Source organism: Oncorhynchus masou, chromosome 16 (genome assembly GCF_036934945.1).
Source record: "Oncorhynchus masou masou isolate Uvic2021 chromosome 16, UVic_Omas_1.1, whole genome shotgun sequence".
Lineage (NCBI taxonomy): Eukaryota > Metazoa > Chordata > Actinopteri > Salmoniformes > Salmonidae > Oncorhynchus > Oncorhynchus masou.
Window position 1 is genome coordinate 7930604 of NC_088227.1, and position 72089 is coordinate 8002692.

The 72089-nt window shown below is 42.5% G+C and overlaps 3 protein-coding genes and 1 pseudogene across 3 annotated transcripts; 1 reads left to right on the plus strand and 3 right to left on the minus strand.

Annotated features, from left to right (window-relative positions):
• Positions 1-786: 786 nt before the first annotated feature.
• On the minus strand, positions 787-1443 carry smim8 (small integral membrane protein 8). The gene is made up of 2 exons (XM_064990636.1): positions 1176-1443; positions 787-1061 (listed from the first exon to the last, which is right to left on the minus strand). The coding sequence occupies exons 1-2, from the start codon at positions 1293-1295 to the stop codon at positions 903-905; spliced, it is 279 nt and encodes a 92-aa protein (XP_064846708.1). The 5' UTR covers positions 1296-1443; the 3' UTR covers positions 787-902.
• A 1668-nt stretch (positions 1444-3111) lies between these two features.
• LOC135557332 (gap junction beta-7 protein-like) lies at positions 3112-4349 on the plus strand (annotated as a pseudogene).
• A 639-nt stretch (positions 4350-4988) lies between these two features.
• znf292b (zinc finger protein 292b) lies at positions 4989-35051 on the minus strand. Its single transcript, XM_064990637.1, has 8 exons — positions 34884-35051; positions 15310-15464; positions 14909-14987; positions 14504-14639; positions 14108-14310; positions 13053-13189; positions 12696-12837; positions 4989-12538 (listed from the first exon to the last, which is right to left on the minus strand). Exons 1-8 carry the CDS (start codon positions 35040-35042, stop codon positions 5534-5536), a joined length of 8016 nt encoding a protein of 2671 aa, XP_064846709.1. The 5' UTR covers positions 35043-35051; the 3' UTR covers positions 4989-5533.
• Positions 35052-45571: 10520 nt separating this feature from the next.
• On the minus strand, positions 45572-61290 carry LOC135557167 (5-hydroxytryptamine receptor 1E). Its single transcript, XM_064990375.1, has 2 exons — positions 61275-61290; positions 45572-46904 (listed from the first exon to the last, which is right to left on the minus strand). Exon 2 carries the CDS (start codon positions 46816-46818, stop codon positions 45691-45693), a length of 1128 nt encoding a protein of 375 aa, XP_064846447.1. The 5' UTR covers positions 46819-46904; positions 61275-61290; the 3' UTR covers positions 45572-45690.
• Between the last annotated feature and the right edge of the window lie 10799 nt (positions 61291-72089).

Sequence of the window (72089 nt, forward strand, 5' to 3'; positions counted from 1 at the left end):
TTCTATTTTGTGTTTCATCAGACATTTCTCCAAAAAGTACGATCTTTATCCCCATGTGCAGTTGCAAACCGTAGTTTTTACCTTACACCACGCCTCTTCGGTAGCAGCTTTAATACACTTCTCCTTCTCATTTTGAAACTCGGTCATGTAATACTGGTGTATGTTTTCTCTTTTATATACAATTCAATGTGATAGTCACTTAAACATCTGTTACAGACTGCTATCATTGAGAAGTAGTATCATTGGAATGAATCTAATAAAGTTTGGACATACCAATGAGGTTTGAGTGAGTACTCAACTGCTTCAGCTTTATCAGTGTTGCCAAACAAAGTTGTGAGTACGGCTTGTGGGCTCTCGCTCTCTTGCAGTTCGTCTTTCACCTCTAGACACAGGAAGGATTCTGTGAAGCTTCTATTCCCACGTTGGGAATTTCCCTTGCTCTTTGACTCTGTACCATTTGAGCTTGTACACTGGACCTCACCTCACAAAGTACATAATTATTGAAGTATTATCTCCCAACCCATAGGGTGGGATATCTTGCTCTATTTAAAACTAGCTACTGTTTAAAGTACTTAAAATGCTGCTTTGTAGAAGATTTTATTTTATAAGAATGTGTGACTTCAAATGTATGTATCTGAAAAAGGAAAAACTCATTGTGATGCATCCTATTGTGTCCTCTTTCTTGATGTGGAATCATCTATAGGCTTTTTATGGGCTTACCTTATTGTATTTATTCTCGAAAGTAAATTGTTGTTTCAATAGTTGAATAACTGAATCCAACAGCTATTGCCTCATTTTAACAATATTTAATAACCATAATAATTTTATACACAGATCCAGTGCTTTCTGCCCATGCCATTTCCCTACAATAATGTTCAGGATATATTGCATATCTGATGGGATCAGTCCCATTTCGAGGTTTTCCTCCTCATGTTCTTCTCCCCATCACTGTCAATAGCTTCATACAGCTGCTGGTCGTTATCTTTGGTGGCGTGAAGGTAGCCCAGGTAGCCCACACACAAGCTGATAGTTACAAGTCCAAAGGCCATCACAGGCTTGTTCTGTAAAATAAATAAACCACAAATGTAATGACATGTGAACAACAGACGACACTGATAACAAACTCCTATGTACCTAATCAAATTTTAGCCGAGGAGTTCGTCAGTAGGCCTTACTGGTCTAATGAAGAGCTCGGGGTTAACAGCTCGGAAAAGTGTGGTGGTCTTCGCTCCCCTCAGGCCAGGAATCCTGAAATTCCCTTCTTTCGGGGCATCCTTATCGTTTCCAGATGCCATTGCAAAAGTATGTTGAGTCTTTACTTATGCAACCCTATTGTATGAAAGAGTGCAAAGCGTTTGAGGAAACGTTATTGATGATGGAAAACATTCCCGAGCAATCAAAAGCGCATGCACAAAACGTCCATTTGTTTTGAAAGTCACAACAGTCAACGAATGCAACAAGAAATGTCTGTATGATACAATTATACAGCGCCACCGCGTGGATGGAGTACACTGCTACGGCACAGGCTGGTTTCGACAGTATGGAACAGCCTTTGGTTCGGCATTTAGCGTTACAGTGGCCTATACCAAAGCATAAACAATTGTACTTTATTTCCCTGTATTCAGAAAAAAGTGTAATAGCTATTTAGCCTTACACGTGGAGAAACGTGAAGACCCATTATTAACAGTCAAGTCATAGGACACCTGGAATGACAATAAAAAAAAATAATGACCAGTGGCCACACAGAAGTCAGCACTTGAAAGGGACATTCAAATAACAATTTAACTTGGATACAATTCTGTAGGACTTTTTTATTCTTTCAGCAACACAATTTGAACTCATTGACTGATATTTCCTACCACTGATGTTCAGTCCATGTGTGTTTAATGTGACCATGGTTATACTCTCTGTCCCAAAACAAACTGTTGGGTTGACGACAGATGAATGCAGATGAATGGGTTGACTCATGAATGGTAGCTACAGGCTATAAATCTAACGGCATATTGAAAATAGACCGTGTTCAATTTTGGATTATTTTTTTGTTTACCTTTGTCACATTGCTCAACATACCTTCAGCAACAGTCTTTAATGTTAAACCTACAATCTAATAAAGATAATGATAGGCCATATACGCTAATAGAAAAATGCACATTTAATTAACTATGCTAAGGATTTTTATAGTGCCGCTCTTCCGCAATAGAATATCCAAATAACAAGCCCTCTGCGTACCAAATAGGTGCGGCCTCTTTGACAGGTGTGTTTAACGTGGAAATCGACTGCAGTAGCAAGCGTCAGAAAATTGGCGCCTGAAACAAACAGAAAAAAACTGCAATAGCCGGTTTCTAATCTGTGAGTTCATTGTTTTATTTTCTTTCAATATTGTATTTGTCTGAACATAATAGTGATCCTAAAATGGCTAAACCTATCTAATCTATGCTACTGGAAAATGCACACTATCACAGATCAAGTTGAGTGCTTGAAATAAATCAATGGCATTTTTTTCACTGGAGAGTAATAGAAAATATAAGCTTTCGGTTTTTGTAAAAGGGTAACTAATTTATACATGATGCTACTGTACGTTAACTCAGGAAATACAGAGCCAGTAGAAGTTCTCATTGTAAAAAAGTGCAACACGCCTATTAAAGAGGAACATATTTCTTCCTACACAGATATTATCAACTTGATATTTGCCCTTTCCATAATTTTTTTTGGGTTACACTTTACATAACATTGTCATTATTACACTGTAATGTGCAAGTAGCCTAGTGTTAACAAGTATATATAATACTTGTTTCTATTTACAGTGGAGAGAATGGTGAATTTAGAAATGTAGCCACAGAGCAACAAAAAAACTACAGTAGAACTATGTCCTATGTATGATTATAATCGATTTCTATTGTTAGATGATGACTTCATAACAGGCAGAATTTAGTATTGGCCTTGTATCTACAGGGTTTTGTCCCAAATGGCAGCTTATTCCCGAGTACATAGTGCACTACCTTTGAACAGCCTGGTCAAAAGTAGTGCACTATGTAGGGAATGTGGTTCCATTTGGGATGTAAACTGCTTTCTACAGTTTCGCGATCCTCCAAAGGCTCGCGTAATTAGAGAATGTCAAACTGGGGGTTTCTGGAAAACATCCTGAGTGGGGTGAACAAATACTCCACAGTCATCGGGTGCATCTGGCTCTCCATCGTCTTCATCTTCCGCATCCTTGTGTACGTGGCGGCTGCTGAGCATGTCTGGAAGGACGAGAACAAGGACTTTGTACGCAAAATCCAGCAGCCTGGCAGTGAGAACGTGTGCTTCGACCATTTCTTCCCCATCTCAGCATGTGGGCCCTCCAGCTCATCATGGTGTCCACTCGCTCCCTGTTGGTGGCTCTACATGTGGCCTACCGTGAGAACAGGGAGAGGGAGGAGGCATGGGAAGAAGCTCTATGAGGTCAAAGGCAGGACTAAACCGAGGCCTGCTCTAAACCTATATCATCAGCCTCGTCTTCAAGACTACCTTCGAGGTGGGCTCCCTCCTGGCCTTCTACTTCCTCTACAGTGGCTTTGACGCTCCCAGACTGCTTCGCTGCAGCCTGGACTCTTGCCCAAACACCGTCGACTGCTACACCGCCAAAGCCACTGAGGTCTTCCTTTACATCATGAACATCCATATTGTGCATTGTGCTGAATGTCTCAGAGATGTGTACATTCCATCAAAACAGTGCTGGAAGTATTTCAGCAAGCACTACATCCCTATTGAAGAAAGGGCTCGTCGGCATTGTCGCCATCAGCAACAGTACCTCAGCCCACACTTAAAAGATATGATAGGCTCACAAGATCCAGCAACAAAGGACAACCAAACCCATCCCCTCTTGAAAGACCCACTAAGCAGAAATTGCAACTCCATTTCCTGGTTGCTAAAACTCTTAATAGTTTGCCTAATTTCAGTTTGTGACAAAACAAGCAAGTATAGTGTAGAGAATCACTGTACCATCTAAACCACTATCTTTTACATAACCAAAGATATTGTATTTTCAGCTGGTGCACAAAACCAAAAGTAAAATATCATAGAAATAGCACTTGACATTTAGAAGTTACATACTGCAGCTTTTTAAATTACATTCTAATTTATTAAGTGTGATCAGGAATTCATTGAACTTTAATGATTTCAGAAACTGAAGTTATTCACCTTTAACATATACGGTTACTTATAGTATTAGGGTTGTATTGAAGGCATTAATGTCTCAACTTTGTGTGATACATGGAACTAGTATAATTTATTTGCTAATCACCTTCGGTATCATGTTTATGCTGAAATCTAAAATTAAACTTTTATGCTTCCACTTTCAGTGCTGATGGACTCCATTCATACATCGACCATGCCTTTTTCCTTACTGACATTCCAGCATTCATTTTGTGTTCATGTCATGTCTCCAGTAGAGGCCATTTACATAAATATGACCGTCAGTGTAATTCTAATCCATAAATTGGTAGATTCCATCCATTGCTTTCATCTTTCATGGGATATAGTGCATGTGCTTGCTTTTATGATAAACAACTGATTGGTAGAAATATCAATATTATTGAATTTTAGGTAATGCAGTACTCTGATCTTTCATGATGAATAGACCCCCATACAACTTCCATAATAAATGGTATGCTGTTTTAGTGTGTGATATAACAAGTCTATTGTTAAATTACATTCCTCTTTTACACCAAGCACTTTTTACTGACTCTTTGTTGATTATAGGAGCTCCAGCATTCTTCCTTGGGCAATGCATCTCTTGTACTTGTGTGGTTTTACGTGTGTCTGGGCCATAATATAGTATAATATATAGTATAACTATAATAAAAGTTATTTTTTAATAGATCATTCTACCAATTTCCCTGAAAGCTATTTTTCCTGTGGGGGAATATGTTTTCTAATCCCCTATAATTAAAACAAAATGACATATGACCACTTGATAAAAATAAACACCAGTGAGAAATCCAAGCTATAATAAAACGTTTATCTCAATTAAGTTAGACTGCTGGTGGCAGTAATTGATTCAAAAAAACAATATGTACACAAAACATTGTCTACATACAAATAAAAATATACAAGGCAGGTTGAAACAACATTCACAAACTATACACAAAATCACATTCCATTTTTTTAAAGACCCTTTCATTAAATGTCCCATGGGGATACTTAACATCCTTTATTTCCCCTCCATTTAAAATGTTGTTTGCAAAGGCCATATAATGTGCCGGGAAGCTTCATAAATACAAGCATGCTTAATTTATCCTACCCATAACATCATATAAAATGAGCTCAATATACACTGTATAAGAGAAGGATTTTTACAGACTCAAAGGTTACAGTAAATAACTTGTATTATTGTATATTTTTAAAACAACTTTCACATAGTCCACTAAAAAATGGATTTATATTTTGCAGTGAAAAATTAAAATTCAAAGTCTTATTGTTTTTGGGCACCATTCAGCTGCAGGTTGAAAACCGTTCTAATCCTGAGTTACCGTGTTTCGACAAGCAAAATCTATTTTTCTAATATCACTGTGGGTCGCATTTCCTGGAGCTGCTTTAGCAGATTATCAGAAACGTCTGAAAAGGCTTTGTCTACTACAATTTTCACATTGTTAAGAGATGTCAGCTTCTGAGGGTTCCTGAACTCAAGGGTATCAAAGCCTTTCGGGTAATGCAAATATGCATCTGACCTTTTGCACAACACTGTAGCGTTTCCTAGTTGAATCCTCTTCTTTACAGAATTTTTAGGTGGGTTTGACTGCTCTAAGAACTTTAAGAAAGACATCTCGAACCCCATGGGCTTAAAGGAGGTCAATGTTTCACTTTGATCGTTCATTTCATCCTGGGTAAGGACAGTGCTCGAGGAGTCGTAGTCAGATCCATTTTCTCCACAGCAAACTGCATTACTCCTTGTCAGTCTGGACACTCTCTTGCGTTTGACAATTTTTTCTAAATTAATTTTCCGTGGTCGCCCTCTCTTGCGTTTCACCACCACAGAGCTATCAGATACGGTTTCTGAAGTTTCATCATATGAGGGTTTGGTGTCAGACAGTCCGCCCTGCCCCCTTCTCCGTAAGGCGGGTTTTGAATACTCATCATACTCACTTCCTTCTTGGCCCGTGTCTGCTGTGTCCTCACTGTCGGATATCTCGGATGTCGTCTCGGACTTGGAGTCATCGCTCCTGCCAGACCGAGGGTTCCTACGTCGGGGGTATTTCTTGCAGAATATGAAGTGGCTTCTCTGCTCTTCTAAGTATCGCTCGGACAGTCCGTGCCCCATGTAGTGCTTCATGATGCTCCGTTCAGACTTCATCACTGAATCACAGCCCTTTATCATGCAAGGGTATTGCAAGGTGGACTTCTTAATGCACATCGCAGATGCTTCATCCTTAGTTTTCAAGGAAGGTTTTCCATATTTCGTCCAATGATTTTTTTCCGTCTTGTCAATTTTCTTTTTGTCCACTCCCTTCTCTGTAATCTTTTTGTTGCTCTCTATGTTTTCTTTCCCATCACTTGATTTAGTCAGTTGGTAATGGGAATTCTTGGAGCTGGGTTTCCCAAGATCTTCACTTTTCCGTTGGTTCATCAGTTGGAGTTTGTAAAGGTCATGATGCTTTTTCATGGTGTGCCTCAGAAGGTTTGACTTTGTAGCATAAGCGTGGGCACAGCCATCAACATCACACTGGAACATCCCATCCACAGATTCCATTTTGGATAGTTTTGCCTTGTCGTGTTCTTTTTCAATATGTCCTATATACTTCCAGAAAGCAGTGAAGGACATTGTGCACCCTTGCTGATCACAACTGAATCTGCCTAGGTTGATGTTGGACATTAGAGATCCTGCTTTATCCAGGCTGAACTTGTGAAGCTGGAGGTAATGCTGTAACAGGTTGGGGACATCTTGGAATACTCTCGAGCAGTCGCTCACTTGACATGGGAATTCCGTTACCTGGGTGACTTCCCCCTCTGGTTCCTCATCCATAACTCTCTCCTGCCTGGTGTCTTTTTTCTCAGCCGCTTCATCATTTTGATCATTTTTCATTTCACATGTGGACAGAGCAGACTGATGGACAGCCCTGTAATGGAGGATTAAATGATGCTGAATGGTGAAGGCTGCTGCACATCCTTGATGAACACAGCGATATGGCCTGTATGGACTGAAAGCATTATTTGCCTCAGACTTCTTCTCTTTTGTCTTCTTGGGAATTTCCACTTTAGGCTTTGGTCCTCTCTGCTGCTTGACTTTGGGTGACGTTTCTAGCGAGGGACCACAAACCTGAAGGGGATCTGACGAAGCCGGTGTCATCGAAGCAGCTCTGTCTGTCAGATAGCCTCCAGACTGGTGACTGTAATGACTAGGCATAGAAGGAACTGGTATGTTTTGTCCGTTTGACCATTGATCTGTATCAGGAGCAGTCATTAAGGGGACTTGCGCTATTGTTGAGCAGTGTGCATTCATTTGATATTCAGACGTTGGCATCAATGGAGTCACTGTCTGATCATGCATGGGTATCCTTTGCATTGGCTGCATTCCCATGGAGAGACTGTTATCATTAAATCTCGAGTTAGCCATGCCTTGAGAAGTCCGCTGTTCTAAAGGCTGTGAGTGGTATTCTTGCTTTGTCCTTTCTCCTGAAGCAAACAAGTTGTTTCCAGTCACATCTTGATTTTGGTTAACATCCGGGAGTGAATATTGACGTGTAATATTCTCTGTTATTGAGTGGGGAGCTGTGACCATCTGACCAGACAAAGGAGGCTCTGAATGCACACTTGGTTTATCGTCTTTATTAACAAATCCAACCGTGTTGCTTGACTGGCACTTCATTTTTAGTTGAGCAATCTCCTGCTGTGTTAATCTGTGAGCTGTCAGACAGTGTGCCCTAAGGTTTGAATTTCGGGTAAAAGTCTTATCACACATTTGACAAGAGAATGGAGCAAATTTCCCATGGTCTTTCTTAATCGAATTGATCATCTCATTGGTGTAATTGTGAGTCTTGGTGAGGTGTTTTAACATGGCACATTTTGTCATGGTCCTGTAAGTGCAGTTGTCACTCTCACAGGCAAACGGCTTCATACAGCCGTCAGGAATCTGTATGTCCTTCTCTATTAAGACATTAGGCCTGAATGACTCAGTATCATTGCCGTTAGCTTTTATGGAGGAATACGTTGGAGCAATATCACAGACCTGTTTGTCTAAGTCTAGCCTCTCTAATGCAGTCTGAATGTCCACCATCCAGTGCTGTTGGTTTACAGGTGTTAGATTGGGACCAAGATCAACATCATTTGCAACAATACTGGTAGGTGCAGTAGCCTCATGGTGTTGAGTGGAAGCCTCTCTGAAATTAGTGAAACTCTGCATGGATGCGGCTCCGTTCATTTGGTCAGAGGACACAGAGGGGATTCCGTGATCAATCGTCGTGGAAGGCTGAGGACTTTGATGAGCTCCAAAATGTGGTACAACATTGGTTGCTGGATTGGATGACACCGGACTCAAACTGGCATTTGTGTCAGTGCTGCTTGCTTGAGATAAACTGCTTCTTCTTTGGAAGTCTCCAGCTAAAATCTGTTCACGCAATCTTTTCTTGACATTCTGTTCTGTACTCTTCCTCTGTCTCTCTGCCAGTTCACTACTTGTTGCTGCTGGACTTTGTTGAGGTGGAGGGTCTGGTGAAGTGATCTGCAACATAGGGTTTGTCATAAGATTTTGTGCCAAACTGGCCATTGCAGCCAGAAGTCCATCATTAGACAGCCCTCCTGAACTGGAGACAGAATCAGAAGTTCCCTTTACTTCTTTCATCTTCGTTAGTGTTTCTGATCTGAGTAAATGATCAATATGGTCAGTGGGAAGTCTGTGAAGTGAAACCGTAGGGTTGTTTTCTGCAAGCATCTGAAAGAGAAGTGGATCAGAGAATGCACTGCTTCCAAACCCAGGGTCACATGACTGTGGAAGATAACCATCTCTATAAGACTCATTTTCATTCTTCACTTGGATATTTCCTGTGTGCTGTATAACTGTACTTTCTGGCAAGCGCCCGACAGGTCCGTAGGGGCCGCATGCATTTTGGAATGTTGGCTGGGGAATTGCTAAGGGCTCGAACACATTGGAAATATTTGGAGTATCCATAATTTGTTTAAGAATGTCATCAGGTTGTTCGCCATCATTTGCAAATGGTGCAGTAGGGTTATACAGTGAAGATGGCGGGGGCTGAGTATTGAGAAGTTGCTCTGAATTCAGAAGATCAAGAAATGACGAAGGCAAGTCTGCTGTCAGAAGTTCAGTCTCATCAAAAGCTTTGCAGTGTAAACGTTTGGATAAATGGCCTCCAAGTGATTTGGGATTTGTAAATCCTCTACCACACCGAGAGCAAATGAATTTTCCATCTTTAATAATGGCAGGCCACTTTGTTCTTTTGTTACGCTTGACTTTTTTGCCCATCTGATTCTTTGCATCTCCAGAGTTTATCGTGCCATCTTGAGATGCACTGTTGCTTTTTGCTAGCAAGCTTCCTGCAGGGGCAAAGTGGGATTCCATGTTGGTCTTCTGCAATCCTCTACTTTTAGAACCTGGATTATTTTGAGAGGGTGTTTTGTAGGAAGGTGCAGCATTTTCCAGTTGATTTGAAAGACTTGAGTCTTTCAGAATGTCCATGTAAGAGGGGAAAACAGGCTGGAGACCATTATCCATAGGTGATGGTTGGAGTGACTCTGCTGGTCTTTCCATATTAGATCCCATCATATGACGGGACGGAATAACATAAACATCCATTCCTCCACCGACAGCATCCATTTGTGGCATCCCTTGAATGTTTGAAGGGTATACTTGGGAGGCATAACAATTCTGGATTTGGTTGTTTCCTGGTGTTGGTAGCCATGGCATACTAGGTGGTGCATATTGATTGGGGTTGTTTCCTAGCTGGGAGAGTACAATTGGATCTAAGATGTTGTCCATTTGATTGGGAAAAGCCTGGCTTTGGACAGCAGCTGAATGGGAAGCATAGGAGTGGTGTGAGTTTGGGTACTGGGGTGGCTGAATGACATTCTGCCTATGAACTGGGACAACATTAGCCTGTTGATGTTGTAGTGGAGCAACATAGTTATGGCTCCCAATCAGAGGCACACTCGATGGGATAGCTTTCCTGGCCTTTTCAACTTTTTCTTGTTCCCTGATTTTTTTTTTAGCAAGTTTCCATTCAGTATAAAACTCTGGGTGAACTGCTTTCATGTGCTTGGTAACACTTTTGTAGGAGCTGTAGTTGCGATCGCATGTATCCAAAGCACAGTGGTGTCTTTCTTTCTGTCCTTGGGGTGGGGCAAGAGCCGTTGGTAATGGGTGTTGCTGTGGGGCAGGAGTGCTTGGTAATGGGTTCTGCTGTAGGGCAGGAGTGCTTGGTAACGGGCACTGTGTTATTGAATTCTCTGTTCTGCAACCAGTGGCTGGCAAATGAGTGACTAGTGGAAGAAGTGTATGAGATGCATATGGGAGAGTTTGAGGCATTGGAGTTGACAGGTAATTGGGGGTCTGGCTTGCTGCTGACATGGTAACAGACATGTGTGGATGCTGTTGTTGTACTTGCACTGGTACTCTGTAGTCCGAATTGTAGTTCCTGGATCCATAACTTCTCCCTTTCAGCAAACCCTGGTCCTGACCTTGTAACACATTTGGCTGTAAGGCATGGTGCAAATCCCCATTATCTTGGTATGAAGCTAATGGATTGTGTGGCTGTGATTTGGGTCTCATATAGTCATATGCAGCAGTCACTGAGGGGTCTTGGGGTCTACGTTGCAGTTGATTTGGGTCGTGCATTTGTGCATTTCTGGTCGACCGAATCACAGAGCTTTCTGAACATGGGTAAAGTTCTTTTTCTTGTGGCTCACTATTATTCACGTATCGTCGATCATTCTGAACAGGACCTTGAGAAGCGTTCAGCAGGTGGTCAATAGAGTGCTTCACCGCGACAGATGCTGGTGGATGAGAAGCCTCATCAACATCCTCTGAGAAGGAAGCCTGATCAGAAAGCATCCTCTGGTCCAGAGAATGAGAAAGGTCGGAGTCTGTAGCTGGGTCCTCCTCCTCTTTTGTGACATGTTCCTCCTGGTGAAGATCCAACTGTGACTGAGAATGGAGCACTTTCCCACAGTTAGGGACTTTGCAGGTGAACGTTTTGTAATGCTGTGACTCATGGTCATAAAGCTTATAGGCTTCATTGAAAATCTTCCCACATCTAGGAAACATGCATCTGGCTTTAAATACGACATGTTCTTCCCTGTGTACAAGCAGCTCTGTGTTGGATAGGAAGCAGGCCTTGCAGTTCAACTGTATGCAAATGTAAGGTCTGACGCCACAGTGCACTTGCAAATGATCGTTAAGGTGGGTGACATTAACAAACTGGCGACGACAATATTGACAAATCACCTTTTTGCTCTGCATTTCAAGGAAGCGCTTGGCTTCAACGTTTTCTCCATGTGCTTTCACATGGACAAGAAGATTTCGGAAATACTTGAATCCCTTTTTGCAGTTTGCAATAGGGCATGTGTTTTCCTCAGTGCTGCTTTCGGTCTTAAGTCCAGAGACTTTGGTCTGAACCATTTCTGTCTGAAGCGACTGCCCATTTTGTTCTTGAGATTCGCCATTTGCATCTTTTGTCCAAAGTTGATTTTCAGTCTTCGCTTTCAGAGCCGCTATAACAGGAGCAGCCGTTTTGGGATTCGCCAAGGTTTTATTTGTTTTAATTGCAGCTAGTCTTTCCTTGCATGATAGCTTTACGTGTGATGCCACGTGTGGTTCCAAAGTGTCTTTTGAGGTGAAGGTCTCAGCGCATATCGGGCAGCTATAAAGTCCATCTTTGTAGTGAGTCTGAGCATGACGTACAATCCTGTGCCCCAGAAACTCCTTGTCACACAGAACACAGTACTGCATATATGCCTGCCAGTTTCTAAACCTGGCCGAGATGAACCCTTTCTCTCTCAGTTTCTTTGTCTCCCGGTTTTTCTGTCTTTTATCGGCTATTTCATTCAGTTCATGTGTGGTGTCAATAAAGCAGTCTGTGACGTCTCTGAATCCTTCCTCACCCTGAGCTGTGTCCTCCTCCTCCTCGGTGGCCTCTGGGCTCTCATTGTCATTCAACAGGTCAATGGAGGACACAATGGAGGCCTCCTCACCCATAAGGGTCAGGCAGTGACTCTTCAGTGTCTTCCAGTCCCAGAACTCAGGGTCAAAGGGCCACTGGGTCTTGAACACCAGCAGGAGCTCACAGCGGAGCGAGTTAGACACAGGAAGATTCTCCTCCTCCAGCTTCTGGTCTGGTTCGTTGTAGAGAGTCTCCACGGCGTAGTAGGAGTCCACTGTGGGTTCCAGGAGGAACTCTGTCAGCTGGCAGGCCCGCTTTACCTCCAGATCAGTGGGCAGCAAACAGGAGATGGTTTTGCAAATGGTAGCCTTGGTGTTTACGTCACTTGATTCCAACTGTAGAGCCCGTATGCACATGTCAACACACACTGGCAGTCCAACCTTGTCCACCTGTAAAATAAACAAAAAGGGATATTCTTTGAGTCTCACTGGAATTCAACAAAAGAGTACATAGCAAGAAGGTGCTGAGTATACAATGTTCATGTTTTTTTGTATCTGCATGCACAACACTGAACAAAACCATTGATGTATCTGGAATGAAGCTTACTTCTGATTGAATGACTTTGATGAGGAAGAGGATGTGGAAGACTGTTTTGGACAGCAAAGACATCTGACGACATCTGTCCAGGAAAGTCTCTTCAGACGACTCTAACCGCTTCAGCAGTTTGCTCCAAAACAGTGTCAGCTCCCTTGAAAGGAAATAAATAATAATCATGATATAACTCTATAATCCCCGATTTATCTGAAGATTAGATTACAGTAAAGTACAGACAATGGTTTAAAAAAGAAAAAGAAAAAAGCAATTTTAAGTTAAGAGGGAAGGATTAATAACACAATATTCATACATTGCATATGTCAAACAGAGATAAGGCGGGCTTTGATGTATGAAATGTTGCAGTGTTACCAGGCACAGTAAGTGTCTCCTTGGAGAAGCTGTCGTGTCAGAAAGGCCGAGCATAGGCTGAAGGCTCCCCTCTCATCCCCTTCTGACTCCAGGTTACAGATCATTTCTAGTGCATCGCGGCAATCTACGTTGGAGAGCTGTGTAAAAAAAAAAATATTTTTTTTAAGCAAGAGTAATTGCATTCAAAACATATTTCGCTGTCCACTTGATGTCTGTGGTATTTAATCGCTTTCTTAAAGCTAAGCTCCGCATAAGGTAAAACAGCGGCAGGCACATTTGTAATTATTATTTAAAAATTTTTTTTTTTAACAGTACATACTCTAGCTATATCGTGTGTGTGTGTAACAGTACATACTCTAGCTGTATCGTGTGTGTGTGTAATGGTACATACTCTAGCTATATCGTGTGTGTGTGTAACAGTACATACTCTAGCTGTATCGTGTGTGTGTGTAATGGTACATACTCTAGCTATATCGTGTGTGTGTGTGTGTGTGTGTAACAGTACATACTCTAGCTGTATCGTGTGTGTGTAACGGTACATACTCTAGCTGTATCGTGTGTGTAACGGTACATACTCTAGCTGTATCGTGTGTGTGTGTAACGGTACATACTCTAGCTGTATCGTGTGTGTAACAGTACATACTCTAGCTGTATCATGTGTGTAATGGTACATACTCTAGCTGTATCGTGTGTGTAATAGTACATACTCTAGCTGTATCGTGTGTGTAACAGTACATACTCTAGCTGTATCGTGTGTGTAATGGTACATACTCTAGCTGTATCGTGTGTGTAATGAAGTCCGAGAACAATAAAATAGCTTAGCTCTTGTAATATGGCAAACAGACATGGCAGTTTCACCGCTACGGATTCCAGCTTTAAGCTGCCATGAATATTTCAATATTTCCATGCCCTCTTGTGGATGATAACCTCAATTTTGTCCAATTTAAATCAAGAGAAGACCGAGCAATTCTGAATGATGCAATGAAACCACGGGCCTGACAATTAAACACTGAAAAACATTGTGTTTTTTTCACAGACTGCCCCAAGTCACCTACCTCCTCCATTAGTGGTTCCTGTGCTGAGACGGCACACAAGCAGACCAGGTACATCTGCTTAAAGTGCCCTTTTCCTTCAAACTCAGGATACTCTGCACATGCCTTTGCCAGCAGTACAGCCCTCTCCATGTAGTTCTCCTTGATAAGGTGCTTTACTCTTAGCTCCAACAGAATGGGTCCCTCCAGTTCAAGGAACTTATGAACTAGAGGGAATGATGGGGATATTCAGGTAAAAAAAAAATAACACAAATATCATTGTTTTATAAAATACTGGTTCAAGACTTGAATAACAATGCAGGGGGCGTCCCAAACGGCATACTACTTTCTACATAGTTCCGAGAAGTATATAGGGAAAAGGGTGCGATTTTAGATGCAGTATATTAAAAGAACGCTCACCTTTCTCTGTTTGTGGCGACTCGTTAGAGAGAAGACTATGCAGGGTAGCGTTGGTCCACACACCAGTCTCCTGGGCCACGGTAGACAGGAGGGACAGCTGTGTGATGCCATTCTCCTGCAGCTGGGATTGGGCTGACTGCAACACAGGACACACTCTGACACTTTTCTCATCACAGTAAGTACTTTTAGAAGCAATTATGCATTTAAAAATGGTGCAGCCAAGCAACACACATAATATATTATGGAGTAGATCTCTTAGACAAAATTATAATGACGTCCTGAACAGTAACTAATTCAGTAACTAATTCAGAAATACAGTAATTCTACAGTAAAACAAGGGTAGCTGACAAGATATCTTATCTTACTGAAACATTTCACCCTCTGTATGACAATTTTGCACTTTACCTGAACAGATGATTGGAACTCTTCCCACAAGGCACCTGGGAAGTGTTCTGGCAGGGAGAGCAGCAGCTCCACACAGCTCCTGTACAATCAATAGGAAACTAAATGAGGCAACCCAAACAGCTAAATTCATGATGACTAAACCCTTTGAAATCTTGAGCAGTGATTTAAACATGATCATCTGAAGAATAAAGCCAGGTCTGACTTGTAATAATCAAGAATAGTAAAAAAGCACATCAAAATAACAACTGGGAGGGGGTATTAGCTACTTTAACCAATGTTTTTATTCTACATGTAGGGTGGATAATGAGGTTCGTCTAAACAAATGACATGGGTAATAATCTCGCAAGCACACAGAGAACAACAAGCACATTGAACCCCTCCAATAAGACGGGTGTACTTACAGTGAGAGCCTTTCAAGTACGAGGGGAACGTTTTCACATTGGGAGGAGAGGCAGGGGGAAGCCTGGGCATAGCTCAGCAGAGCCACTGTGTACACCTCCACCAAGGGCAGTGGGTCCTCCTCCATCCTCCATCGACCAGCATACTCCACCAGAGTCTAGAGACAGTGAGAGAGGTGGGGAAAGGTTACACCCTACAGTCAGTTTTCCTGAATGATATCATTAGATATAGCGCATCCCACTCTACTGACGAAAGCCATTTGCAACAGGACGGGGACAATTTGCGATGATTAACCTATAAAAAAAAGTTTGTTGTAGCTTATGTGAAATTACAAGCTGTTGTAATGTACCACGAAAATAACAGACGGCGCTAAGCTACCAACCACATAATGGCGGGGCGGATGTGGTCTAGCACAACTTGAAACACTGTTTTGCCCATGGAACAGAAAAGGTGTCTAGCCGCTTTCCAATGCATAGAATGGAAGTGACAGCCTGTAACACTGACCACACATATGTGCTATTGAAATTACCACAACTAAAAAACCACGTGAACTGGAGATATTTTTAAATCACTGGTCAGAGGACAACCTGCAAAACAGTCAGCTACATTTTGGAATGGTGTATTTTGATAACAGGGTTTTTCAAAACAGAAAGGAACAGTACAAAACCAAAGATATTGATTGGTTTTAAGCAATTGATCGCATCATTGTGTTGACTATAAACCTTTATACTAAAATTACCAATCTGCGGTAAAAAGGATTGTAAATTCCCCCCAATTCGATGTGGTCAAACCGTCAGTTTGTGTAATGTAGTAACACATACTGTCCACATCATGGAAAGTAGTAATATACAGTGCATTCAGAAAGTATTCAGACCCATTCCCCCTTTACACATTTTGTTACGTTACAGCCTTGTTCTGAAGTGGTGAAATAAAAAATGGTCCTCAATCGACACACAATACCCTATAATGACATGTGACAGCAGGTTGAGAAATGTTTGCAAATATTTTTTTATTACAAATAAAAAAACAACTTATTTACATTAGCATTCAGACCCTTTGCTATGAGACTCGAAATTGAGCTCGGGTGCATGCTGTTTCCATTGATCATCCTTGAGACGTTTCCATTGATCATCCTTGAGACGTTTCTACAATTGATTGGAGTCCACCTGTGGTGAATGCAACTGATTGGACAGGATTAGGGAAGGCACACACTGGTCTATATAAGGTCCTACAGTGCATGTCAGAGCAAAAACCAAAACATGAGGTAGAAGGAATTGCCCGTAGAGAGCTGAGCCAGGAAACATTTCTGGAGCATTGAAGGTCCCCAAGAACACAGCGGCCTCCATTTTAAATGAAAGCTGGGAACCACCAAGACTCTTCCTAGAGCTGGCCGCCCGGGCAAACTGGGCAATTGCGGGAGAAGGGCCTTGGTCAGGGAGGTGATCAAGAACCTGATGGTCATACTGACAATAGAGGTCGACCGATTAATCGTCATGGCCGATTAATTAGGGCCGTTTTCATAAGAATCGGTAATCGGCCTTTTTGGACGCCGATTATGGCCATTACATTGCAATCCACGAGGAAACGGCGTGGCATGCTGACCACCTGTTACTCCACGAGGAAACGGCGTGGCAAGCTGACCACCTGTTACTCCACGAGGAAACGGCGTGGCAGGCTGACCACCTGTTACGGCAGGCTGACCACCTGTTACGCACGTGCAGCGTCAAAAGGACCTTGTGGCTGAAATGAGCCACGGTAAGTTGCAAGCTAGCATTAAACTTATCTTATAAAACTCAATCTTCACATAATCACTAGTTAACTACACATGGTTGATGATATTAATAGGTTAACTAGCTTGTCCTGCGTTGCATATAATCAATGCGGTGCCTGTTCATTTATCATCGAATCACAGCTAACTTCAACTTTGCCAAACGTGATGATTTAACAAAAGCGCATTTGCGAAAAAAGCACATTCGTTGCACAAATGTACCTAACCATAAACATCAATGCCTCTCTTAAAATCAATACACAAGTATATATATATTTTTAAACCTGATATTTAGTTAAACATGCATTTAACAGGCAAGAGAAATTGTGTCACGTCTCTTGCGTTTGGTGCAAGCAGAGTCAGGCTATTTGCAACCGTTTGGGCCGCCTGGCTCGTTGCGAACTGTGTTTCTTCCTAACAAAGACCGGAATTAATTTGCCAGAATTTTACATAATTATGACATAACATTGAAGGTTGTGCAATGTAACAGGCATATTTAGACTTAGGGTTCCCACCCGTTCGACAAAATATGGAATGGTTCCGTATTTCACTAAAGGAATAAAAGTTTTGTTTTCGATTTTACCATATTAATGACCAAAGGCTCGTATTTCTGTGTTTATTATAATTAAATCTATGATTTGACATTTGATAGAGCAGTCTAACTGAGCAGTGGTAGGCAGCAGCAGGCTCGTAAGCCTTAATTCAAACTTTACTGTGTTTGCCAGCAGCTCTTAGCAATGCTTGATTCACAGTGCTGTTTATGACTTCAAGCCAATCAACTCCTGAGATTAGGCTGGCAATACTAAAGTGCCTATTAGAACATCCAATAGTCAAAGGTATATGAAATACAAAATGGTAGAGAGCGAGAAAGTCTACGTGTCATAATTCCTATAAAATATCAGCAACCTAATATTTCTTTACTGGGAATATTGAAACACCAGCTTTCATATGTTCTGAGCAAGGAACTTAAACGTTAGCTCTTTTACATGGCACATATTGCACTTTTACTTTCTCCTCCAAAACTGTTTTTGCATTATTTAAACCAAATTGAACATGTTTCATTATTTACTTGAGACTAAAAAGATTTTATTTGTGTATTATATTAAGTTAAAATGAAAGGGTTCATTGTTCATTCAGTATTGTTGTAATTGTCATTATTACAAATGAAAATAACTATTTTTATTTTTTAAATTGGCTGTTTAAATCGGTACCGGCTTTTTTTGGTCCTCTAATACTCGATATCGGCGTTGAAAAATCATAAATCGATCGACCTCTGATGGTGCTCCAGAGGTCCTCTGTGGATATGGTAGTCCTTTTTGAAGGTTCTCCAATCTCTGCAGCACTCCACCAATCAGGCCTTTATAGTAGTGGCTAGACAGAAGCCAGTCAGTTTAAGGCACAACAACCTGCTTGGAGTTTGCCCAAAAGGCACATAAAAGGACTCAGACCATGAGAAACAAGATTCTCTGGTCTGATGAAACCAAGATTGAACTCTTTGGCCTACCAAGCGTCACATCTGGAGGAAAACTGGCACCATCCCTACGGTGAAGTACGTTGCTGGCTGCATCCTGACGTGGGGATGATTTTCAGCGACCCTAAGCACACAGCCAAGACAACGCAGGAGTGGCTTCTGGACAAGTCTCCAAATGTCCTTGAGCAGCCCAGATTGAGCCCTGACTTGAACTTGATCGAACATCTCTGGAGAAACCTGACAATAGCTATGCAGCGACGCTCCTTTCCAACCTGACAGAGCATGAGAGGATCTGCCGAGAAGAATGGAAGAAACTAACCAAATATAGCTGTGCCAAGCTCGTATCGTCATACCCAAGAATACTCTAGGTGTAATTGCTGCCAAACGTGCTTCAGCAAAGTACTGAGTAAAGGGTCTGAATACTTATGTAAATGTGATATTTACGTTTTTTTTGTAATATACTTTCAAAAAAATTCTAGAACTTTTTGCTTTGTCATGATGGTGTATTGTGTGTAGATTGATGAGGGAAAAAACGTTTAAGCAATTTCAGAATGCTGTAATGTAACTAAATGTGGGAAAAGTCAAGGGGTCTGAATACTTTCCGAGCGCATTCATTCATTAGATATGGCAAAAAATAATGAGTAAAGTAAATTAAGCAAACTCAGATTTTTTAAATAACCACATATTTATCACAAGTTTAACCATTTAGATTAGGAGAACATACAGCCCCCCTCCTCCCCTCCTAAGCACAATTTAACCAGGAGCTATAGACTAGTGTTCATAGGGTCTGTGCAGCAGGCTGAACGTTTAACGTCCCTAATCTCATGGAAATTGCACACAACTTTAAAAAAAACATCTAGCTAAGTAGCCCATGAATATTTAAAAAAAAAACATGGAAATCCATCAATGGAGGAGCGTGTAGCCTAGCCTATATTAGATGTGTGTTATACCTCAGTATTGTGGAATTATTCACAATCTCAGTGCACCTTGGCATAGAAACAGTCTGTTAACGCCATTGCATTGGGTGGTTGGCGGCACTTTGTCCCAGACGGCTCGGTAACAAAAGCCTGCAAGTGGAAAAAGCATTTGCAGATTTGTTAAGTTATTGAGAGTTCACTCTAGAGGTCGATCGATTATGATTTTTCAACGCCGATACCGATACAGATTGGAGGGCCAAAAAAAGCCGATACTGATTAAATCGGACGATATAAAAGATTTAAAAAATGTATTTGTAATAATGACAATTACAACTATACTGAATGAACACTTATTTTAACTTAAAATAATAGATCAATAAAAATCCATTTAGCCTCAAGTAAATAATGAAACATGTTCAATTTGTTTTAAATAATGCAAAAACAAAGTGTTGGAGAAAAAAGTAAAAGTGCAATATGTGCCATGTAAGAAAGCCAACGTTTAAGTTCCTTGCTCAGAACACATGAAAGCTGGTGGTTCCTTTTAACATGAGACTAGGTTTTAGTTAATAGTATTTATAGAACTATTTCTCTCTATACCATTTGTATTTCATTAACCTTTGACTATTGGATGTTCTTATAGGCACTGCCAGTGTAACAGTATAGCTTCCATCCCTCTCCTCGCCCCTACCTGGGCTCGAACCAGGAACACGTCGACAACAGCCACCATCGAAGCATTGTTACCCATCGCTACACAAAAGCCGCGGCTCTTGCAGAGCAAGGGGAACAACTACTCCAAGTCTCAGAGCGAGTGACGTTTGAAACGCTATTAGCGCGCACCCCGCTAACTAGCTAGCCCTTTCACATCGGTTACACCAGCCTAATCTCGTAAGTTGATGGGCTTGAAGTCATAAACAGCAACGCTTGAAGCACAGCAAAGAGCTGCAGGCAAAACGCACGAAAGTGCTGTTTGAAGGAATGCTTACGAGCCTGCTCGTGCCTACCATTGCTCAGTCAGACTGCTCTATCAAATCATAGACTTAATTATAACATAACACACAGAAATACGAGCCTTTGGTCATTTATCTAACGGGTGGCATCCTCAATTCTAAATATTGCTTTTACATTGTACAACATTCAATATTAAGTCATTATAATAAAATTCTGGCAAATTAGTTCTCAACGAGCCAGGCAGCCCAAACTGTTGCAAATACCCCGACTCTGCGTGCAATGAGCGCAAGAGAAGTGACAATTTCACCTGGTTAATATTGCCCGCTAACCTTGATTTCTAATAGCTAAATATGCATGTTTAAAAATATATACTTTGTGTATTGATTTTAATAAAGGCATTGGTGTTTATGGTTAGGTACAGTTGTGCAACGATTGTGCTTTTTTCGCAAATGCGCTTTTGTTAAATCATCCCCCGTTTGGCGAAGTTGGCAGTCTTTGTTAGGAAGAAATAGTCTTCACACAGTTCGTAACGAGCCATGCGGCCCAAGCTGTTGCATATACCCTGACTCTGTTGCAAGAGAAGTTTCACAATTTACCTAGTTAAAATAAATTCATGTTAGCAGGCAATATTAACTAAATATGCAGGTTAAAAAATATATACTTGTGTATTGATTTTAAGAAAGGCATTGATGTTTATGGTTAGGTACAAGTTGGAGCACCGACAGTCCCTTTTCGCGAATGCGCACCGCATCGATTATATGCAACGCAGGACATGCTAGATAAACTAGTAATATCATCAACCATGTGTAGTTAACTAGTGATTATGATTGATTGATTGTTTTTTATAAGATAAGTTTAATGCTAGCTAGCAACTTACCTTGGCTTCTTACTGCATTCGCGTAACAGGCAGGCTCCTCGTGGAGTGCAATGAGAGGCAGGTGGTTAGAGCATTGGACTAGTTAACTGTAAGGTTGCAAGATTTAATCCCCGAGCGGACAAGGTAAAAATCTGTCATTCTGCCCCTGAACAAGGCAGTTAACCCACCGTTCGTTCTTAGGCCGTCATTGATAATAAGAATGCGTCCTTAACTTCTTGGATATAGGGGGCGTTATTTAAATTTTTGGATAAAAAACATTCCCGTTTTAAACAAGATATTTTGTCACGAAAAGATGCTCGACTATGCATATAATTGACAGCTTTGGAAAGAAAACACGGACGTTTCCAAAACTGCAAAGATATTGTCTGAGAGTGCCACAGAACTGATGTTACAGGCGAAACCCAGATAAAATCCAATCAGGAAGTGCCGCATTTTTTGAAACCGCCTCATGTCAATGACTGCTTATATGGCTGTGAAGGAGCTCGGAGTCAGCTTACATTTTCCATGTTTTCCCCAAGGTGTCTGCAGCATTGTGACGTCTTTTTAGGCATTTCCATTGGAGAATGGCTGTAAGAGACCATATAGGGCGAGTGGACGCATGGTGTCTCCCGGAGAAAACCTTGCGTAAAATACTGAGGTAGCCATTTTTCCAATCGTTTCTTATGAGAAACCAACTGCCTCCACGGATATATTATCGAATACATATGTTAAAAACATGGATCCTAAACAACGTTTGCCGTGTTTCTGTCGATATTATGGAGCAAATTTTGAAAAAAGTTTGGCGTTATAGTTTAAGTATTTTTGGTCGATTTCTCAGCCAAGCAGGATGAACAAACGTGACGTTTTTTCGCCTACAAAAATATTATTTTTGGAAAAAAGGAACATTTGCTATCTAACTGGGCGTCTCCTGAGTGAAAGCATCTTAAGTTCTTCAAAGGTAAATTATTTAATTTAGTTGCTTGTCTTATTTTTGTGAAAATGTTGCCTGCTGCCAGCACAGCCTAGCATAGCATTATGCCACGCTAAATTTACACAAATGCTTGTCTAGCGTTGGCTGTAACGCATATTTTGAAAATCTGAGATGCCAGTGTTGTTAACAAAAGGCTAAGCTTGTGTTTGAATATATTTATTTAATTTGCCATTTTCATGAATAGGAAACGTTGCGTTATGGTAATGCGCTTGAGGCTATGATTACGCTCCCGGATACGGGATTGCTCGTCGCTAGAGGTTAACTGACTTGCCTAATTAAATAAAGATTAAATAAAAAGGTGTATATATATATATATTTTACTTTTTTTTCTTATCGGCCAAATTGGGTGTCCAAAAATACCGATTTCCGATTGTTATGAAAACATGAAAATCGGCCCTAATTAAATCGGCCATTCTGATTAATCGGTCAACCTCTAGGTCACTCCAGTAAGAGCTCCCACGTTTGTTCTTCAGGAAATTAAGGGCCAGAGCTAAAGCTAGCTAGATGTTAGAACATGACCCTATATGACACGTAAAAGGTAACACAAGGTGAGAGGATAGCTGCTAGACATCAGCAGGTCTGTAACTCAACCACCACAACAAACAGTTTATTGAAACCCTTCCCACCTGTACTGATCAATAATTTTATGGAGAAAATGTATATTCTCCATGTGCATTGAGATTCATATCTCAAATTACAAAAAGCACCTTTACTAGTTATAAAATCAAGGTATTGAGGGGTTCATTAGGAAGGCTTGTGCAAGGCAGACATGATTTGAGGCTTGCCAGTCACCTGCAGAGGAGAAGTGCAGCCAGGGAGGTGAACTGAGCCACAAGCAGCTCCATTAACACGTTCTCACCCAATGGCAAGTTGGCTCCACTGCTGAAGAATGACTGATCACCTCCAACTCAAAAAACAACATCCTGCCACCTGTAGAACTAAAAGGTTACAAATATGCAGTGTATTATTTATTATTAGACACACTATAGCCCACAATAGCTGCTTAAAATCTCTCGTCTCCTGCTCTCGCTTTTTAATTCACCTGGGCTCTGGTCGGCGCAAGTGGAACACAGCAGTTACTGGATCACAAACAACTATAAAAAGGCCTTCAAAACAACCCTTCAGCCTGTGCTAATCTTTACTGCTAGAATATTTAGCTGATAAAAGCAACGCTCCACATCACATGAACAGATAATCTGTAAAGACCACACTGACTGTCACTGATACACATATCAACCCACCACCACATGCTGGTAAAATGTTCTATATGAAGCGAATCAGCACAGGGATATAATCCATCAACGTCAAACATTCTGAGAGGGACATAAAGTTGAAGTCAGAACTTTACATACACTTAGGTTAACCGACTTGTTTTTCAACCACTCCACACATTTTTGTTAACAAACTATAGTTTTGGCAAGTCGGTTAAGACATCTACTTCGTGCACGACACAAGTAATTTTTCCAACCATTGTTTACAGACAGATTTATCTTATAATTCACTGTATCACAATTCCAGTGGGTCAGAAGTTAAAATACACTAAGTTGACTGTGCCTTTGACAGCTTGGGAAATTCCAGAAAATGATCTCATGGCTTTAGAACAGGGGTGTCAAAGTCAAATGGACGGAGGGCCAAATAAAAAATTTAGCTACAAGCCGAGGGCCGGACTGTTCGAATGTTCATTGAAAAATTTTTAAATGACGCATATAGTCTAGTGAACCTAATTGAACCTACTGAAAACCTAACAAATATATTCCAATATGATCAGATAAATAAAGCAATATTTTCTTATGGCTCTGTCAGTAATCTTTAATTTTCAACAGACACAAAAGACAAATTTCCTTTATATAAAAATCCCCATAACATGAACATTAAATGAAAGAAACCGGTATTCAAGGCACCATCAGTAGCCTATATTTTCTATTTTAGCAAAAGTGGGCTAAATTTACTTCAAAGAAAAAAACAATAATAGCAATTTTCTATCATCCACTCAACTGAAATATTTTTAAAATATAATTGGATTGAAATACAATAAAATAAAGTGCAAAAATCTATTAATCAAAAACAACACTTTGTTTAAGGAGAAGTAACATGCAGTGAAAACAAATATTAAACTTTAACTTTTAAACTTGAACTGAGTAAAAACTCTAAATATGTGATTGCACAGTAATGTTCACTTGTTTGAGGTTGAGGGTGATACTTGGTGGTGTCCCATCTTTTCCACAAGTTCATCAATGTTCGGGGTAAGGCTCTGAGCTGAGGAAATCCTCAGAATTGAGTGGAGGTGTTCAGCAGTAAGTCGACTTCTGTGTGATGTTTTGTTCAGGTTCATCAAAGAAAAAGTTGTTCACACAGGTATGTGCTGCCAAACATAGACAACGTTTGAGCAGCCTGGATGCGCAGCTGGGGCATTGTGTCGGGGAGGAAACGGGCGAACTCCGCAGCACCCACTGCCGCATATTTTGCCCTCAGTGCATCATTGCATTGGAGGTCAATCAACTCCATTTGGAGGTTTGGTGGTGAGCTTTCCACGTCAACAGCAAATGGGTTACCGAGCAGTTCCAACCTGCTTTTTTGTGCTTCAAAGTCAGCAAATCGGCGTCGAAAGTCAGCGGCAAGCATACCTATTTTATCAGCCAACTGTGCGCTCGGGAACGCACTGGTAGAGAGCTTCTCTTTCATGGTCTGGCAGCTGGGAAAGTGGCTCAAATTTTCTTTCCGCATCTGCGTCTCCCACAGAGTCAGTTTGGTTTTAAATGCCTTCACTGTACTGTACATATCAGAGATGACATGATCCCGACCCTGCAGCTGCAAGTTCATTGCATTCAGATGACTCGTAATGTCACACAGAAAAGCCATTTCACACAGAAACATTTCGTCTCGGAGTTGTGTTGTGTCTTTCCCTTTGCTGTCCAAGAACAGACAAATCTCCTCACGAAGCTCGAAACATCTTTGAAGCACCTTTCCCTGGCTTAGCCATCGCACCTCTGTGTGATAAGGCAAATCACCATGCTCCGTTTCTAACTCCGTCAGAAATGCCTTGAACTGGCGGTGATTCAAACCTTTGGCTCTGATAAAGTTAACTGTGCGCGTGATGATGCTCATTACATGCTCCATTTTCAAGGCTTTACCGCACAACGCTTCCTGGTGTATGATACAATGATAAGCTGTCAGCTCACCTGTCGCGTTTTCCTCTTGCATCTTTTCCCGTATCTTCGCCACCAGTCCGCTCCTGTGTCCACACATCGCAGGTGCTCCGTCGGTTGTCAAACCCACGAGTTTTTCCCAAGGCAGCTCCATCTCATTTACACATCTTGACACCTCTTCATACAAATCATGCCCCGTAGTTGTGCCATGCATAGGACGTAAAGCCAAAAACTCCTCTGTCACGCTTAGGCTGGAGTCCACTCCGCGGATGAAAATTGACAACTGGGCAATGTCAGAAATGTCGGTGCTCTCATCCACAGCCAAGGAATATGCAATGAAATCTTTTCCCTTTTTCACAAGCTGCTCTTTTAGATTGATGGACAACTGGTCTACTCTCTCGGCAATGGTGTTTCTGCTCAGACTCACATTTAAAAAGAGTTGCCTTTTTTCTGGGCAAACTTCGTCACAAACTTTAATCATGCAGTTTTTGATGAAATCCCCTCCGTAAATGGCCGGGCTGATTTAGCGATCTCTTCTGCCAAAATAAAACTGGCCTTGACAGCAGCCTGGCCTTGTGATTTGGCTTTTTTGAACAGAGCCTGTCGAGATTTGAGGCCTCGTTTTAATTCCTCTGCCTTTTGTAGCCTTTGTTCCATGTCCATATTCTTGTTTTTGTCCGCGTGTTTCGTTTCATAATGTCGTCTCAGATTATACTCTTTCAGTACCGCCACACTTTCTCCACACAGAAGACACACAGGTTTTCCAGCTACCTCCGTGAACATATACTCCGACTCCCACCTTGTTTGAAACCCCGGTTCTCAGTGTCCACCTTCCGTTTTGCCATTTTTGATGGGTATCTGAAAGTTAATTTTACTGTGATGCTGACGACTGCTGTGCCAATAAATATTGAAATGAAGCAGCCTACTGCTCGGTGCGTCACCGTTGCATTGTGGGAAATGTAGTATTGGTGCGTGTAAAAGATCTGCGGGCTGCCGGCTTGCTGCGGTCTGCGGGCCGGTTCTAATAATAAATCAAGATCATCCCAGGGGCCGTAAAAAACCTTCTCGCGGGCCGGATGTGGCCCGCGGGCCTTGACTCTGACATATGTGCTTTAGAAGCTTCTGATAGGCTAATTGACATCATTTGAGTCAATTAGAGGTGTACCTGTGGATGAATTTCAAGGCCTACCTTCAAACTCAGTGCCTCTTTTCTTGACATCATGGGAAGAATCAAAAGAAATCAGTCACGACCTCAGATTTTTTTTGTAGACCTCCACAAATCAGGTTAATTCTTGGGAGCAATTTCCAAATGCCTGAAGGTACCACGTTCATCTGTACAAACAATAGTACGCAAGTATAAACACCACGGGACCACGCAGCCATCATACTGCTCAGAAAGGAGACGCGTTCTGTCTCCTAGAGATGAACATACCTTGGTGCGAAAAGTGCAAATCAATCCCAGAACAGCAGCAAAGGACCTTGTGAAGATGCTGGAGGAAACGGGTACAAAAGTATCTACATCCACAGTAAAACGAGTCCTATATCGACATAACCTGAAAGGCCGCTCAGCAAGGAAGAAGCCACTGCTCCAAAACTGCCATAAAAAAAAGCCAGGATACAGTTTGCAACTGCACATCGGGACAAAGACCGTACATTTTAGAGACATGCCCTCTGGTCTGTTGAAACAAAAATATAACTGTTTGGCCATAATTACCATTGTTATGTTTGGAGGAAAAGGGGGAGGCTTGCAAGCCAAAGAACACCATCCCAACCGTGAAGTATGGGGGTGGCAGTATCATGTTGTGGGTGTGCTTTGCTGCAGGAGGGACTGGTGCACTTCACAAAATAGATGACATCATGAGAGAGTAAAATTATGTGGATATATTGAAGGAACATCTCATGACATCAGCCAGGAAGTTAAAGCTTGGTCGAAAATATTCTTCCAAATGGACAATGACCCCAAGCACACTTCCAAAGTTGTGGCAAAATGGCTTAAGGACAACAAAGTCAAGGTATTGGAGTGGCCATCACAAAGCCCTGACCTCAATCCTATAGAACATTTGTGGGCAGAACTGAAAAAGTGTGTGAGAGCAAGGAGGCCTACAAACCTGACTCGGTAACACCAGCTCTGTCAGGAAGAACGGGCCAAAATTCACCCAACTTACTGTGGGAATCTTGTGGAAGGCTACCCGAAAGGTTTGATCCAAGTTAAACAATTTAAAGGCAACGCTACCAAATACTAATTAAGTATGTAACCTTCTGACTCACTGTGAATGTGACGAAAGAAATAAAAGCTGAAATAAATTAATCTCTACTATTATTCTGACATTTCACATTCTTAAAATAAAGTGGTGATCCTAACTGACCTAATACAGGGAATTTTTACTAGGATTAAATGTCAGGAAAACTGTGAAAAACTGTGTTTAAAATGTATTTGGCTAAGGTGCATGTAAACTTCAGACTTCAACTGTATCACAGCTGCCAGACACAGCTGAGGTCAGAGGTCATCTGTATTTAATTTAATTGTGAGCTGCCCAGTGTGCCTACTGTAAGCTGTGACTGGACTAGGATTTACCCTGCTTTTCTCCTGATCAGCCAGCCTACAGGGAGATCGTCAGTGACCTACAGCGTGGTGCCGGAACAACAACCTCTCCCTCAATGTCAGCAAGACCAAGGAGCTGATCGTGGACTACAGGAAACGGGGGTGAGCACGCCCCCATCCACACCGACAGTGCGGCAGTGGAGCAGGTAGAGAGAGATTCAAGTTCCTCGGTGTCCAAATCACTAAAGACTTAAAATGGTCCAAACACACACGCAGTCATGAAGGCATGACAGTGCCTCTTCCCCCCCAGGAGGTTGAAAAAGCTACAGATGTACCATTGAGAGCATTTTGACTGGCTGCATCACTGCTTGGTATGGCAACAGCACCGCCCTCGTTCGCATGGCGCTACAGAAGTTTGTGCGGACAGCCCAGTATATTACTTAGGCCGAACTCCCTGCCACCCAAGACCTCTATCAGGCGTTGTGACACAAAGGCCTGAAAAATCATCAAATACCTCAACCACCCAAGCCATAGACTATTTGACAGCTCGACAGCTTCTACCCCCAAGCAATACAACTGATAAGTAGCTAACAAAATAGCTACACGGACTGAGTTCACCTTGTATCTTTATTGTCAGTATTTGCACTCTCTGTGCAATCACAGGGCCCTACACTCTCACACACAGTCACTCACACAAAATATGCACATACATTTATACTGACTTTACACATCTGCACACCCACTCACATGAAAGCTGCTGCTACTCTGTTTATCTTACATCCTGTTGCCTAGTCACCTTACACCTATACACTTCTACCTCCATCACTCCAGTATGTAAATAAATATTTCCTGTATATAGTATGCTTACTTAAATTGTGTATTTCATATTTCTTATTCCTCGTGTTTCTATCTTTCTAGTATTACATTGCCTTTGTGATTATTGCATTGTTGGATTTTGAGCTATCAAGAAAGGCATTTCACTATAGTTGTGCATGTGACATTCAAATGTGTAACTCTCCATACACAGCCCCTGTAAACAGAGAAAATCAAATGCACTGGCCAAAATTCATTCTAACTGGTCGTTTGCCTCATCACACATCTGTGAGACCAAATTCTGAAGAAAAATAACAAATGAAAATAAATCAAATGATCAATTGTTCTTATTTAGGCTATAATCTTTATTTAATGTAATATACCTACATCCTTGTTGCAAAGGCTCATGGATGGAATAAGCCTCATGTAAACTAGATACATAGAATCCTATTTACCCCTCCATTTTGACCTAGAGAAAAGAGGCAGGGGGGGGGGCCTGGGCTGGCACTAGCAGACATCTGGTAGAAAGCACACACACTGCCAGACAGTTCCGCCAGCTTAAAGGCATCCGCATGCTTCAAATCCGAAACAGTTTGTGCATATATTATGACATTTTGTGACATTTCTGTTGGTTTAGTTTTTTCGGCTGTTAGTGCACACATTTTTCCTGAGGCGAGCCAAAGTGCGGTAGCCAAAGTCTACACCCCTTCGTCTGTAATAGGGCAACAGTAGGGATTCTTCAATTAAGTGTTCGTTGTCATTCAACGAGAGACTACTCATTTTCATGCACATTTTGGCACTTGAGAAATACTGCAACAAACATCTTATTTTGATTTAAAAATTGCATGACTAAGACCTCTTCTGCAAATCGTCTAAATTAATTACAGATTTATTGAGTAATTTTAGATTAATTCTGACTATTTTGAGGAAGTGTATGCCGGCTATGGTGTCTCAAGAGGGACAAACGTTACTATTGCTGCATTTGACTTGTTTTTCAAGCAAAGGACTTTTAAGGGAGTATGCGAGGCACAGACATTCACTTTGGCTTAGCCGAGTTCTGCTAGGGGTAAAACTGAACCTAGTATGCAGAAGCCTTAACAGTGAAGTGGGATCATCCATATTCATCACTCTCCATGCAGAGACCAGGGGCAGCGGCGTGTCTCCAGACAACACTGGCACAGTGTATCTAAGAACCCAGCTGGGCACCTGGGGAGAACGCTCTTTCAGGGATCATTCACCAAGGTTGTGGTGCATAGTGCAGCCGAGCGTGCTAGGGTGGAAAACAAACATTTCTCGAAACACGGACAGCAAAGGGAAATGCAAAAAACAATGTAGGCTGCTTGAAAAATGCTGTATTATCTTGAATCTCCAACAGAGACTTAAAATAAGAGATGTTATTTTGTAAAACACACAGCGTTGAATTCAAATGTACATGATTTAAGTGTTGAGATGAAGAACCGTGTTGCTCATCTGTTCTCTCTCTGTGTCCTTACATCCTCCCACACAGCACAAGGACAGTCATTGCCTCCAGCCACAGATAATCATCCATGCTTGATATTCTACTGCAACAATGGCTGCAACATCAAAGACTAAAAAACTACACTCAGTAACACATTTCAACAGAGTAAGAAACCGGATGCTAATAAGGTCTGCTCCAGTGCTTTTAAGGTGAATTTAGATTAGTCAATGCAGAAGAGTTAAAGGGATACTTCGGGATTTTGGCCCTGATGGAAGTTATAGGTACTTTTCCTGGGGCCAATGCTAACTAGCACAATGGCTGGAAGTCTACGGGTATCGGCTAGCTGTACCCCTAACTTCCTTCATACTGGACACAGACATAAAAATGGTATCCACAAATTAATCAAAGGCCCTCAGTGCCAAAATCCTGAAGTATCCCTTTAAGTACTGGGGAGGTAATGATTCACCGATATACATCGGCCCCCGATTCAAAAGATACAAGTGCATTGGTGAAATTAGAAGGCGAAATTAGAGATCCTTGGCCATGTACACCAGCGGTGGGGTTTGCGTCGAAAAAAGGATTGTATTGTGCAGAAAATAATCCCATATCTATTGTAAAATAGGGTGGTGGATCTTTTAGGTTATGGGGCATTTTGCTCTCACTGGTCCGAGGATCCTTAAAGGTCAGCAGCATTATGAACTTGACCCGGTAACAGGATATTTTACCCCAAAAACTGATTTACCTCTGCCAGGAGGCTGAAACTAGGCCGCAAGTGGAACTTCCAGCAAGGTAATATTCCCAAGCACACATCAAAATCGACAAAGAAACGGTTAATTAACCACAAAACTCCACATTTTGCAATTGGCATCTCAGTCCCCGGATCTGTGGTTTGAATTTAAGAGGGCAGTCCATAAGCGCAGGCGAAGGATATCAAGGATCCAACTATGTACGGAGGAATGGTCTAAGATCCCTCCCAATGTGTTCTCCAATTTAATATTTTTTTTTAGAAAAAGGCTTAGTGCCGTTATCCTCTCAAGGTGAGATATTGAAAACAGGGCTGCCAATAATTTTGACCCCCATCTTGAAGAAAAAATAAATAGATCTTTCTCTACGCAATTGTATTAGTATAAAATAATATACACTGCTCAAAAAAATAAAGGGAACACTTAAACAACAATGTAACTCCAAGTCAATCCCACTTCTGTGAAATCAAACTGTCCACTTCAGAAGAAACACTGAATGACAATACATTTTACATGCTGTTGTGCAAATGGAATAGACAACAGGTGGAAATTATAGGCAATTAGCAAGACAGCCCCAATAAAGGAGTGGTTCTGCAGGTGGTGACCACAGACCACTTCTCAGTTCATATGCTTCCTGGCTGATGTTTTGGTCAGTTTTGAATGCTGGCAGTGCTTTCACTCTAGTGGTAGCATGAGACGGAGTCCACAACCCACACAAGTGGCTCAGGTAGTGCAGCTCATCCAGGATGGCACATCAATGCCACAGGTTTGCTGTGTCTGTCAGCGCAGTGTCCAGAGCATGGAGGCGCTACCAGGAGACAGGCCAGTACATCATGAGACGTGGAGGAGGCCGTAGGAGGGCAACAACCCAGCAGCAGGACCGCTACCTCCGCCTTTGTGCAAGGAGGAGCAAGAGGAGCACTTCCAGAGCCCTGCAAAATGACCTCCAGCAGGCCACAAATGTGCATGTGTCTGCTCAAACGGTCAGAAACAGACTCCATGAGGGTGGTATGAGGGCCCGACGTCCACAGGTGGGGGTTGTGCTTACAGCCCAACACCGTGCAGGACGTTTGGCATTTGCCAGAGAACACCAAGATTGGCAAATTCGCCACTGGCGCCCTGTGCTCTTCACAGATGAAAGCAGGTTCACACTGAGCACGTGACAGTCTGAAGACGCCGTGGAGAACGTTCTGCTGCCTGCAACATCCTCCAGCATGACCGGTTTGGCGGTGGGTCAGTCATGGTGTGGGGTGGCATTTCTTTGGGGGACCGCACAGCCCTCCATGTGCTCGCCAGAGGTAGCCTGACTGCCAGTAGGTACCGAGATGAGATCCTCAGACCCCTTGTGAGAGCATATGCTGGTGCGGTTGGCACTGGGTTCCTCCTAATGCAAGACAATGCTCGACCTCATGTGGCTGGAGTGTGTCAGCAGTTCCTGCAAGAGGAAGGCATTGATGCTATGACCAGGCCCGCCCGTTCCCCAGACCTGAATCCAATTGAGCACATCTGGGACATCATGTTTCGCTCCATCCACCAACACCACGTTGCACCACAGACTGTCCAGGAGTTGGCGGATGCTTTAGTCCAGGTCTGGGAGATCCCTCCGGAGACCATCCTCCACCTCATCAGGAGCATGCCCAGGCGTTGTAGGAAGGTCATACAGGCACGTGGAGGCCACACACACTACTGAGCCTCATTTTGACTTGTTTTAAGGACATTACATCAAAGTTGGATCATCCTGTAGTGTGGTTTTCCACTTTAATTTTGAGTGTGACTCCAAATCCAGACCTCCATGGGTTGATAAATTTGATTTCCATTGATCATTTGTGTGTGATTTTGTTGTCAGCACATTCAACTATGTAAAAAAAAGTATTTAATAAGAATATTTCATTCATTCAGATCTAGGATGTGTTATTTTAGTGTTCCCTTTATTTTTTTGAGCAGTATAATATATATATATATATATATATATATATATATATATATATATATATATATTTATTAAATACAATATAGCTCACTATTTCAATTTATTTTAGTCTTTTTCGCTGATCTTTATCAAAGGTGCCAATAATTTAGGACACGACCGTAGGTAAATGAAAATTCGGAGCATGTCAGGAGTGTGTTTGAGGCCGTTTGTTGAAATTCTACCGGAGAATCTAATGGTTTGCAAATCATGAGCCAATCACCACAGAATTAGGGACATTCCAAAAGCATACTTTTTGATGCCTACCCAGGTGGACTGAAAGCTCATGCAGTGTTAAATTTAATGATTTAATGAAATTAAATTTGGTTTCTCCTCTCCGTAAAATGTTGTGGGTTACAGCGCAACGCATATTTGGGGAGACCGGAGCTGTGTCACATCTTATGACTGTTTTCAACATTATTAGAAAGACCAAGGTCATGGGTTGAAATCGGTTCCTTTTTATCCTTTCATCTTATTCCAAAATGGTAACGCTTGCAATGCCAAGGGTTGTGGTTTCAACTTCCGCTGGGGTCGCTCATGACTAAGTTGCTTCGGATGAAAGCGTCTACTAAATGGCATATTATTATTATATTGCCAGTGATTACCTATCAAACACACTGCACTTGAAAAAATTTTTTATGTAGCCTACAGTCTTAGAAATACCCAGGCTATTTTTGATTGAACAATATTCTTTACAAAAATTAAAGTTTATACTTTTAGACCACTGTTCATGTTTCTGTTACTAAGCAAATGATATACTATTACATAAATATTAGGTAAGTACTGGTTTAGCGGATTCAGCAACGGTTTAGCTGATTTACCATTGTAAATACTGTGGTAAAGACCTATGTTCAGGTTTCTGTTACTATGCAAATGATTACCGTAGCAAGCATCATGCTTACACAACAGAAAAAAGGGCGGCAGGTAGCATAGCAGTTAGAGCGTTGGGCCAGTATTTATTTTGATTCGATATGGGCCAGTAATTATTTTGATTCGGATTTATGTTTCTAGAACCGTACCATAATGGAGAATATATTCAAGTTTAGATGGGGTATTTGGCTGTTTTGGCTTCCAGAGCCAATTCGCCCTTTAAACTGAACATGTAAGGTCCTTGAAATAAGGAGTAACGTTTGGCTTCCTTTCTTCCAATATTGGGCTAACCCTGGCCGTGACCCCACTCTCCTAGTGTGTCTCAGGGAGAGTGGGATATGCCCAAATCACAGTTCCAATTCACACAGTGCGTATAAATACACACTTGTACATTTGTGAAATAGGACAGATCTAAACACCCAGCAAATTATTACTACATGAAAGGGCCAGGAAACCAGTGAAGCACCTTCAGTAGAGCGTCAGACTTGACTTGAGAATGTTTTCCACGAAATCGAAAGGATCCCTTTGACATGTTGACATTCTCACAGTAAGGCAAACTGGTCATGAGGAGAGGGGTTGGGGGAGTTTGAGAAACAGAATAGCCTAACTAACGCTAAGAAGAAAATGATTTCACACCGCACATTTAGGAACAATGATAACGTTACCAAGCTGGGTAGCTAGTTACATTTTTGATAATCCGAGGCAATGCAGGGACACCGTCGCCACATTTATTTGAGACATATCAACAAAAACTGCGGTGTGCAAGGCATATCCCATTACAATAAAAGCTAGCTAATGTCGCTAGCTAGTTAACGTTACATTACAGCTAGCTAGGTATCTACAAAAACGGACAGTCATTGTTATAGTTTTGTTTTACCAACAGCTGTATAAATCCCTGCGTAAATTAGACATGACAAAGCAAGGATAATACACCTAATTGCGCATATGATAATGCAATTATGTCGACACAAAATATGAAAGCTAACGTTAGTCTTATTGGCAACTATCGTTAGCTATGCTAATGTCTGACAGGCTCGAGGGGTTATTTTGGAATGACCAGCACGGACAGCGAAATAAATAACTAACCTGGCAAAAGTCTTGGCAATACTGAGAAGACGACTGAGTCGGAGATTCCGCACTGTTCTTCAGCGCGATTGCTAATTCTTGTAATTTCTCTCGAAGTGCCGTAATCGTTGCACTGCTATGTGTATGTGCGCTGCCTTGTTCGGCCTCGTCGTCCGCCATCTTCACACCCAACTCAGTCGCGTACCACTGCCGCGTACGCAAACAGCATGTGACCAGAATCGTTTACGCACTGACGCAAAATCAAGTGTGGTCCATGGGGGGCACCCTACCACTGCTACGTTGAAAACTAAGTGGTAGTAAGTAGCAGGCTACATGCATTATGTTTTTTGTATGTGCCTCAACTATCATAAATCAACAAAACTTCTTCAAGTGGCCAAAAAATTATGAACTGGTTCTTTACCATGAGTTTTGTAGATTAGGTTATCAGTTCAAAACATCACTAGTGATTGTATTCATCACCCCTTTGATTTCTAAGCTCCACGCTGGTCCCACAATTTGTATTTAACCAGGTAAATCGACTGAGAACACATTCTCATTTACTGCAACGACCTGGGGAATAGTTACAGGGGAGAAGGATGATTAGGTGACCATATGAGGGACAGCTTGGGAGTTTAGTCAGGACACCAGGGTTAACACCCCTACTCTTACAATAAGTGCCATGAGATCTTTAGTGACCACAGATAGTCAGGACACCCGTTTAACTTCCCATCCAAAAGATGGCACCCTACACAGGGCAGTGTGATTTTTTTAACATTTTAGACCTGAGGAAAGAGTGCCTCCTACTGGCCCTCCAACACTATGGTCTCCCATCTAGGAACCAACCAGAACCAACACTGCTTAGCTTCAGAAGCAAGCCAGCAGTGGGATGCAGGGTGGCATGCTGCTGGCATACCACCCTGCAGGTAAGCGACTCATCTATCAGTCTTATCGGGCCCTTTAGGGGGAAAAAATACAATTGATGGGTTCAAATGTCAGTTTCCTGTACAGGTCTTTGGTCACTCACATAGGCTACCGTCTGTAATATTCATATGTGTAAACATACTGAATTGTTATTGGATGCATTTTACAGTCATATCATACTGTGCTATGATTGGTTAAGACCACCCAAATGGTTTGGTCATGGTCCGTTTGATCCTGGTTGGCGATACGTGAACATGCCAGTTATAGCTAGCTAATAGAGCTATGTTAAGAAATATCCTGTAGTACTGCATTTTATTATTTTGTACAAAGTGTGCAAAACAAGACACCGTCTATTGAAGCCAATATGGAGGGATACCTACAGTGAATTAAGTGGAGAAAAATTGAATGTTGAGGGTGTAGGGTAAAACTAATTGAGACAAAAACATAACTAACCCACATGGCTATTGTAAAATTGATGTCAATGTACAGCCAGGTCCAAAATTACTGGCACCATTGATAAAGATGAGCAAAATAGACTGTATAAAATACATACCCCTGAGTTATATTGTATACTCCAAAAAATTGGAAAATTATATTATTTTATCGTAACACAAAGAGAGAGATTTTGTTTAACAAGTAATATATTTTTCTCTTAAAAAGATAGAGGTCAAACTGATTGGCACCCATGTCTTCAATACTTCTGAGCCTTTTTCTTGAATGCTTTATGAGATTGGAGAAAATATTGGGAGGAATCTAAGACCGTTCCGCCATACAGAATCTTTCCAGATCCTTGACATCCTTCGTTGCGTTTCTGGACTGCCCTCTTCAATTTAAACCACGTGTTTTCCGTGTAGTTCAAATCAAAGTTTATGGGTCGCGTAGGCGCTGCGAAATTCTAATGTTCCTAGAGCCTAACAACACAATAAAATGTCAAACAAGTACACAGATAATAAAACAATATTTGTATTTGATGTTTTAGTGTTAGTGTTATGTAATTGCGTAACGTCATATTGATACAAAATGTATAAAAAAAACTTTATTGGCAATTTTGTATGAATATAAAAATTAAAAATACGAATCCAATTAACAACCCAGTAATCCAAATACAATCTATATGTATTTATACCGGAAAAATTTACTCAAGATATACTAAGAATGATATGTACAACAGTACTGTAGGTGTGTTAGAGTGTGCTATGTCAAGAATACAGTATCTCAATAAATATGCAGTGTGTATAAGCAAGTGTAACTGAAATGCAATCTACAGTAGTAATATATTTACACCCATTTTTCCACATTTCGTTTTTTTACAAGGTGGGATTAAAATGTATTTAATTTTCATTTTTTTTGTCAACAACCTACACAAAATATTATAATGTCAAAAGTGGAAGGAAAATTCTAACATTTGTAAAAAAAAAAAACACATTTGAAAAATAAAACACAAATATATCTTGATTAAGTCAAGATCTTGATTGAGTCAATACATGTTAGAATCACCTTCGGCAACAATTACAGCTGTGAGTCTTTCTGGGTAAGTCTCGAAGAGCTTTGCACACATGGATTGTACAATATTTGCAAATTATTCTCTTAAAAGTTTGTCAAGCTCTGGCAAGTTGGTTGTTGATCATTGCTAGACAGACGTTTAAAATTCTTGCCATATATTTTCAAGCAGATTTAAGTCAAAACTGTAACTAGGCCACTCAGGAACTTTCAATGTCATCTTGGTAAGCAACTCCAGCAACTGAATTACTTAAAAATCATACAATGTGATTTCTGGACTTTTGTTTTAGATTCTGTCTCTCACAGTTGAAGTGTACCTATGATAAAAATTACAGACCTCTACATGCTTTGTATGTGGGAAACCTGCAAAATCGGCAGTGTATCAAATACTTGTTCTCCCCACTATACATATGAGATGAGTAATGTAGGGTATGTAAACATTATATAAAGTGGCATTGTTTAAAGTGGCTAGTGATACATTTATTACATACATTTTTTATCATTAAAGTGGCTAGAGATGAGTCAGTATGTTTGCAGCAGCCACTCAATGTTAGTGATGGCTGTTTAACTGTCTGATGGCCTTGAGATAGAAGCTGTTTTTCAGTCTCTCGGTCCCCGCTTTGATGCACCTGTACTGACCTCGCCTTCAGGATGATAGCGGGGTGAACAGGCAGTGGCTTGGGTGGTTGTTGTCCTTCATTATCTTTTTGGCCTTCCTGTGACATTGGGTGGTGTAGGTGTCCTGGAGGGCAGGTATTTTGCTCCCGGGGATGCGTTGTGAAGACCTCACTACCCTCTGGAGAGCCTTACAGTTGTGGGTGGAGCAGTTGCCGTACCAGGACAGGATGCTCTCGACTGTGAATCTGTAAAAGTTTGTGAGTGTTTTTGGTGACAATCCAATTTTCTTCAGCCTCCTGAGGTTCAGCCTCCTCCCGACGCTGTCTGTGTGGGTGGACCATTTCAGTTTGTCCGTGATGTGTACGCTGAGGAACTTAAAACTTTCCACCTTCTCCACTTCTGTCCCGTTGATGTGGATGGGGGGCTGCTCCCTCTGCTGTTTCCCTCTGCTGTTTCACCTCCTCCCTGTAGGCTGTCTCGTCGTTGTTGGTAACCAAGCCTACCACTGTAGTGTTGTCTGCAAACTTGATGATTGAGTTGGAGGCGTGCATGGTCACGCAGTCATGGGTGAGCAGGGAGTACAGGAGAGGGCTGAGAACGCAGCCTTGTGGGGCCCCAGTGTTGAGGATCAGCGGGGTGGAGATGTTGTTTCCTGCCCTCACCACCTGGGGTCGGCCCGTCAGGAAGTCTAGGACCCAGTTGCACAGGGCGGGGTTGAGACCCAGTGTCTCAAACTTGATGACGAGTTTGAAGGGTACTTTGGTGTTAAATGCTGAGCTGCAGTCAATGAACAGCATTCTTACATAGGTATTCCTCTTGTCCAGATGGGTTAAGGCAGTGTGATTGCGATTGCGTTGTCTGTAGACCTATTGGGGCGGTATGCAAATTGGAATGGGTCTAGGGTGTCAGGTAGGGTGGAGGTGATGTGGTGGCCCGCTTGAAGCATGTGGGAACAGCAGACTGGGATAAGGATTGATTGAATATGTCCGTAAACACACCAGCCAGCTGGTCTGCACATGCTCTGAGGACGCGGCTGGGGCTGCCGTCTGGGCCAGCATCCCCAGCCGTAGGTACTACCTGTTCACCCACGACTGTGTGCCCGCACACAACTCCAACACCATCATCAAGTTTGCTGATGACAGAGAATTCAGAGAATTCTGCAATCTTTACTCTGCATTGTTGAAAAATGACCCATAATTAAGCATTTCACTGTTAGCCTACAATTGTTGTTTTACGAAGCATGTGACAAATCACATTTGAGTTGATTTGATATTGTAGAAAATTAGTTTCTGGAACAGAGTCCGATATGTACAGTGCCTTGCGAAAGTATTCAGACCCCTTGGATTTCTTCAAATTTTATTGTGTTACAAAGTGGGATTAAAATTGATTTAATTGTAATTTTATTGTCAACAATCTACACAAAATACTCTGTCATGTCAAAGTGGTAAATTACTGTTTTGATAAATAAAACATTCATAACTAAAATATAGTTGTTACATAAGTTTTCATCCCCTCTGTTTAGGCAAGTCTAAATTAGTTCCGGAGTACATTTTGGCTTAACAAATCACATGATTTTTGAGTGACTAAACCTTCCTCTGTCCCCCATACATACAACATCTGTTAGGTCTCTCAGTCAAATATTGCATTTCGAGCACAGATTCAACTACAAAGACCAGAAGGCTTTTCAAAAGCTTCACAAAGAAGGGCAGTGATTGGTAGATGGGTAACAATAACAAATCAGACATTGAACATATCTTTAAGCATGATCAAGTTAATAATTATGCTGTGGATTATATATTAAACCACCTAAACACATCAAATATACAGTTGCCCTTCTGAACTGAGCTGCAGGACAGGAATTAAACTGCTCAGAGATGTTACCACGAGGCCATTGGTGATTTTAAAACAGCTACAGAGTTAAATGTCTGTGATGCTAGAAAACTGAGGATGGATGAACAACATTGTAGTGACTCCACAATAATGACCTAAATTACATAGTAAAAGGAAGAATACAAATATACAGAATAAAAATATAAAAACACTTGCATCTTGTATGCAACAAGGCACTAAAGTAATACTGCAACAACAACAAAACACAGCAAAGGAATAAACTCTTTGGCCTAAATGCAAACCTGTATGTTTGGGGCAAATCCAGCACAACACATCATTGAGTAACTGTCTCCTTATTTTCAAGAATGGGGGTGGCTGCATCATGGTATGGGCATGCTTGACATCGGCAAATACTGTGGAGTTTTTCAGAAATGGAATGGAGATAAGCACAGGCAAAATCCTAAAATCCTTTCAGTCTGCTTTACACCAGACACTGAGTTGCTTAGCAAGTTACAGATTTTACTTAAATCTGCTTGAAAATCTATGGCAAGATTTGAAAAATTCTGTCTAGCCATTATCCCTAACATCTTGACAAAGCCTGCAGAAAAGAATAATGGGCAAATATTGCACAATCCAGGTGTGCAAAGCTCTTATAGATTTCCCCATGAAGACTCACAGCTGTATTCGAAGTCAAAGGTGTTTCTAACATGTATTAAGTCAGGTAACGGAATTCTTATGCAACGACTATATTTTATTTATATAAATTCCGTTAATCCCCCCAAAATAAAAAATGTTCTATTTTGTCATGAGAGTATTTTGTGTAAGTCTTTTAATCCCACTTTGTAACACAATAAAACGTGAAGAAATCCAAAGGGTCTGAATACTTTTGCAAGGCACTGTATGTGAATAGTGTGTATAGACAGCATGTGAATAGAAAAGGTGTGTACAGCAGTAGTTATATAGGATGAGCCATGACTAGAATACAGTATATACATATAACGTGGGTAAAACAGTATGTTAACATTATTAAAGTGACCAGTGCTCAAGGACTCAATGTACATAGGACAGCAGTCTCTAAAGTGCAGGGTAGAGCTTCTAAGGTTCAGGGCAGGGCACTGGGTGGAGGTCAGCTAGTGATGATTGTTTAACAGTCTGATGGCCTGGAGATGAGGTCCTCTGCCTATGCAGTCTTCTTTCTACACGAAACTCACCACTGGTGTGTGTGGCCAAAGAGCTCCATTTTTATGTCCTCCAACAAATGCAAACACCCAGAGGTTACTAAACGGCATTGGCATTTGGATTGGAACCGGTGCTATGGTCAGATGACATGAAAATATAGCTCTTTAGTCACACACACCAGTGGTGCGTTTGGTGTTGAAATAAGGATGCATAGGCAGAAAAGTATCTCATACCTACAGTAAAATATAGTGGTGAATCTTTGATGTTATGGGGCTATTTTGCTTCCATTTTAGCCCAAATCCTGGTTGCCTCTGCCAGGAGGCTGAAACTTGGCAGCAAGTGTCACGGCCGTCTTACAAAGGAGACCAAGGTGCAGCATGGTATGAGTACATTCTTCTTTTATTAATGATTGAACACTGAACAAATGAACAAAATACCAAAACAAACAGTGAAGCTAATACGAATAGTGCAGACAGGCAACTAAACATAGAATAAGAACCCACAAACACAAAAGAAAAAATGGCAACTTAATATGATCCCCAATCAGAGACAACGATAAACAGCTGCACCACAAAGGTAAGGCCTCCCGGCCGCAAACCTAAACCTATAGAGGTTTAGGTTACAGACTGGAGGCTACAGACTGTTACCACTTTGACATGACAGAGTATTTTGTGTAGATTGTTGACAATAAAATTACAATTAAATCAATTTTAATCCCACTTTGTAACACAATAAAATTTGAAGAAATCCAAGGGGTCTGAAAACCCTCGGTGGCGGCTCCGGTTCTGGAAGCAGCCACCCCTCCTTACTCTGATCCCTCTGCCTTTGCAACACCGGACTGTGGATCCTCGCCGGAGGCTCTGAACTGCGGATCATCGCCGGAGACCCCGGACTGTGGCCCGTCGCTGGAGGCTATGGACTGTGGCCCGTCGCTGTAGACTACGGACTGTGGCCCGTCGCTGGAGGCTACAGACTGTGGCCAGTCGCTGGAGGCTACGGACTGTGGCCCGTCGCTGGAGGCTACGGACTGTGGCCAGTCGCTGGAGGCTACGGACTGTGGCCCGTCGCTGGAGGCTACGGACTGTGGCCCGTCGCTAGAGGCTACGGACTGTGGCCCGTCGCTAGAGGCTACGGACTGTGGCCCGTCGTTGGAGGCTACGGACTGTGGCCCGTCGTTGGAGGCTACGGACTGTGGCCCGTCGTTGGAGGCTACGGACTGTGGCCCGTCGCTGGAGGCTACGGACTGTGGCCAGTCGCTGGAGGCTACGGACTGTGGCCCGTCCGTCGCTGGAGGCTACGGACTGTGGCCAGTCGCTGGAGGCTACGGACTGTGGCCCATCGCTAGAGGCTACGGACTGTGGCCCGTCGTTGGAGGCTACGGACTGTGGCCCGTCGTTGGAGGCTACGGACTGTGGCCCGTCGTTGGAGGCTCCGGACTGTGGCCAGTCGCTGGAGGCTACGGACTGTGGCCAGTCGCAGGAGGCTACGGACTGTGGCCCGTCGCTGGAGGCTACGGACTGTGGCCCGTCGTTGGAGGTTCCAGACTGTGGCCCGTCGTTGGAGGTTCCGGACTATGGCCCATCGTTGGAGGCTACGGACTGTGGCCAGTTGCTGGAGGCTCCGGACTGTGGCCAGTCGCTGGAGGCTACGGACTGTGGCCCGTCGTTGGAGGCTACGGACTGTGGCCCGTCGCTGGAGGCTACGGACTGTGGCCTGTCGTTGGAGGTTCCGGACTGTGGCCCGTCGTTGGAGGTTCCGGACTGTGGCCCGTCGCTGGAGGCTACGGACTGTGGCCTGTCGCTGGAGGCTACGGACTGTGGCCCGTCGTTGGAGGTTCCGGACTGTGGACTGTCGCTGGAGGCTACGGACTGTGGCCTGTCGCTGGAGGCTACGGACTGTGGCCCGTCGTTGGAGGCTACGGACTGTGGCCCGTCGTTAGAGGCTCCGGACTGTGGCCAGTCGCTGGAGGTTCCGGACTGTGGCCCGTCGTTGTTGGTTCCGGACTGTGGCCCGTCGCTGGAGGCTACAGACTGTGGCCCGTCGTTGGAGGTTCCGGACTGTGGCCCGTCGCTGGAGGCTACGGACTGTGGCCCGTCGTTGGAGGTTCCGGACTGTGGCCTGTCGCTGGAGGCTACGGACTGTGGCCTGTCGCTGGAGGCTACGGACTGTGGCCCGTCGTTGGAGGTTCCGGACTGTGGCCCGTCATTGGAGGCTACGGACTGTGGCCTGTCGCTGGAGGCTACGGACTGTGGCCAGTCGCTGGAGGCTACGGACTGTGGCCCGTCGCTGGAGGCTACGGACTGTGGCCCGTCGTTGGAGGTTCCGGACTGTGGCCCGTCATTGGAGGCTACGGACTGTGGCCCGTCGCTGGAGGCTACGGACTTTGGCCAGTCGCTGGAGGCTACGGACTGTGGCCCGTTGCTGGAGGCTACGGACTGTGGCCCGTCGTTGGAGGTTCCCGGACTGTGGCCCGTCGTTAGAGGTTCCGGACTGTGGCCCGTCGTTGGAGGCTACGGACTGTGGCCAGTCGCTGGAGGCTCCGGACTGTGGCCAGTCGCTGGAGGCTACGGACTGTGGCCCGTCGTTGGAGGTTCCGGACTGTGGCCCGTCGCTGGAGGCTACGGACTGTGGCCAGTCGCTGGAGGCTACGGACTGTGGCCAGTCGCTAGAGGCTACGGACTGTGGCCCGTCGCTGGAGGCTACGGACTGTGGCCCATCGCTGGAGGCTACGGACTGTGGCCCGTCGCTGGAGGTTCCGGACTGTGGCCCGTCGCTGGAGGTTCCGGACTGTGGCCCGTCGTTGTTGGTTCCGGACTGTGGCCCGTCATTGGAGGTTCCGGACTGGGAGCTGTCGCCGGAAGCTCTGGACTGGGTACTGTCGCCGGAAACTCTGGACTGTGGAGGCGCACTGGATACCTGGTGCGTGGTGCCGGCACTGGTGGTACCGGGCTGGGGACACTCACCTTCAGGGCGAGTGTGGGGAGGAGGCACAGGATACACTGGGCCGTGGAGACGCACTGGAGATCTGGAACGTAGAGCTGGCCCAGTGCATCCTGGCTGGATGCCCATTCTAGCCCGGCAAATGCGAGGAGCTGGAATAGAGCGCACCGGGCTATGAATGCGAACTGGAGACACCGTGTGCATCTCTGCATAACATGGTGCCTGACCAGTCACACGCTCCCCACGGTAAGCACGGGGAGTTGGCTTAGGTCTCCAACCTGACTCAGCCAATTCTCAGCCTTGTTTGTGTTTCTCCTCATAATATCGCCATTCTGCTTTCGCTGCCTCTATGTCTTCACTCGGAAGACGATACTCCCCCAGCTGCGTCCAGGGTCCAGCTCCATCCAGAATCTCTTCCCATGTCCATTCCTCCTGGCCATGCTGCTTTGTCCTTTTATGGTGGGTTCTTCTGTCACTGCCGTCGTACGAAGGAGACCAAGGTGCAGTGTGGTATACGTACATTCATCTTTTATTAATGAATGAATACTGAACAAACAAACAAAATACAAAAACAAACCGTGAAGCTAATACGAATAGTGCAGACAGGCAACTAAACATAGAATAAGAACCCACAAACACAAAAGGGAAAATGGCAACCTAAATATGATCCCCAATCAGAGACAACGATAAACAGCTGCCTCTGATTGGGAACCATATCAGGCCACCATAGACATACATATTACCTAGACCTACCAAACCCCAAGACAATACAAAACTAGCATACCCACCCTCTTCACACACGGACCTAACTAAAAGAAAACAGAGATATTAAAGGTCAGAGCGTGACAGCAAGTTGATCTTCCAGCAAGACAATAACCCGAAGCACACATCAAAATCCACAAAGAAATTGTTAATTGACCACAAAAATCTACATTTTGCAATGTCTCCAGACTGTCTCCCACCTGTGGTTTTAATTGAAGATTGCAGTCCATAAGTGCAGATGAAGGATTTCAAGGATCTGTAAAGATTCTGTATGGAGGAATGGTCTAAGATCCCTACCAGCGTGTTCTCCAATCTCATAACATTTTAGAAAAAGGCTTATTACCTGTTAAACAAAATCTTTTTTTCTGAGCAATTGTATTAGGATCATGTCACGTCCTGACCATAGAGAGTCCATATTTTCTATGGTAGAGTAGGTCAGGGCGTGACTGGGGGGTTAGTCTAGTTTATTATTTCTATGTGGGGTTCTAGGTTTGTTTTTCTATGCTGGTGATTGTGTATGATTCCCAATTAGAGGCAGCTGGTAATCATTGTCTCTAATTGGGTAGCTGTTTTTCCCACCTGTGTTTATGGGATATTGTTTTGAGTTAGTGGTCGTAGCATCTCTGTAGTCACGGTTCATTGTTAGTTTATTGTTTATTTGTTTTTGTCTTTGTTAAGTTTCACTTTATCATTAAAATTATATGGAACTCAACATCCGCTGCGCCTTGGTCCAATATTCATTCCAACGAACATGACAGATCAAATACTTTTTTTCCCCGAGCATACAGTACACTGTAGCTCAGTATTAGTATATATTTAGTGCTCATCTTTATCAAGGGGGCAAATCATTTTGGACCTGATTGTTTGTCTTTGTGTATGGATGTGCATTTATGGGCCATGATTATTCTTAGTCAAAGTTTGTGTTTCAGCAAAGAATAAGAAGCAGATCATTTAAGACTTTTATTTAGAAACTCACAACATCACACAAGTCATATAGCCAATGGACACACTGCATGTAACTTTCCTTAATACATTCTCTGATGGGACAATACTGTACGATTAACCTGGGCCTGCAAACCTATGCATGCTCCTTTCGTCTGAGCAGTTTCTTAAAGGCCAACTTAAAATCCTCATTGAAGCTGGTGTAAAGGAGAGGGTTAACGAGTGAGTTGAAGTAGCCCAGCCAGGTTAAGAAATCAGATACATGTGGGGTGGCAGTTATGACCTGTAAGCCTACAAGAAGCTCCTTCAGAAAGAAAGGCATCCAGCAGAGGATAAAAGCCCCGAGGATGAGGCCCAGGATACGTGCTGCCTTCCTCTCCCGGGAGGTACAGATCTGGTGCCTCTCATCTGCCGCCTCCATCTCTGTCTCAAATGAGGGGATACGGATGGTGACATTGAGCCGGTCAAACTCCAGAGTGGGGTCTGAGGTGGACAGGTCCGATACGCAGAAGGTGTGTGCCACACGGCAGTGATTTAGAGAGTTCTGGCTGCTCAGGTGCCGCGACGAGACCCGTTTCTGGTAAAGTGTCTTTGCGGCATTGTAAATCCTATAGTACAATATGAGAATAAGGGTCATGGGGATGTAAAATGCCCCAAAAGTGGAGTAAATGGTGTAGCCCACATGGTTGTGCTGTATGATGCACTGTTTTGGGCCAAGGCTACCGGGCCTGTGTCTCCAGAAGAGGGGCGGTATAGATATGAAGACTGAGATGACCCAGATGATGCCCACCATGACAGCTGCCCGGCGGGCCGACCTCTTGCGGGCGTACTCGATGGCCTTGGTGATAGCCCAGTAGCGGTCCAGCGCTATGACGCACAGGTGCAGGATGGAGCAGGTGCAGCAAGTCATGTCCACGCTCAGCCAGGCCTCACACACCACCTGGCCCAATGACCAGGTCTCCGTGGCGATGTAGAGGATGCTGACGGGCATCACCAGGATAGACACCAGAAAGTCTGTGAACGCCAGCGAGCAGATGAGGTAGTTGGCAGGTAGGTGGAGCTTCTTGGTGGTGCAGATGGCTGTGATGACGGCACCGTTGACCAACGCAGTGAGGAGGGTGAGGAGCCCCAGTAGAACTACCAGCACCACCATCCTGTCTGTAACCAGCACCGCTGGGAGAGCGCTGGCTGGGGCTCCTGTGCTGTTGGTGATGTTGGGCCCTGTGGAGCTGTCCCCATGGTACCTTTCCATCTCCATCTCCATCTCCGGACAGGGCCAGATCTCCCCCTTCTGCTGGATACAATCTCTCCCAAGGATAGGATGATCCACACTATGGGTCAAAGGCCACTCTGTAACACACAAAAAAAGTGCATAAATATTATTATTTCAGAACAAATATTTTACAATATCACAGAGACCTTGGTGAAAATGTGTTGTTCACTATGATACTTTATAAGACTTCTAACAAGCACACTAGACATCATTATATATTGTATATATTTTGCAATAGCTGCTACACAATAGAAGACACAAAGTTTCTTTGCTCTGGCAAACATTAAATTAGTAGGATAATAGGATAAAATTAGTAGGATAATAGGATAACGACTGACAATCAAGGTGAACTAGTGCAGCCCACAGCAGTAATTGAGCTTCTGAAGGTTGAAGGGTTCGGACTTATACTCTGGAAGCTTTTTTAAGCAATGTCATTTGGGAGATGAAAAACCACTTAACACAGAGAGTAATTATAAAACCGAGGGGAGAATTCCTAAAGTAGAGTCCACACCGCTAATTATCACAGCATTTGTTAAAAATTTTGTCTGTAATTAAACGCTGTTCCATTAAACATTAATTTGACCCTCCATTACTTCACTGACATAAAGATATTTTACTGTACCAGATTTCCAATTCTATCCAAAATAAAATACCCTACAATCTGACAAAGTAATTGCTTCTTACAAAAAATGAATAAGGCACAAACTGTTGAGACAGAGAATAAAGAGAATCATCTATGTTACAGTGAGTGAATGTAGCAATGGGGCAAGTGTAAAATGATGCATATCGCTCTAAGGCTTATCTACAGTGGGGCAAAAAAGTATTTAGACAGACAAAATGAGAAAAAATAATCCAGAAAATCACATTGTAGGATTTTTAATTTATTTATTTGCAAATTATGGTGGAAAATAAGTATTTGGTCAATAACAAGTTTTCCACCATAATTTGCAAATAAATTCATTAAAAATCCTACAATGTGATTTTCTCGATTTGTTTTTCTCATTTTGTCTGTCATAGTTGAAGTGTACCTATGATGAAAATTACAGGCCTCTCATCTTTTTAAGTGGGAGAACTTGCACAATTGGTGGCTGACTAAATACTTTTTTGCCCCACTGTATCTCATACAATCTCTCTCATCCTCTCTGAGAGGCAGAAATATTGGGCTTTGTATCTGCAAGCAGGCATGAGAGTGCTGAAGGACACTGTATCCCAAGTGGCACCCTATTCTGTAAATAGTGCACTACTTCTGACCAGAACCCCATGGTACTATGTAGGGAATATGGTGCTTTTTAGGACGCAAACCTAAGCTAGACCAGGTAGACAGAACATTTCAATGGTAGCTGTCAGCATGGACATGGTTCACTACTGCCCCTTAGTGCACCTCTTAACGCACACCTCAGCTGAGTCAATATAAACATGACAGGTGGGCCAAGCCAGGGCATGGTGTGAATTAGCCATGTGCAAATTAGTCCTGGCCATCTGTCTGTCAAACTCAACATGAGGCAGAGCAACTAAGGTCATAAACTGATACAGTTGTAAAATAACAATGAGAACTTAAGGTGAGGCACCACACCCTAATAGGGTATTTTTCCCCTTACCCATATAACAATTAACTTTCACCAGTTGAATATATACATATATAGCAATAAATGTTAATTTGTGGAATTTCTTTCCTTCTTAATGCTTTTGAGCCAATCAGTTGTGTTGTGACAAGATAAGGGTGGTATACAGAAGACAGCCCACGTTCTTTATTTGATTTAGCCTGGGTTCCATACTGAAAATAAGCCAAATCCTCAGTCTTGTACCCTGCTGATAATGATTTGCATGAGCCAGTAAAACGGAATGTAACTAGTTACTAAGACTATCCACTTGGTGGGAGTAGAGGGAAAGGAGAGTGGAGAAGAAAAAAACAACAACTTTAAATTCATAATACATCTCTATTTGAAAAATATCATCTCACTTTACTTTGGAAGTACCAGTAAAACATGTCTTAGTTCGTATTACCATTTAGTCAACATTGGAGGTGTGCAGAGACCTGAAAGTTGCTTTTCAAAGAATACAGTACCTTTCAAAAATGGCTTTCCGCTCATCTGAAGGTGAGTCATCACAGGCTTAACCTGTCAAGCATTCTCTGGGAGAATACAGAGGTGTGTGTGTGCAATACATCCTACTGCCTCCCCCTCAGAGCCATTTCATGTCACCACTCAGTCTGGCATCTGAAAGGCCATTTCCGCTGAGGAAAAAAGGTCTCTGCACACCACTGTCATACCATGGTAGAGAGAGTAAAGAGACAGCACATTTTGCTTTTATCCATGGCTTTAAAAGACATCCCTGTGAGCCTGATATTTTATTAAAGTATGACTCAAAATACACCGAACAAAAAATATAAAAAGCAACATGTAAAGTGTTGGTCCCATGATTCATGGAAATAAAAGATCCAAGAAATGTTCAATACAAAAAGCTTATTTCTCTCAAATTTGTGTACAAATTTGTTTACATCCCTGTTAGTGGGCATTTCTCATTTGCCAAGAAGCTTATTAAACAGCATGATCATTACACAGGTGCACCTTGTGCTGGGGACAATAAAAGGCCACTCTAAAATGTGCAGTTTTGTCACACAACACAATGCCACAAATGTCTTAAGTTTTGAGGGAGCGTGCAATTGGCATGCTAACTGCAGGAATGTCCACCAGAGCTGTTGCCAGAGAATTTAATGTTAATTTCTCTACCATAAGCCACCTCCAACGTCATTTAGGGAATTTGGCAGTATGTCCAACTGGCCTCAAAACCGCAGACCACGTATAACGACGCCAGTCTAGGACCTCCACAACCGGCTTCTTCACCTGCGGGATCGTCTGAGACCAGCTACCCAGACAGCTAATGAACTGTGGGTTTGCACAAGCAAAGAATTTCTGTCAGAAACGTCTGTCAGAAACAGTCTCAGGGAAGCTTATCTGCGTGCTCGTTGTCCTAACGAGGGTCTTGACCTGACTGCAGTTCGGCATCGTAACCTACTTCAGTATGCAAATGCTTGATGCCCACTGGCACACTTGAGAAGTGTGCTCTTCACAGATGAATCCTGGTTTCAATTGTAACGGGCAGATGGCAGACAGCGTGTATGGTGTCGTGTGGGAGAGCGGTTTGCTGATGTCAACGTTGTGAACAGAGTGCCCCATGGTGGCGGTGGGATTATGGTATTGGCAGGCATAAGCTGTAGACAAAGGAACACAATTGCATTTTATCGATGGCAATTAGATACGAGATCCTGAGGCCCATTGTCGTGCCATTCATCCGCCGCCATCACCTCATGTTTCAGCATGATAATGCACACCCCCAAGTCGCAAGGATCTTTACACAACAACCAGCAACCACTTCTTCAAAATGCTTTTCATATTTCTTGAGAATGCATAATTGCATATGGGCACAATAAAGATATCACTCAATTGAACATGACACTCCTTTACTCTGCGTGTTGTTGTGTGTAGTGTGTACGAGAGAATAATGTGACCCCTTTCCTCTCATTGACCTAGTTATGATATAATGCCAGTTGAACACCCCTTGCTTTACTATACTTTACCTCCCCGGGGAAATGAAAGCATGTCTCAAACACTCCCATCACTTTGTATTGAGATAGAATCCGTAGGGCTTTGAGGGCTTCAAACATCAAAAGGTTCTCACACACCAAACAATCATTTTCCCCCTTTGGAGTATTTCCCTCTCTGATTCAAGCAAAGTTGCTGCAAGGGTGTCATTAAACATGGGATTAAAATGGGAATTAAAGATGCATTTAGTCATCCCTCTGAAGAGCACCAAGTCCCTCTCAAATCTAACGCAAAACTCTGTTTCAGTGACTGAAATAACTCTGATTTGGACTCAGATGCCCCATTCGCTTCTACTGGGAAGGAAGTTACAACAACAAAAACCTCCAAAGGCACATATCTCTTTCACATGACCTATGCTAACCCAAGTCTATGACCTGTCTCCTCGGCAAAAACAGAAGCTGAAAATATGGACCAACGCATTACTGAGGGCAGCATCACATATCCAATGTTATGCTGATCTTTCTAGATATGGGCACAAATCCTGCAGTTTGTCCGTTTCAGATAATGAGACAAGAGTAGGCCAGGGAAATGGCAAATGAATGTAAATCAGAGCGCTGATACTAAACCTATTTGATGAGTACATCAAGATGTATGATGTACTCATGGTCTAGTAACTTTATTCGGAAAAATAAATCTGCCAAAATAATCCACGCAGTGATAACAAACCCTAACACAAACCAGGAATAATCACCCACAAAACTTAATGGGAACCAGAGGGTTAAATAGGGAAATAATAATAACTTAATGGGAACCAGATGAGTACAATCAAGACATCACAAATGTAAAAAGAAACGTGGATCGGTGGCAGCTAGAAAGCCGGTGACGACGACCTCCAAACGCCGCCCGAACAAGGAGAGGCACCAACTTCGGAGGAAGTCGTGACAATTTGTTACAACGCAACAAGTAACCTGGTCTCAGAGAAAGACGTATAAAACTATACGTCCTCTACAATACATCTGCCAACATATGATAAGTTACATCCTCCAATTCGTATTATATTGTTCGACTAGGTAAGACGTGTGATACTATACATCCTCCAATTCGTATGATATTGTATGACCGCTATTCCATTCATAATGCAACCTAACGTAATATATCATACTAAATGGAGGGAATACAAATCCTATGACTTGCCCAGAGACCAGGTTGTGATAGAAAACACTGTCTACATCCCAAATGGCACCCTATTCCCCATAGGGCTTGGTCAAAAATAGTGCACTACATAGGGAATAGGTTGCCATTTGGGATGTAGACATTTTCTTTTACAGCTTTGGCACATTTGAGGTAGAAGACTGATGGACGACATCTAAATCACTCACTGACTACGCTGACTGTGTTTAATTTTGTACGGAGCCAGTCAAATCACACTCAGGAAGTCGGCAAATGATGCTATTACTCAGCTATCATCTCACCAGGGAATGGATGACCTTTCAGGAGTGGAGATGGCAATGGTGATCTTGCATTATTATAAAACTGCCAGGTCCCTGTGGCTCTGTTTATCAAGTTGTGGGTGAACAATCCATCATCAACATACACTGTAGCCAATAATGATTCGATTCAATCATTCAAACCCGTTAATGATCTCTTTGCTAAGCCTGTTGTTGGAAAAGGGGACATTAATAGAGATAGACAGTGGTACCTGATGAGTGGAACAAATAACAACCTGGAGCAAAGAGATGACAGGAAATAGAAATGGGAAAATGATACAGGTGTAGGATCTTAATATGATCACCCTGCTGTTGCAGTAATGTGTGTTTTCCACTTAAACATTACAGACTTGATTTGCCCCAACTAAAAATGTATCAAATTAATTAATTTCCATTCATTATAATCCACATTTCCTGTTGCTGCAGGATTATTTTCCTGCTGTGAGAAACTGGTCAAATTAAGATCCCACACCTGTAGGTGAAGGGAGAGGTCAAATGTATCTCCATTTCCATTTCATACCCAATTAGATACGTTATGACATCCAGGCATATTACTTGCACCTCTATTCCACCCACTAGCCTCCTGCTCTGGAATGCATTTTGACCATTAGGGAGCTGAGACACAATGTGCGTCCCAAATGGCAAATCAAAAGTACACTACATAGGGAATAGAGTGCCATTTGAGACACAGAAACAGGCTCTGAATATGATGGACCATGGCGAAGGGACAACTCTGCATGACAGATACAAATGGACAGGGGAGAGATCATATATTTATGGGGAAAACTGGTTAACCTATTCTTGGCTTTGGTAGAGGAAGAATAAGTGGTATTTTGGGACTCTTAAAGTGTCTGAAAGGCTGTGTATGAAGGGATGACACTTCTATTTGTCAAGAACACAATTCATGTCCAGTTTAAATGTAACTGATGTACCCACCCACAGAAGCAACAAATCAAATGTGACCACCTTAAACACAAAAAATAAATGAATGTCTGACATGAACAATTGGCCAATAATTCACTCCTAAACCATGAGACCATGGATGGAAACACCATATTTTCTCAAGGTAGCCAAGAACAGGTAATATAACAATCAGCTGAGAGCATTTAAGATGGAACCCCAGGAACAATATATTACTGTGTAAGGAGGAGGACATTGATCGATGCAGAGGCCTCTGTCCCCACATTCACCTAGTCTTTTACACAGACATTGATTGACAGTTGCTTTCAGGATGTAAATCTTGGTGGGATGGAGAGTGGGACAGACAATGATATATTGAGTGCTATCCATGGTGCTGAAATCACAATGATGCCACTGCCATGGCTCTAATTTAAACACATCCCAGATCACAATCTTCAAATACTTTGGTTTTAACTCCTGTTTCTGATCATAATAATTTAGCTTGTCATCAAAACATCAGGTAGTAATGTCACCATATGAATGCACTGTCAAAGTTGGGGCAGAGAGCATCTTGTAATTTCCAGGGTCCAACAAGTCTACAGTAGTATGTCAAATAAAATAAAATTGTATTGGTCACATGCGCCGAATACAACAGTGAAATGCTTACGTACAAGCCCTTAACCAACAATGCAGTTTTAAGAAAATACCTAAAAAAATGTAAGAGATAAGAATAACAAATAATTAAAGAGCAGCATTAAATTAAATTTGGGGCAGCAGGATAGCCTAGTGGTTAGAGTGTTGGACTAGTAACTAAGAGGTTGCAAGTTCAAATCCCTGAGCTGACAAGGTACAAATCTGTTGTTCTGCCCCTGAACAGGCAGTTAACCCACTGTTCCTAGGCCGTCACTGAAAATAAGAATTTGTTCTTAACTGACTTGCCTAGTAAAATAAAGGTAAAAATTTTAAAAATAACAATTGTGGGGATATTTTCAGGAGGTACCGGTGTCGAGGTAATTATGTACACTACTGTTCAAAAGGTTGAGGTCACTTAGAAATGTCCTTGTTTTTGAAAGAAAATCACATTTTTTGTCCGTTAAAATAACATCAAATTGATCAGAAATGCAGTGTAGACATTGTTATTGTTGTAAATGACTAATGGCAGATTAGCAGATTTTTTATGAAATATCTACACACAGAGGCCCATTATCAGCAACCATCACTCCTGTGTTCCAATGGCATGTTGTGTTAGCTAATCCAAGTTCATCATTTTAAAAGGCTAATTTTGCAATTATGTTAACTCAGCTGAAAACTGTTGTCCTGATTAAAGAAGCAAGAAAACTGCCAAGAAAACTTTAGACTAGTTGAGCATCAGCATTTGTGGGTTCGATTACAGGCTCAAAATGGTTCAAAACAAGAACTTTCTTCTGAAACTCGTCAGTCTATTCTTGTTCTGAGAAATTGCCAAGAAAATGAAGATATCATACAGCGCTGTGTACTACTCCCTTCACAGAATAGCGCAAACTGGCTCTAACCAGAATAGAAAGAGGAATGGGAGGCCACGGTGCAACTGGGGCTGAGTAAGAGGACAAATACATTAGAGTGTTTAGTTTGAGAAACAGACACTCTCAAGTCCTCAACTGGCAGCTTCATTAAATAGTACCTGCAAAACACCAGTCTCAATGTCAACAGTGAAGCGGAGACTCCGGGATGCTTGCCTACTAGGCAGAGTTGCAAAGAAAAAAACATATCTCAGACTGGCCAATAAAAGGAAAAGATTAAGATGGGCAAAAGAACACCGACACTGGACAGAGAATCTCTGCCTAGAAGGCCAGGTTCCCGGAGTCGCCTCTTCACTGTTGAGGTTGAGACTGGTGTTTTGCGGGTACTATTTAATGAAGCTGCCAGTTGAGGACAATGAACTTTCAGAAGAAAGATGCTGATGCTCCAGATACTCAACTAGTCCTTAATCAGGACAACAGTTTTCAGCTGTGCGAACATAATTTCTAACATAAATGATCAATTAGCCTTTTAAAATTATAAACTTGAGACAGCCTATAGGGAGGCTACGCCTATGTACATATTCAATAAAGAAATCACCCATTTCCAGCTACAATAGTCATTTACAACATTAACTGTGTCTACACTGTATTTCTGATCAATTTGACAACAAAATGTGCTTTTCTTTTAAAAACAAGGACATTTGCAATGCAAATAGTCTGGGCAGCCATTTGAGTCTTATGGCTTGGGGGTAGAAGCTGTTTAGAAGCCTCTTGGACCTAAATTTGGCTCTCCGGTACCGCTTCCTGTGCGGTAACAGAGAGAACAGTCTATGACTAGGATGGCTGGAGTCTTTGACAACTTTTAGGGCCTTCCTCTGACACCGCCTGGTATAGAGGTCCTGGAGGCAGGAAGCATGGCCCCGTACTGGGCCGTATGCACTACTCTCTGTAGTGCCTTGCGGTCGGAGGCCGAGCAGTTGCCATACCAGGCAGTAATGCAATCCGCCTAGATGCTCTCGATGGTGCAGCTGTAAAACCTTTTCAGGATCTGAGGACCCATGCCAAATCTTGTCAGTCTCCTCAGGGGGAATAGATTTTGTTGTGCCTCTTCACGACTGTCTTGGTGTGTTTGGACCATGTTAGTGTGTTGGTGAAGTGGACGCCAAGGAACGTGAAGCTCTCAACCTGCTCCACTACAGCCCCGTCGATGAGAATGGGGGCGTGCTCGGTCCTCCTTTTCCTGTAGTCCACAATCATCTCCTTTGTCTTGATCACGTTGAGGGAGAGGTTGTTGTCCTTGCACCACACGGTCAGGTCTCTGACCTTCTCCCTATAGGCTGTCTCATCGTTGTTGGTGATCAGGCCTACCACTGTTGTTTCATCAGCAAACTTAATGGTGGTGTTGGAGTCGTGCCTGGCTGTGCAGTCGTGGGTGAACAGGGAGTACAGGAGGGGACTGAGCACACACCCCTGAGGGGCCCTCGTGTTGAGGATCAGCGTGGCGGATGTATTGTTAACTACCCTTATCACATGGGGAGGCCCATCAGGAAGTCCAGGATCCAGTTGCAGAGGGAGGTGTTTAGTCCCAGGGTCCTTAGCTTAGTGATGAGGGCCAACTCAGATATAAACACACAAACCCATCCAGCCAAATAACAGTCCTCAGAATGGTTTAACTTTTCTTAATGTCACCATATCAAAGTTGTGATGTAAATCTTGCTGTGGAGGAACAGATGGCCAACCAGCAGGGGGTACTGTCCATGTCCTGAAATCCCATCTGCCACTTCCATGTCTTTGCTCTACTTTAAAGAGTGACTACCTTTGAAAATCTCTTTGAAAACAACATTGGCATCGATATGAGTCCGAAACAGTTACTCTAGTTTCAAAATTGACTATTAAGTGTAAATTGGATCATTTTGATCATGAAGTTAGTCTCGTTTAAAACTGAGTTTGGAACATCCATGTGTCACAAGGGGTAACACATGGAAGTTGGGTTTTGATTTGACGAAGTCCACTTGCCCACTATCATGGGTTGAACAGCTCCGGTGATTGCTCTCTAAAAACACACAAGCCAATCGGCATGTTTGTTGGATCTTTAAAGACGTCCTCCAGTGATTATTTTTACACACACACACACAAATTTGTCACATGAGGATACATGGACCACCTATTGAGATGTACCTTTTGATAAAGGCCCAATGCAGTCAAAGACGTGATTTTTCTGTGGTTTATTTACACATTAATATGGAGTTGGTCCCCCCTTTGCTGCTATAACAGCCTCCACTCTTCTGGGAAGGTTGGATCATTGCTGTGAGGACTTGCTTCCATTCAGCCATAAGAGTACTAGTGAGGCACTGATGTTGGGCAATTAGGCCTGGCTCTCAGTCGGCGTTACAATTCATCCCGAAAGTGTTCAATGGGGTTACGGTCAGGGATCTGTGCAGGCCAGTCAAAGTCTTCTAGACCGATCTCGACAAACCATTTCTGTATGGACCTTGCTTTGTGCACGGGCATTGACCATTCTGAAACAGGAAAGGGCCTTCCACAAAATGTTGCCATAAAGGTGAAAGCACAGAGTTGTCTAGAATGTAATTGTATGCTGTAGCATTAAGATTTCCCTTCACTGGAACTAAGGGGCCTAATCCAATCCATGAAAAAAAGCCCCAGACCATTATTCCTCCTCCACCAAACTTTACAGTGGGCACTATGCATTCAGACAGGTACCGTTCTCCTGGCATCCGCCAAACCCGGATTCATCTGTTGGACTGCCAGATGGTGAAGCGTGATTCATCACTCCAGAGAACGTGTTTCCACTGCTCCAGAGTTCAATGACGGCGAGCTTTACACCACTCCAGCCGACACTTGGCATTGCGCACAGAGATCTCAGGATTGTGTGCGGCTGCTCGGCCAAAGAAACCCATTTTGTGATGTTCCCGACTAACAGTTCTTGTGCTGACGTTGCTTCCAGAGGCAGTTTGGAACTCAGTAGTGAGTGTTGCAACCAAAGACAGATGATTTTTAAGCACTACTCACTTCAGCACACGGTGGTCCTGTTCTGTGAGCTTGTGTGGCCTACCACCTCACGGCTGAGCCGTTGTTGCTCCTAGACGTTTCCACAACACAATAACAGCACTTACAGCTGACCGGGAAAGCTCTAGCAGGGCAGAAATTTGACGAACTGACTTGCTGGAAAGGTGGCATCCCATGACGGTGCCACGTTGAAAGTCACTGAGGTTTTCAGTACAGGCCATTCTACTGCCAATGTTTGTTTATGGAGATTGCATGGCTGTGTGCTCAATGTTATACACCTGTCAGCAACATGCCTTCACTAATGTGAAGGCATGGCCACATACTTTGGCCATGTAGTGTATATTTCCACACTATGAGGTTGGAATAATACTGTGAAATTTTGAAAATGATGATCAATGCCATTTTATTGTAAGAGCTGTTTGAAAAGACTGCCTGAAATATCAGCCTGTTTTGGTGGGATGGAATTTTGGCCTTAGTAACTAGACCATTAAGAAAGATAGTTCCAAACCTCTTTGCAAATAAGATTTAGCTAGTTTTCAGTTTTCCCCTCCCAACTCAGACTACTCCCAGACAGTCCTAGCCATTTTAATTGAAAATATTCATAGTAAGGTACTTAATTGCTACCCAGAAATGATTTGATGTTGAGATAAATACCACTGCATTGGAACTTTAAGTAAATCAGGTGATAAATGAGCTGAAAAGGAGACTTGAGTAGGACTTTTAACACAACCCAGCCGGGTAACAATCCTCAGAATGCTTTGACATAAACTCCTGTTTGATTGTCTTCCAAACGCCAGGCAGTAATGTCACTATACTGTAAATGCACTGTCAAAGTTGTAATGAACAATGTTTTGGAGATTAGACTTTTTATTCATTGCCTTCAATGCCTGTTAGAGGTGTAATATCCCTCCCTGGGAGAGAATGAATGAGTATTGAAAGTTTCACTTTACTCAATAAGAACTCTCTGTCTGCATTCCAAATGGCATTCTATTCCCTATATACTGTAGTGCACTACTTTTGAACACGACCCATAGGGTTCTGGTCAAAAGTAGTGCACTAAACTCTTATCTGTTATAAATTTGGCTGGTGGTAAGACTTCCCGCTCCTAAAATGTAATAACATTTGATCATAATGGGAAATCAGCCACACAGCAGCACTAAGACATTGATCTAGTACATATACCCCTGATCTCCTTGTTTATGTTATAGTTTTTTGTCATTGTAGACCCCCGGCCTGCCAGAATAGTAGAACCAAAACCATAGAGCATAAGAATTACAGACGTGAATACATAATCAAGCTCTGTTTGTTTGTGTGGATGTTGGATTCATTGGATTTGCTGTGATACAGGAATGAGGAGAAACAATAATTGTTTTATGTTTCTAAATACGAGATTCACTGGCACAAAAGGCACATCTCTCTTTTATGGGCGCTGTGCTTCCTCTCTAAAAATCCATACCAATATTGTTTCCGTTTAGACCTGCTTTCGTGGGTCTTAAAACATCCTATTAGTGCTGCATGAAATTGTTTTGTTTTTTAGGACGCACCTCAAATATTGCCACAACTCCCACCTCAGTGCAAGCAAGCTGATGTTAGACAGGTAAATTGTCGAACCTTCCGTTTTTTTTTAACACCACGAATGACCAAGTCCTTTCAAAAGAGTGAATACTTACAAAGCTGCCGGCCCAGATGGCATTTGATTTGATTTGATTTGGCCACGTCCTCAGAGTATGTGCTGACCAGCTGGCAGGTGTCTTCTCGGACATCTTCAACCTGTTCCAGGCTGTAGTCTCAACCTGTTTTAAGGAGACCACGATTGTCCCAGTGTCCAAGAAAAACAAGGTGACATGCCCAAATAACTATCACCCAGTCGGGCTCACCTCGATCATCATGAAGTGCTTCCAAGGGCTGGTCATGGCCCACATCAATGCCAGCATGCCAGGCACACTGGACCCACTACAATTTGCCTACCGCTCCAACAGATTCACGGTAGTTGCCATTTCGATAGCTATTCACACGGCCATAACACATCTGGACAAGAGGAACACCTATGTAAGAACGCTGTTCAATGACTACTGTTCAGCATTCAACTTCCTGCCCATCAGGACTTCCTGATGGGCAGACCACAGGCTGTGAGGACTGGCAACAACACCTTCTCCACACTGACTCTTAACACAGGGGCACTCCAGGGGTGTGTCCTCAGTCCTCAGCTGTACTCCCTGTTCACCTACAACTGCGTGGCTTTGCATGACACCAACTCCATCATCAAGAAAGTGTCCTGACCGATTGCATCACAGCCTGATATGGTAATTGCTCCTTTCATGACCTCAAGGTCCAGCGGGCCGTGAATCACTGGGACCGTGCTCCCTCCCATCCAGGACATCTACTCGAAACAGTGCAGGAGGAAGGCATGCAGAAAAGTAAGATACTACACCTGTAGGTGTTACTAATGATTTATCCTAATCATCCAGAGAGAAAACACAACATTAGGTGATTTATGTGAAAAGAGGACATAATACTTTCCTATCATTCATGTGAGGCTAAGCACAATCTCATTCTAAATGTAGGGTGATTCATGAAAAGAGACAAAGCCCTCCCAGTGCCTGAATGCCCTCATCTCAGAGTTTATCTGTGTTCATCTAGTAAACATGGACGGGCTTGAAGGTGCTGAAGCCCCCTTAAGAATATTTTTAGCATTAACACCCAAAAGAAAGATTGTATTAGTACAAAGATTGTATTAGCTACCCCAGTGAAAAGTTCCTGGTGTGCAAGTAAAGTATTACCATAGTCATATGCCTATTCTCTTTCCTGTGCTTTTTCCAGTGCTAGTAGAGGTAAAGTTTCATTATTGGGGCCAGAGCCATATGTCTATTCAAAGATCCACACATTTGTGTTATCTTTCCTGTCTCATGTAACCTTTGTTTAAATCATCTACAGGACAGAGTGCAAACGCATGTAATGATGATCTCAGAAGAAGGATGGAAGAGGCTACTACGCCTACCCCCAACCCCCACTCCAAGCTTTGGATCTCACAGATACTAGAAGTACGCGCTCGCACACACTCCATTACGAACTACGAACTTGACAAAATGATGTGCAGCAGTCCATGGTGACCGCTGGCACGGTCTCTCCTACACAATTCCCCATGGTGTCATTTCAGTCCGAAATACACCATTTCCGTTTAATTTCCATTTACTCACTTTTAGAGTTAAAGGTTAAAGCAGGAATCTGTTTGAGTTCCAAATCGACATTTTATTCATTAACCCTCATGGATAAAGTATGGGATTTTATGTTAAACATATGGACAAATCAGTCGATTTCTATTGGATTATCATACGATATCATACATTCACATACGATTCAATAAAGGAATGGGAAATCATTTATTTAAAATTTCCTAGACAGCCTGGAGCCTATAGCCTAATTTTTCAATGATTGGCTATTGGCCTACGCATCAATGAAAAGGACAATCATAATTTTATGAACGATAAGGGATTTTCCATGCATTCTGTTGAGCATTGTCCAATTAAAACACATTCATCTTAGATTTTTGTTTTTCTGGAAGGATACACCCTTGATCCCTTTCATTATATTAAAACAGTTAAACATAAACATAAATAAAACATAAATTCCCTGAAGGAGAAAATACTAAATTAATTTGTTATTCAAGTTAATTAACAAGTCATTCCAAAAACAGTAAGCCAGATAATATAAAAAGAGGTCAGATATACCTTGTTATTATTATTATTTCGTTTTTTGCTGGATCACAGACAAGTTTATTTTCATTGATAATTTCGCCACAATTAACATTTACAAAGAAACCAGATGCAGCTATTCTAAACGTAATCGAGCAGTCGACAACCAAGAAGGCAACATTTACCTATACAGATAACTGTGACTGATCAGACTACAGTCTGACTACAACATCCTAATACAAAGGTATAGTGTGCTCATTTAGAAGTGTTGGTAAGTTTTGTGCGCAACGCATCGCTTACCGTGTATCGTTTTTCCAAACTCATCATTTCAAAGTCTGTCTCCGTTGAACGTTGGTAGTCCTCAACTAGCCAGTAGGTTTTTGAGCGCAATTTCCGGCGGTGAACCGCGCTGAACCGTTCATCAGGTGTCCTTACATTTGCGAACTGAAGATTTTCCACTGAGGGTCTGCAGAACCTTCGAATAATCCGCCACATTAGCACTGCACATAGGAGTGCACTGATCTCATTGTTCTAAATCCTGACGTTGTCGAGTTTATCGGGAGAACTCATAAAAAATATTTCTGCCGGTTATTACAGACACTTGGATGTTTTAGTTGTCGTCTTCTTACAAATACCAAGCTTGTCAGTGAGTTGCACTTGAATGAAACGCACGCAAACACTAGGGGGCACCTTTTGCTAGAAGCAGTTGAGCATTCTCATAAAAATTGACCAGGCAATATCAAATCAAATCAAACTTTATTTGTCACACGCGCGAATACAAGTGTAGACCTTACTTACAAGCCCCTAATCAACAGGGCAGTTCAAGAAAGAGTTAAGAAAATATTTACCAAATAAAATTAAAATAAATAAAAAAGAAACACAATAAAATAACAGTAAGGAGGCTCTGTACGGGGGGAGGTACCTGTACAGAGTCAATGTGCAGGGTACATGTTCGTCGAGGTAATTTGTACATGTACAGGTAGGGGTGAAAAACGAATGGTGGGAGGTGTGAATGTAAATAATCTGGGAAGCCATTTGATTAACTGTTCAGCAGTCTGATAGCTTGGGGGTAGAAGCTGTTAAGGAGCCTTTTGGTCCTAGACTTAGGGGCACCGGTACCGCTTGCCGTGCGGTAGCAGAGAAAACAGTCTATGACTTGGGTGACTGGAGTCTTTGACAATTTTGGGGGCTTTCCTCTGACACCGCCTATACTTATAGGTCCTGGATGGCAGGAAGCTTAGCCCCAGTGATGTAATGGGCCGATCGCACTACCCTCTGTAGTGCCTTACCATACCAGGCGGTGATCCAACCGGTCAGGATTCTCTCGATGGTGCAGCTGTAGAACTTTTTGAAGATCTGGAGACCCATTCCAAATCTTTTCAGTCACCTCAGGGGGAAAAGGTGTTGTCGTGCCCTCTTCATGACTACTGTATCTTGGTGTTTTTGGACCATGATAGTTCATTGGTGATGTGGACACCAAGGAACTTGAAACTCTCGACCCGCTCCACTACAGCCCCATCGATGTTAATGGGGACCTGTTCGGGCCCGCCTTTAATATAGCAATCGTACTGCATGATTTATATTGAGTGATGTTTCCAACTCAATAGGTAATAGCTGATATGAATAGGCCCATGGAAAATGGGAGAGGTCTGAAAGGATATCAGGACCAGGCAGGCAGGCCCCTAGGGCACAAGAGCACTACTGGTCCATTGGTGAGGACCCTCTGAGGACCTACAGTATCAGTATGAGGGAGATCTATATCAACAGCCTGGTCTCATAAACTAGACGTGACATAGTAAATGTAAATCTGGACACTGAAATGAGTATGATATGTTACGTTGGGTATGGTTACATAGGCCAGGGTGTATGGGTGTGCGTATAACACGAACGTCTAGCAACCCGAAGGTTGCGAGTTTGAATCTCATCACGGACAACTTTAGCATTTAGTTAATTAGCCACTTTTCAACTACTTGCTACTTTTTAGCTACTTTGCAACTACTTAGCATGTTAGCTAACCATTCCCCTAACTTTAACCCTTTTAGATAACCCTAACCCTAACCTTAACCCTTTAACCTAACTCCTAAACTTAACCCTAACCCCTAGCCTAGCTAACGTTAACCAGCTCGCTAACGTTAGCCACCTAGCTAGAATTCATAACATATCATGCGTTTTGAAAATTCGTAACATATCATACAAATTGTAATTTGTAGCATTTCATACGAAATGGGTGATGGACATCCACAAATTAATACATACCATATGAAATGTAACATTTCATACTAAATGGAGTGTCTCAGAATTACAGTATCAGTCCAAAGTTTGGACACGCTTACTCATTCAAGGGTTTTTCTTTATTTGGACTATTTTCTACACTGTATAGTGAAGACATCAAAACTATGAAATAACACATGTGAAATCATGTAGTAGCCAAAAAAGTGTTAAACAAATCAAAATATATTTTATATTTGAGATTCTTCAAAGTAGCCACCCTTTGCCTTGATGACAGCCTTGCACACTCTTGGCAACTGACTGGCTTTCTTGATGTCTATAGTATTCTCTCTGGTATTCTCTCTGGTATTCTCACTGCAACCTTAAAGGTCCTCAATGATGTCACCATTGCCATTGATTCTAAGCAACATTGTGCTGCTATTTTTATTGACTTGGTCAAAGCTTTTGATATGTAGACCATTCCATTCTTGTGGACAGGCTAAGGAGTATTGGTGTTTCTGAGGGGGTCTTTGGCCTGGTTTGCTAAATACCTATCTCAAAGAGTGCAATGTATAAAGTAAAAAAATCTGCTGTCTCAGCCACTGCCTGTCACCAAGGGAGTACCCCAAGGCTCAATCCTAGGCCCCACGCTCTTCTCAATATACATTAACAACATAGCTCAAGCAGTAGGAAGCTCAATCATTCATTTATATGCTGATGATACAGTCTTATACTCAGCTGGCCCCTCCCCGGATTTTGTGTTAAATGTTCTACAACAAAGCTTTTTTAGTGTCCAACAAGCTTTCTCTACCCGTAACCTTGTTCTGAACACCTCCAAAACAAAGGTCATGTGATTTGTTAAGAAGAATGCCCCTCTCCCCACAGGTGTGATTACTACTCTTGAGGGTTTAGAGCTTGAGGTTGTCACCTCATACAAGTTCTTGGGAGTATGGCTAGACAGTACACTGTCCTTCTCTCAGCACATATCAAAGCTACAGGCTTAAGTTAAATCTAGGCTTGGTTTCCTCTATTGTAATCACTTCTCTTCTACCCCAGCTGCCAAACTAACCCTGATTCAGATGATCATCCTACCCATGCTAGATTATGGAGACATAATTTATAGATCAGCAGGTAAGGGTACTCTTGCTGGGTAGCAGGGTATCCTAGTGGTTAGAGCGTTGGGCTAGTAACCGGAAGGTTGCGAGTTCAAACCCCCGAGCTGACAAGGTACAAATCTGTTGTTCTGCCCCTGAACAGGCAGTTAACCCACTGTTCCCAGGCCGTCATTGAAAATAAGAATTTGTTCTTAACTGACTTGCCTGATTAAATTAAATTAAAAGGGTGCTCTTGAGCGGCAAAATGTTCTTTACCATTCGGCCATCCGATTTGCCACCAATGCTCCTTATAGGACACATCACTGCATTCTATACTCCTCTGTAAACTGGTCATCTCTGTATACCCGTCGCAAGACCCACTGGTTGATGCTTATTTATAAAAACCTCTTAGGCCTCACTCCACCCTATCTGAGATATCTACTGCAGCCCTCATCCTCCACATACAACACCCGTTCTGCTAGTCACATTCTGTTAAAGGTCCCCAAAGCACACACATCCCTGGGTTGCTCGTCTTTTCAGTTCACTGCAGCTAGCGACTGGAACGAGCTGCAACAAACACTCAAACTGGACAGTTTTATCTCAATCTCTACATTCAAAGACTCAATCATGGACACTCTTACAGTTGTGACTGCTTTGCGTGATGTATTATCGACTCTACCTTCTTGCCCTTTGTGATGTTATAATGTCCAATAATGTTTGTTTGTACCATGTTTTGTGCTGCTACCATGATGTTTTGCTACCATGTTGTTGTCATGTTGTGTTGCTACCATGCTGTCTTGTCATGTGTTGCTGCCTTGCTATGTTGTTGTCTTAGGTCTCTGTTTATGTAGTGTTGTCTCTCCTGTCGTGACGTGTGTTTTGTCCTATATTTATATGGTTTGTATATATTATATATATATTTTTTTAAATCCCCAGTCCCCGCAGGAGGTCTTTTGCCTTTTGGTAGGCCGTCATTGTAAATAAGAATTTGTTCTTAACTGACTTGCCTAGTTAAATAAAGGATAAATAAATAAACACAAATAAATGGACTAGGCTACAGCTAAAGGATAGGTTATGATGCAATATGGAGGTAGCCAGTGCCAGTCGTCTGTTTGTGCTATCATGCCAACTCCTTGTCCCTCATTGTCATGCCAAATGTTTGGTTTGACAATGAGCAATGGAGTTGGCAAATTTACAAACAGATCTGGGACCAGGCGAGCACGAACTACAACATTGCCATTTGATCTCTGTTAAGTTTTTGTAATGTGACAGGTTACGGCAAGTTTCGTTGTAGTTATTGGAGATATTCATGTCTTACAATCTGCTTTGTTTTCATACAGTACTTCTGTTTCTGGATGTACTGTCCTAAGAATATAAACTTGTTGCATAGAAATGCGTTATGATATTTGATAAGGGCACACAATCAATATAGAAGTCTGCAATCAAAATTATTAGATTACCCTGAAATTGTAGATGTAATTGAATCCTGGATGGTGTATTTTTTATTAGTTATAATGAGGAGATTAATACTTGACTACCAATGGTTTCATGTGCAAGAACTGTAATGGAGATGGAGGGGGTTGGGGAACTGATATAAATAGTCATTTTTGCAACCAAAAATATACCTTCACAGACATGAAAGGGTCAACGATAAAGATACTACTACTAATAATAACAACAACAACAACAAACTGCTACTTTGGAGCCACTCGAAGCCTCTGCTGAAGCTCTTCAGTAGAATATGAATCATTACATGTGTTTACATGTATGTTTAAAGTAACGTTCAGCGTGTGAATTCGGAAAGCCTGTTTGGTTAAGGCTGAGAGAGGGGAATATGCTCTTGCCATCGGGTGTATGGCCTATACTTTATCAGGAGTGCTTGCACAGTCAGAGATATTGGCTCAATTGATAACTTCCTACAGAGGAATTTTGAATTAGTACTTGCTCTCTAATTACCCTACCACACTAGTGGTGTGAGACTATGTGAGGTAATTTGACATACACCCTCCTGTCCAGGAGGTGTACTTGTACATGAAGCTGCCTCACACAGAAACAAAATATTTTGTTAGGCTCCTGCTCTATGGGCCGCTCTGGCTCGAAGCTTTACTTACTTAATGTGACCAAATCTCCCTCTCCAAGAAAGCTGAACACGTTGGTCAGGTATCAGCTGCTCTGTCCATTTCTATTTTGCTTTCAAATGGACAAAAAATATTATCGATTGGAGCAGCTTGTGTTTTTTCGCTGCCTGTCTGACACTTCTGGACTTCACATGGGAGCTATGCTGCCCAAGACAAGCCCAAACAGACACACGCACGCACGCACACACACACACACACACACACACACACCCTCAGTGCCTGTCGCTTTGCTACAAATGGAGTGCTGTGCTGAATGTGCTGAAATTGCCCCGCTGTGATCTTTTGTGAACATGACAGTGGGCTTAGGGTACAATGTAATGAACAGGTGTGCCGATGAAAAGGGCCTTTGCGAAGTGTTGATAACGTAATGAAATTATGCCAAGTCTGTATGAATGAACACTTGCTGGGGAGAGAGATAACACACAGCCTGAAGCAGATGCAGAGAGCAGGCATGATGAATGGTACTGTATCTTTGACATAAAGGAGCAGAAAGCAGTAATCAGAGGACCTTGGGTCTGGTATATCAAAATGAATGTATTTTATCTCAACCAATTCAATACCTCAGTGTGGTAGAGTACCAAGCATTGGGGTCAACTCAGTTGCAACTTGCCCTGCATTTACTGTCAGAAAGAACATTCACATACTATAATCTCAAGTGAATATCCAATCCATTATTTTTGATTCTGTAGGGTAACATGTACTACAATTGTATAATGATCATGAAATCCTATCCAGGCCTATCACATGCTGGAAAAATCTACACTACCAGTCAAAAGTTTTAGAACACCTACTCATTCACAGGTTTTTCTTGATTTTTATTATTTTCTACATTGTAGAATAATAGTGAGGACATCAAAACTATGAAATTACACATATGGAATCATGTAGTAACCAAAAAAGTGTTAAACAAATCAAAATAGATTTTATATTTTGAGATACTTCAAATAGCCACCCTTTGCCTTGATGACAGCTTTGCACACTCTTGGCATTCTCTCAACCAGCTTCATGATGTAGTCACCTGGAATGCATTTCAATTAACAGGTGTGCCTTGTTAAAAGATCATTTGAGGAATTTCTTTCCTTCTTAATTAATGCATTTTAGCCAATCAGTGGTGTTGTGACAAGGTAGGGATGGTATACAGAAGATAGTCCTATGTGGTAAAAGACCAAATCCATATTATGACAACAACAGCTCAAATAAACAAAGAGAAACGACAGTCCATCATTACTTTAAGACATGAAGGTCAGTCAATCCAGAAAATGTAAAGAACTTTGAAAGTTTCTTTAAGTGCCAAACAGGCCCCCATTCTCATCAACGGGGCTGTAGTGGAGCGGGTCGGGAGGTTCAAGTTTCTTCGTTTTCATATCACCAATGAACTATCATGGTCCAAACATACCAACACAGTTGTGAAGAGGGCATGACAAGAACTTTTCCCCCTCAGGAGACTGAAAAGATTTGGCATGGGTCCCCAGATCCTCAAAAGGTTACACAGCTGCACCATCGAGAGCATCCTGACCGGTTGCATCACCTACTTGGTAAATATTTTCTTAACTCTTCTTGAACTGAATTGTTGGTTAAGGGATTGTAAGTAAGCATTTCACAGTAAAGTCTACAATTGTTATATTCGGCGCATGTGACAAATAAAGTTTGATTTGATTTGAAAAACCATCAAGCGCTATGATGAAACTGGCTCTCATCAAGACCACCACAGGAATGGAAGACCCTGAGTTACCTCTGCTGCAGAGGATATTGGAGATTTTTGGTTCCAATCGCCGTGTTTTTGTGAGACACGGTGTGGGTGAACAGATGATCTCCACACGTGTATTTCCCACCATAAAGCATGGAGGAGGAGGTGTTATGGTGTGGGGGTGCTTTGCTGGTGACCCTGTCTTTGATTTATTTAGAATTCAAGGCACACAACCAGCATGGCTACCACAGCATTCTGCAGCGATACACCATCCCATCTGGTTTGGGCTTAGTGGGACTATCATTTGTTTTTCAACAGGACAATGACCCAACACACCTCCAGGCTGTGTAAGGGCTATTTTACCAAGAAGGAGAGTGATGTAGTGCTGCATCAAATGACCTGGCCTCCACAATCCCCTGACCTCTACCAAATTGAGATGGTTTGGGATGAGTCAGACCGCATAGTGAAAGAAAAGTGCTCAGCATATGTCAGATCAAATCAAGTCAAATCTAACTGTATTTGTCACATGCGCCGAATACAACTTTATAGTGGAATGCTTACTTACGAGCCCCTAACCAACAATGCAGTTTAAAATATATGGATAAGAATAAGAGATAAAAGTAACAAGTAATTAAAGAGCAGCAGTAAAATAACAATAGTGAGAGTATATACAGGGGGGTACCGATACATAGTCAATGTGCAGGGGCACTGGTTAGTTGAGGTAGTATGTACATGTACTGTAGGTACAGTTAATTAAAGTGACTATGCATAGATGACAACAGAGAGTAGCAGTGGTGTAAAAGGGGGGGAGGCACTGGACATAGTCCAGGTAGCCATTTCACTAGATGTTCAAGAGTCTTATGGCTTGGGGGTAGAAGTTGTTTTGAAGCTTCTTGGACCTAGACTTGGCGCCCCAGTACCGCTTGCCATGCGGTAGCAGAGAACACAGTCTATGACCATTGTGGCTGGAGTCTCTGACAATTTTTAGGGCCTTCTTCTGACACCACCTGGTATAGAGGTCCTGGATGGCAGGAAGCTTGGCCCTGGTGATGTACTGGGCCGTTCGCACTACCCTCTGTAGTACCTTGCGGTCGGAGGCCGAGCAGTTGCTATAAGAGTGTGCAAAACTGTCATCAAGGCAAAGGGTGGCTAATTGAAGAATCTCAAATATAAATATATTTGTAATTATTTTAACACTTTTTTTGGTTACTACATGATTCCATATGTGTTATTCATAGTTTTTATGACTTCACTCTTATTCTACAATGCAGAAAATAGTAAAAATAAAAGCACTTGAATGAGTAGGTGTTATAAAACGTTTGACTGGTGGTGTATGTATACACAGAACAAAAATATAAACGAAACATGTAAAGTGTTGGTTTTACGAGCTGAAATAAAAGATCCCAGAAGTTCTCCATATGCACAAAAAGCTTATTTCTCTAACATTTTCTGCACACATATGTTTACATCCCCGTTAGTGAGCATTTATCCTTTGCCAAGATGATCTATCCACCTGATAGGTGTGGCATATCAAGAAGCTGATTAAAAAGCATGATCATTACACAGGTATGCTGGGGACAATAAAAGGCCACACAACACACTGCCACACATGTCTCAGGTTTCAAGGGAACGTGTAATTGGCATGCTGACTGCAGGAATGTCCACCAGAGCTGTTGCCAGGGAATTGATGGCAGTACAGTGTTTTGCGCAAGTATTCACCCCCCTTGGCATTTTTCCTATTTTGTTGCTGTCACACCCTGATCTGTTTCACCTGTCCTCGTTATTGTCTCCACCCCCTCCAGGTGTCGCTTGTTTTCCCCAGTGTATTTATCTCTGTGTTTCCTGTCTCTCTGTGCCAGCTTGTCTTGTATGTCCAAGCCTACCAGGGTTTTTTCTCCCAGTTTCCTACTTTTCCTTTTCTCCTTTTTCTAGTCTTCCTGGTTTTGACCCTTGCTTGTTCTGGACTCTGTACCTGCCTGCCTGACCATTCTGCCTGCCCTGACCTTGAGACTGTCTGCCACTCTGTACCTCCCGGACTCTGATCTGGTTATGACCTTTTGCCTGTCCTTGACCATTCTCTTGCCTATTCCCTTTGGATTTATTAAACATCTTGAACTCCAACCATCTGCCTCCTGAGTCTGCATTTGGGCCTCACCTAGTGTCATGATAGTTGCCTTATAACCTGGAATTAAAATAGATTTTTTTTGGGGGGGGGGATGTGTCATTTGATTTACACAACATGCCTACCACTTTGAAGATGCAAAATATTTTTTCTTGTGAAACAAACAAGAAATAAGACAAAACAGAACTTGAGCGTGCATAACTACTCCCTGTATTTAGCGCCATCCATAATTTCTTCAATTCTGACCAGTTTCCCAGCCCATACAGATGAAAAACATCCCCACAGCATGATGCTGCCACCACCATGCTTCCCTGTGGGGATGGTCCTCTGGGTGATGAGAGGTGTTTAGTTTGTGCCAGACATAGCGTTTTCCTTGATGGCCAAAAAGCCACATTGTAGTCTCATCTGACCAGAGTACCTTCTTCCATATGTTTGGGGAGTCTCCCACATGCCTCTTGGCAAACACCAAACGTGTTTCCTTATTTTTTTCTTTAATTAATGTATTTTTTTCTGGCCACTCTTCCGTAAAGCCCAGCTCTGTGGAGTGTACGGTTTAAAGTGGTCTTATGGACAGATACTCCAATCTCCACTGTGGAGATTTGTAGCTCCTTCAGGGTTATCTTTGGTCTCTTTGTTGCCTCTCTGATTAATGCCCTCCTTGCCTGGTCTGTGAGTTTTGGTAGGTGGCCCTCTCTTGGCAGGTTTGTTGTGGTGCCATATTCTTTCCATTTTTGAATAATGGATTTAATGGTGCCCTGTGGGATGTTCAGTTTCTGATTTTTTGATAACCCAACCCTTACCTGTACTTCTCCATAACTTTGTCCCTGACCTGTTTTTAGAGTTCCTTGGTCTTCATAGTGCCACTTGCTTAATGGTGTTGCAAACTCTGGGGCCTTTCAGAACAGGTGCATATATATATATAAAGATCATTTGACACTTAGATTGGTGGCCTTTAACTAATTATGTGACTTCTGAAGGTAATTGGTTGCAGCAGATCTTATTTAGGGGCTTCATAGCAAAGGGGGCGAATACGTATTCACACACCACTTTTCCATGTCACTTCACCAATTTGGACTATTTTGTGTATGTCCATTACATGAAATCCAAATAAAATCAATTTAAATTACAGGTTGTAATGTTACAAAATAGGAAAAACGCCAAAGGGATGAATACTTTTGCAAGAAAGTGTACGTCCAACCCGGCCTCACAACCGCAGACCACGTGTAACCACGCCAGACCAGGATCTCCACATCCGGCCACATCACCTGCGGAATAACCTGAGATCAGCCACCTGTACATCTGATGAAACTGAAGATTATTTGTCTGTCTGTCACAAAGCCCTTTTGTGGGGGGAAAAACTCATTCTAATTGGCTGGGCCTATGCCCTCCCAAGCCCATCCATGGCTGCGCCCCTGTCCAGTCATGTGAAAAAGAGTACATAGATTAAGGCCTAATGAATTAATTTCAAATTTTTTATTTACTTATATGAACTGTAAGTCAGTAAAATCATTGACATTGTTGCATGTTGCTTTTATATTTTTGTTCAGTATAATTCTGTAAGCTCCTCCATTCATTTCTGATAGACTGTCTGTGCTAAAAGTCTAATAAAAAATATGTATGAAATACAACACCAGCGACCCGGTCAGGTGTTTAACTCAGTGGCGGTTCTAGCTTGTATGGCTCACTGGACAACCCCCCCCCCCCCCCCCCCTTTAGCACCATTCTGCACTAACTTTAATTTTCATTCATATAGAACACAAATAAATGATCACAACATTTAAAACTATATGAATATATACAAAAATAAGACTCAAATATAAAAAAGTAGTAACTAAGACAAATAGAAACAAATGTGTTGATTTGGCA

What these genes read in the sequence shown, in the direction of transcription:
- smim8 (XM_064990636.1), bottom strand. Translation starts at nt 1,295, where the DNA reads ATGGCATCTGGAAACGATAAGGATGCCCCGAAAGAAGGGAATTTCAGG. An exon ending in CCGAGCTCTTCATTAGACCA is followed by an intron (nt 1,062 to 1,175) that starts GTAAGGCCTACT and finishes TTTATTTTACAG; the next exon opens with AACAAGCCTGTGATGGCCTT.
- znf292b (XM_064990637.1), bottom strand. Translation starts at nt 35,042, where the DNA reads ATGGCGGACGACGAGGCCGAACAAGGCAGCGCACATACACATAGCAGT. An exon ending in GTACTTGAAAGGCTCTCACT is followed by an intron (nt 14,988 to 15,309) that starts GTAAGTACACCC and finishes TTGATTGTACAG; the next exon opens with GAGCTGTGTGGAGCTGCTGC. An exon ending in GTCGCCACAAACAGAGAAAG is followed by an intron (nt 14,311 to 14,503) that starts GTGAGCGTTCTT and finishes CATTCCCTCTAG; the next exon opens with TTCATAAGTTCCTTGAACTG.
- LOC135557167 (XM_064990375.1), bottom strand. Translation starts at nt 46,818, where the DNA reads ATGGAGATGGAGATGGAAAGGTACCATGGGGACAGCTCCACAGGGCCC.